Source organism: Macadamia integrifolia, unplaced genomic scaffold (genome assembly GCF_013358625.1).
Source record: "Macadamia integrifolia cultivar HAES 741 unplaced genomic scaffold, SCU_Mint_v3 scaffold1326, whole genome shotgun sequence".
In the NCBI taxonomy this organism is placed as follows: Eukaryota; Viridiplantae; Streptophyta; class Magnoliopsida; order Proteales; family Proteaceae; genus Macadamia; species Macadamia integrifolia.
The window spans coordinates 5261-77349 of record NW_024868161.1 but is presented as its reverse complement, the minus strand read 5'-3'; the positions used below and the strand labels follow the sequence as shown (position 1 = coordinate 77349).

At 39.3% G+C, this 72089-nt stretch overlaps 2 protein-coding genes across 2 annotated transcripts; one reads left to right on the top strand and one right to left on the bottom strand.

The window, feature by feature from the left end:
- The first annotated feature begins 17532 nt into the window (after window positions 1-17532).
- On the top strand, window positions 17533-38097 carry LOC122063451 (nucleolar complex protein 3 homolog). Its single transcript, XM_042627155.1, has 13 exons — window positions 17533-17806; window positions 18192-18361; window positions 18468-18679; window positions 20813-21021; window positions 21134-21236; window positions 23302-23465; window positions 29106-29244; window positions 32109-32285; window positions 32376-32512; window positions 35516-35836; window positions 36520-36662; window positions 36737-36834; window positions 37369-38097. Exons 1-13 carry the CDS (start codon window positions 17652-17654, stop codon window positions 37885-37887), a joined length of 2547 nt encoding a protein of 848 aa, XP_042483089.1. The 5' UTR covers window positions 17533-17651; the 3' UTR covers window positions 37888-38097.
- Window positions 38098-45857: 7760 nt separating this feature from the next.
- Window positions 45858-48614, bottom strand: LOC122063449. The gene is made up of 2 exons (XM_042627153.1): window positions 47928-48614; window positions 45858-47532 (listed from the first exon to the last, which is right to left on the bottom strand). Exons 1-2 carry the CDS (start codon window positions 48167-48169, stop codon window positions 46113-46115), a joined length of 1662 nt encoding a protein of 553 aa, XP_042483087.1. The 5' UTR covers window positions 48170-48614; the 3' UTR covers window positions 45858-46112.
- Window positions 48615-72089: the final 23475 nt, after the last annotated feature.

Sequence of the window (72089 nt, the reverse complement as noted above, 5' to 3'; positions counted from 1 at the left end):
CATATAAGAATAAAGATCCCCAACGAAGTCGAGCCCCTTGTGCCGCCTCCATTGCTGGAAGGTCATGAAAAATAAGTAGTAGACTATCGGAACAGGCAGGGGCAACAAGGAAGCAATACTCCCTACAGGAATAAGAGGAAGTAGGAGGAACAAAGCATACCTTGGAGACGATGGGTATACTTGTTTCTTTGTGTTGCATAGACCTGTCATTGTCACACGTTTTATGCCTATGTAAGTAGAATGACTTATTTTACATTCACTAGAAGCGAAGTGTCTCATACAAGTGGGGGTAAATAAAAGAGGCTACAAATGATGTTACACCATACATATGTTCAGGAAAAACCCTTTCGTTAAAGCCCACATGGGGTTGACATAAAACGAATTATGGACTTTATTATATTATAACCTAACAGTGTTTTATGCGAAAACCCATATGGATCTTATATTTTAAACTAGGGTGAAACATGTCGAGTGAGGCTAGGTTTCTTAAAACCCCAACCAAACTTAGGTCTCCAAACTCAATCCATTCCCAATCCAACCCTGTCGGGTTCTTGGAAGGTCCTGTATTTTTATTTATTTATTTATTATTATTTCTTTTTCTCACAAAGAGTCACGAATGTTTTTTTTTTTTCTTACAAAGGATCAGAAATCTTAAGCCTATACTTACCAAAGGGGGTGGTGAGATGTTAAGTCTATGCCAATGCTTGTCCACCCTTAATCCGCAAATTTGGTTTTAAACTGCCATCACCACATCTCCCATAAATTGGACAGATCAAATTTTGGCCCCTATATCTAAAGCTTATATCAATACATGATAGGAGACACACAAGACAACCTATGTAAAGAAAAGAGTGGACATAGTTTGGTCATTTGGTCGTCTTAGCTCAATAGGTAAGAATACATGGCTTATGTAATACATGATGTAGGCAAGTCTTATGAACAATTTGCGTAATCTTGTATAACATATGATGTGGGCCTAGGGGAAGGGGAATATTATTACTAAACATAATAATAGCTCAAGGTTAAAATCGGGCCTGGCCGGGCTGGGCTGGGCTGGGTTGGACTGCGCCGAACTGGGTCTAGGTCTCAACTCAGGCCCAACCCAATCCTGATCAGGGTTGGATCGAGCTCGGCTGGGCTGGGTTGACACTCATAACCGGGTCCATAACCAAGTTAGACAGGCTTCGAGGCAGGTTTAGGCTCTTGGGGCTAAACTTACACTCTTATTTTAAACCCAATAAATTCTAGTGCAACCAATGGCGACCTAATGGTTGAATTACCAGCCCTAAAACCCTCCATAAACTTAAAACCTCTAATAATTGATAATTTGAGAAATTATTATCTCAAGGCCCGATTATGCATTTATTTGTGTTGGGCCCATTGGAGAGTCCAAATATTAAATTTAGACCTTCAAGTATCCCAAACAGTAGTTTTGACTTAGATGGGACCCACATAATATTGTATTAGAGTAAAATTGAATTCTGAGAATTACAATGGGCTTACAATTTTATTTTATTTTGAAAAATTTACATCTATCACCCCTAGCCTTTGCCCCAATTACATCATGCCCTCTAGTTTCGTCTTTTATATTCAAACCCAAAAAACCAACAGACGTTCTATGAGTGAAACCCTAAGTCACACCAAATTTTATTTAATGCCCATATTACCATTCGTTAATGTGGTTTGATCATTTTACCCTCTCAACACGAACGCCATCTTCCATGTCACCCATTTTCTCTCTGGTAACGTCATGTACGAACCTATCATCTCCGGCGAACTGCGAGGAGAATATCTTCAATCAGGCGATCTCCAGGTAGCAATTGCTCTCTCTCTTTCTCCTCTGTGTGTATTTCACTTTTGCACGCTTCATAAAGCTTGTTCGCTCTTATCGGATCTCTTGAACGGTAGAAACGCACATGGGTTGGTTGTGAAACTTGGGTTCCAATCAGATCTATTCCTGCAAAATACAATAGTTCATATGTATGCCAGCTCTGGTTCAATGGATGATGCTCGCGGCTGTTCGAGAAAATGACGGAGAGAGATATTGTAACGTGGAATATCATGATTACCCAGTTGACAAAACATGGACAGGTTGATGAGGTCGAAGAATTGTTCGATAAAATGCCTGAGAAAAATGTGAGGTCGTGGACGTCAATGATTGTAGGTTATACCCAGTGTGGTAAGCCGAAGAAGGCAATTGATTATTTCATGCAGATGGAAGAGGCTGGGTTCAAACCCAATGAGGTGACAATTGTGGCTCTTCTGGCAGCTTGTGCTGATTTGGGTGCATTGGATTTGGGTAAAAAGGGTTCATCAGTACTCAAACAGATGTGGATTCAAGAGGAATGTTCGCGTCTGCAACACTTTGATTGACATGTACATCAATTGTGGATGCCATGACGATGCACACAGAGTCTTCAATGAGATGGAGGAACGAACAGTGGTGTCTTGGCCAGCCATGATTGGTGGGCTTGCAATGCACGGCCAGGGCGAGGAAGCCCTGAGCCTCTTCTTCAGAATGACCCAACTAGGCCTCAAGCCCAATGCAGTCACCTTCGTAGGCCTTCTACATGCTTGTAGTCACATGGGTTTGATAAATGAAGGTCGCAAGTTCTTTGCCGGCATGATTAGCGATTACAGGATTACACCCGAGATTGAACAATGGTTGTATGGTGGATCTACTAAGCCGGGCTGGTCTACTTGAAGAAGCTCATGAGTTCATCTTGAAAGCCTCTGCTTGTTCGGAATCAAGGCTGGCGATCACGGCTTCAGTTGGCTGTGGTGAGCTGCACCGAGCTCTGTAGATTGTAGTTGCACAACTGTGAAGGCACCGGTGACGGTGCCTCTTCTTCTTCCTTTGTAAGGTGCTTGCCTCGTCTCCAAGAATATAATATGGGTAATTTTTCATCACATCTTAACTTGCTAAACAAAAAGGTGGCTCACCGGCCGCCGCCCATATAGATCAGAAACGGAGACAGAGAAGAAGAAGCGGGGTAGAGGCCGGGAGAGCGGATCATCTGATCGTACGAGCAGATGATTTAAACTGGTCTTACAGTTTAAGGATGCCATGTGTCCAACATCCTTACGGAGATAACGTTCCATCGTTATTTATTCAAAATTTTACATCTTTATTTGTTTTTCCTATTTTTAAGGAATTCCAAATTATTCAGATTTTATTAACCTATTTTATCTCCTTTATTTAGGGAGAGCTTCAAATCGTGGATATGTATCCCAATTATCTCATTTTTTTTTATCTTCCACATATATCCTTTTTTATCTTCCACGTATCTCCTTTTTTATCTTCCACGTCTCTTTATATTCTAGTAATCCGACTCATTAACCTTCTACCCAAAAAAAAAAAAATCCCACTCATTAACCCATCTCCCCTCATTTATCCCACTTTAATTGGAATTAGAATTGGAATTGGAATTAGAATTGAACGTTAGAAAAACAATCTCTTAAGATAAACCATTACAGATTAATTTATTTATTCAAAATTTTACATCTTTTTTTGTTTTTCCTATTTTTAAGGAATTCCAAATTATTCAGATTTTATTAACCTATTTTATCTCCTTTATTTAGGGGGAGTTTCAAATCGTGGATATGTATTCAATTATCTCATTTTTTTTTTCTTTATCTTCCACATATCTCCTTTTTTTATCTTCCACGTCTCTTTATATTATAGTAATCCGACTCATTAACCCATCTCATCTCATTTATCCCACTTTAATTGGAATTGAACGTTAGAAAAACAATATCTTAAGATAAACCATTACCGATTTTCATTAGTTAAATATATATATATATATATATAAAAGTAAATATATATTTGTTTCAATTTTATCTCCAAAATTTTCAAATGGAGTAGTATCCTCTCTCTCTCTCTCTCTCTCTCTCTCTCTCTCTCTCTCTCTCTCTCTCTCTCTCTCTCTCTCTCTCTCTCTCTCTCTCTCTCTCTCTCTCTTCGTTTTTCTTCAATTTCAAACCTTTTTAGTAATTGGAGTATTGTTTTTTGTCGTTTTCTCCAATTTCAATCCTGTTAGTAATAAAAAATTTCCAATGGAGTAGCAGATTATGTGCATGTTTGAGTGCATGCTGATCATTGTCTCTATGGGTGAAGATCATCTACAATGAAGCATAAGAAATGCGAGAAAAGAATTGGCTAAAGGTACGCAAAATCTTCTTGAAGAGGAATTAGATCACTCATTGTCAATTCTTATGAATAAAAAGTATAATAAAAGAAAAATAATAATAGTTTAACTTAAATTAGAATTTACGAATATATCTACCAAAATAAAGAATATAAGAATATACATAAAACCTTAATACAACCTCCAATTCCAAATCAAGTGGAGACCAATGTGAGGCAATCCCCACACTTCAAGCTGCGATTTAGCTGATCCAAATTTCTAAAAAAAAAAAAAAAATTGATCCTTATCGAAATTAGAACCAGATGGATTGATGAGTTCGATTACTATACTCAAGCTTGTAATGGTTTTCAGCCATCAGCCATATATGTACTCACACATGATCAATAAAGTGATGGTTGAGAATCCTAATGAGAGAGAGAGAGAGAGAGAGAGAGACGTGGAAGATATCCACGATTTAAAGCTCCCCCTGAGATAATAAAGGCTAATAAAATCTGAATAATTTGGAATTCCTCAAAAATAGGGAAAACAAAAGAAGATGTAAAATTTTGAATAAATAAATTAATCGGTAATGATTTATCTTAAGAGATTGTTTTTCTAACGTTCAATTCCAATTCCAATTTTAATTCCAATTAAAGTGGGATAAATGAGGGGAGACGGGTTAATGAGTCGGATTTTTTTTTTTTTTGGTAGAAGGTTAATGAGTCAGATTACTATAATATAAAGAGATGTGGAAGATAAAGGAGATATGTGGAAGATTAAAAAAAAAATGGGATACATATCCACGATTTGAAACTCCCCCTACATAAAGGAGATAAAATAGGTTAATAAAATCTGAATAATTTGGAATTCCTTAAAAATAGGGAAAATAAAAAAAGATGTAAAATTTTGAATAAATAAATTAACGGAACATTACCTCCGTAAGGAGGTTGGACACATGGCATCTTTAAACTGTAAGACCAATTTAAATCATCTGCTCGTACGAGCAGATGATCCGCTCTCAGGGGCTGGGAGCTAGGGTTCCAAAATTAGTCCTTGGGTTCTTTTTTTTTTTTTTTTTTTTTTTAGAATGACTAGAAGGGTAATTAAATCTTTTTATTTAAAAATTAACAAGTCTCTCACGGTGTTAGTTTGAGTGGATTTAAATGTAATAAACAAAACACTACGGGAGGTGGATGTAAATTTTCCTTTTATTTTTAATGTTAGAAATAATAGGCTCGTAAGTTGGTATTGCATATTTTGAATCTTGTCTAGGGGGGCTAGAAAATGTCAATTAGGCCAACCCGTCGCTAGAAAAAGTTAGGGTCAATTAGGGCCAATGAAGGCTAACCTAGCCCCGCACAGCCTAGCCTAATCAGGGTCAATCAGGGTTGTGGTAGATGGGGCTGAGCTCAATGTTATCTGGATTAGGGGTGAAAGTTTGGCCTTGATAAACTGAACCCGCCCTGAGCCCGAACAGGGCTTGGGCCAAGTTTTTTAACCCTGAGGCAGGTTAGGGTTGAAAAACCCCAATCCTGGGTCAAAGTTGGGTTGGGCTCAGGTTGAGGCCTTAGCCCGGTCCAAGCCGACCCAAAATTTAACCATGAATTTTTATATTAGAATTTAGGGTTCCTATTGGTATTTTATTTTTTGTATAATTTTTTAATGTATAAGATATGAATGGAAAAAGTAGGTCAATCAAGGTTAATTCAAACATTGCAGAAGTCAAGGTCAATCCAACCTAGCCCAGCCCGACCCAAACAGGCCCTGACAGGGTCAATTAGGGATGGGTTGGGTTGGGCTTGGATTGAATTTTGAGGATATAGATTTGGGTTAGGGTTTCAAGAAACTGGCCCAACCTGGCCCTATTTCACCCCTAGTCAGGACCTAGGTTGAAATATCTCAACCTGACCTCAAGGCCGAGTTGGACTTGGGTTGAGTTAAGAGGACTCAAGGTTAGGTTAGGGTTAACAAAACATGGTCGTGTTTCACACCTACTTGGTACCAAATAATTTTTTTGCCATTCACATTAACTAACCATGAACCACAATGACTTGTTCAAAGCTAACTCGTACGAGTTAGCGCCTCCAATGGCACTTGTGAAAAAAAATGATGCCTATCTTGAATGCTCAAAAAACAAATATTTGTAAAGAAAGATAAGCTTACCAACAAAAGAAAAAGGAAAGATAAACCCAAAATGCGGGTGATTCCAATGCATCTTGTCTCACATCCCACATGTGGGTCTCACACTCTCTCCCCTTGTTATATACATCCCTGAATGATTTGATCTCCACCCCCTCATTAGTAACAAATTGTACTTAGGTGAAGCCCGGATTCTCTGCATGGCCATTGGGTGTCATTAGCATGCGGTGGTTGTGAGCACTAAAGCGTACACCTCAAGGTGCTCCTAGCCACCAGATGCTCATTGCACCAGGTGTAGTTAGGAATGTTGTTGTATGGTTGTCCTTGTTGGCAACCCGACCACGTGGCAGTGATGACGTGACCAGTTTGGGTGATGTGAATGAAGATGATGATATGACAGTATCCAGTGTCACCAATGAGATAACAGAACCACTTGGTATTCATGAAGTGGTTTGATACATCCTTAATATGTGGTGCGGGTTTCTGGGTCAAAACTGGTAAAATTGACCTATTTATGCTTGGGAGCATTTTTGACAATGAAAATGACATTTTTTGAAGATTATTTCTTCATAAAAAAGATAGATTATAATTTATCTAATCCAATGCATCTGATTTTGTCGCATTCCGATACTATATGAAGAAATTATGACATTTGTGGCAGTCGAGGGTAGTTTTGAAATTGAAGATGAATTTTTTAAAGGAAGTGTTCTCCATGTAACGATACGAAAAAAATTCGATCTTTCCAATGGTTCTGATTTCATCGCGTTCCGATTCCGTATGAGAAAGATGCGTCATTAAAAATGTTTAAGGGCATTTTTATCTTTTATATGCGAGATTCAGATGATCAGGCCTTCTGGAAAGTCGTAGAGTATCCAGTCACCGTTCCAACGCACTTCGTTTCATCTTGATTGGATATCGTATGAAAAATTTATATATGTTTCTATGAAGCTGATTCAAAAATCCAAGCCGAAAATTCATCAGTTGCTCTCAGTGTTGGGTGGATTTTTCGGAATTTAATTTTGAAATTTGAAGGGCTTCTATGTAATTTCAATATTTTGAAGGTCTGAGTTGCAGGGGGTCTTTAAGCACTGAAATATATGAAGGCATGGGCTTGATTGTAATAAAAAGGAGTAAAGGGAAATGAAATGGATGGTCCAAATTCGACCGCGTAGGCTTGATGCCCATCCAAAGGCTGCTGAGATTTTGCACTGACATGGATAAGATAGATGCTTGAGCATGGAATTTGATTGGTTAGGTGCATAAGCTTTGATGCTCTGGCGCTACACCTTATCAAGGTTTGTTGTGGTACTTCGCGCGTACATAGAAGGTATTAAAAAGATTCTAATCTAAAGGATCTCATGAGATCTGATTAAAGCCAATCTTGAAGGATTCGGATCCAATGATTGATAAGCCTTTCACTTTTGTGAGTGGGAGACAAGTTCCCTTAAAATCTGGAAAAAAGTAACCAATCAAAAATCGATAACAAAAAGTGACAGCTGACTGCTGACTTCAGCATAACGTCATCAGTTAACTTCCTTATTCAAATCTTGTGGCTGAGATTTACTATTCGTTATTTTAATCGAATGGTCTAGATTAAGAGATTCCCTTTGATGAGATATACGGTCAAATTTACGCCCCTTTTCCGATCGCTGCCCGAGTATCCTACGCCAACCTCCGAAGATTCTATTTGAGTGTTTTGGTTAGTCCAACTTCAGATGGCCATATCTCCCTCATCTTAACTTTGATTTGGGTGATTCAAGTTGGAGATTCTTTATCTCTCCGAGCTCCACACATCAGAGGGAAGAAATCAGGTAGAGGGGTTGCTGAGGTGTTCGAAAAAATTAGTTGAAGATCATGGAAGGCTAAGGGTTTGAATGAAAGACTTCCATTCTCTTGCACTTGGTCCATAACCCCCATTAAAGGCTTAGGAAGCTGCTGGAAACCAAGGTAGCAAGCTCTATTGGTTGTTGCCAAGAGAAAGAAAAAGAAAATGGAAGAGAAGAGAAGAAGAGGGAAATAGAGAAGAAGTTTTTCACTCTCTTTGTGTGTGTCTTGAATGCCTCTCAAGAAAGATTTTCTCAAATCCAATTAATGGAGTTTGATGGTTCTTGTTGAGAATACTATTTTTCTATTAAAGCTTTATTTACAAGGAAGACTGAAGAGGAGAAGTAGAGAGAGAGAGGAGTGTGTGTGTGAATGCGAATGCCATCGTTGCTCCATCAAAGTAAAGATAAGGAGAAAAGAAAGAAGAAGAACCTAGAATTTGGTTCTTGTGAGTTACTTCAAGAAACCAAAGTGCCAACCGGGGTTGAAGCATTGGCGGCACCGAAACAACGTGGTTGTGGTTCACATCAATTGGAGATTGATATTATTACATCTCCAACGGTTACTCCTTGCCAAGGTAACCTCACTTTTGCCAAATTTCTATTATTATAGATCATTGTAGGCAAGATGTTTGATAAAATGCCTAAGTGATAGTTTGTAGTTTATTTGGAAGAAATTTGTATGTATGAGTGCTTCACTATAGGGCATTGTTGTAAGCCCAACTTTATTTTTTATTTATATTCAGTCGGTGCTAGACACAGGGACTATGTGTTCCTCGGTAGTTACAACTACCTAAACCTATTTGCCGTGGGTGCGGCCTCTCAGATCATTCTGAGAAAACTAGGGTGAAGACCTAGCCATTATATGTCATTGGCGGAAACTGGGAGCGTGTTCCCTTGACTGTGGGTGCAGTCATAATTAGTATTGAGTAAATACTGAGCCCAATAGTGGGCATTACTCCGTACATATAGGGAACTGGCCGAAGCACGTATTTCTTATGTTGTGGATGTGTATGCTAGTATTTATAGTGTGGATTGGAGTGCTTGGCTACAGAATGGGTGTGTACATCTGGTAGACCTGACCACTTGATGGTGTAGTGTGGATGTGTATACGGTTGTGTATGTATGTGACAATGATTACCGTGTGAGGTTTATTAGATAGCTTAGGCAGCAATACAGGTTATGTGAGTAAGTTCTGTGCAACAGTAAGAATAGTCAATAGTATACATAACATCTTTGGGCAGCATCAGTAAACTGTGCTATTGATGTGCAAATAGTGATTGCCACATCAGGGGTACAGCTGAAAAATTAAAAAAAATATTTGGCACAATGATTCACCCCCCCTCTCAATGTCAATCGGGACCCAATAATTGGTATCATAGCTAGGGCTCTAGAGGCAGCTTAAACAACTTAGAGTGATCCGGTTGCTTGAAGATGGCATCAGGTGTTTGGTTCAGTAAGTCTACTTCTGGAGCTTCTATTTTTAATGAATCAGATTTTATCTTTTAGAGGAAGTTGATGAAGTCGCATATTGGTTCATTAGGATATGATCTATGGAGTGCAGTGGCTAATGGGAGCGTAGACTCTAGTATTAACTCTAGGGTTAGAGAGATCATTTTGGATGGATTAACAGACAGTGTGAGTGTCAAAGTCAATTCATGCATATCAACTAAGATGATGTGGGCGAGATTACACAACTTATATGAAGGTGAGCTAGCTATATCAGAGTCCACATTAGAGGTTGAAATCAGATGTTCAGATGAGTGCTACACTAGTGGATCTGAGTGTGTTGATGCACATATTACTATAACTTAGGATGAGATCAGCATTGATTTGAAAACACATATGAAGGAGTGCAACTTCATTATTGAGGCATTAGAAACACAAGTCATCAATAGAGATGAGAGATGTAGAATCATTGAAGAGGTAGTCACCATGTTGAGAGCACAATTGTCAGAGCTTGATGCTTTTTGTATCCCACAGATGATGGAGTCCAAAAATCACTCTCAGGTTATAAAATCTATTGAAGATCAACTGAGAAAGCAAAGTGAGGTGTGTACTAGGCTTGAGTCAGAGAACTTAGCCTTAAGAGAGAAAATAGATGTGCAATCTCGAGTGCTTAAAAAAGGTAATAAAATTTCAAATGATTTTAAGAAGTTAAACAAAGAATTAGAAGCAGAGATTATTTCACTATAAACACAGTTGGTTGAGTTGCAGAGGAGACATTCAGCCACTCCACCTGTAGTTGCAGAGATGGATAGACATCTAACTCAGTCTATAGAATGTCAGAGACTACCCATCATTAGCTTTGGTTCTATAACAGAGCAGGGTGAGTCATCAGAGAAAGCTATAGAGACAATTGAGATCAGACCATAGAGATAGACTACAGGAAAAACACAGAAGAGAGCTCAGAGGAGACAGAGAAAGAGAGAGAAGAAACATAATAGTGAGATGAGATCTCCTACACATCAGGCACAATGTAGAGGCAGTCCACAAGATACAAAAAGTAGAGGTAAAGGCAAACAAACAGTCCAAACAGGGAACACAATCAGAGTTGGTGGTTATGACAGAGTTTACCAGCAGAGACCAGTTGAGCATGGCAGGTTCAACAAGTTCAATTATCAGAGGCCTATGCAGATGATTCCTAGGCAGTGTCAGATGGCTCCCACTAACAGACATACTGCTTCACCCAACTTGCATAGGCAGTTACCAATGATGCAGTCATATTTTCATGGATATTGCCACAGGTGCAGTGGGTATGAGCATAGGAGAGCAAAGTGTATATATAGATTAGATTCCAGCTATGAAGGGAGGATTCCCATAGCACCACTAGGTAAACAACTAGTAGAATGTCTTAGATGCTACCATCATGGACATTGGGCCAAGCATTGCGAGGTAGTGCTCTCCCCTCAGCTTGTACAAGAGGAGAGAGACTATCAGATCTCTAGAACAAAAAAATTAAAAAGTGGTTGTAGAAAGCAAGTCAATGAAAGACAATCTAAAAAGCATCAGTCACAATTTAGTGGTGAGTCTCAGGTGGCTTTGTATAGTGTATGAAAAGTGAAGGATATACAAAAGACCGAGACAACAGTAAACAAAATCTAGAAAACAAAGGGAGATGTCAGTTCTACAGTTGTGCAGGAGAGATTCAAAAAGGGAAGACCATCAATTGGGAAGGTAACAGAGAGGTCTACAATTGGGTTGATTGGACAGAGACAAAGACTAAAGAAGACAATAAGTGAGCAAAAAGGAAAACAGAGTAGTAGGAAAGTTCCTGGGGAGAAGCAAATGCATAAGACCAAGGTAAATGGTCAGTTAGTTTGGATAGAGAAGCACATAGAGGTGTGTGCAGTCACAGTCACCACCCCCACACCACCTAGACAAGGTATATGTGCACTAGGTGTACTCAGGTGCACAAGAATGGGGGAGCTCACTAGATGGATATTAGTGCCTCTAGCAGGACTCAGATTATGACAGTAAAGTTCTTGCAATAGTGCTTGGATTAGGGACAGTAGTTGAAACTTAGTGTAGTTCTCTTGAGTATTTGCATCTTGATGGAGCAATCACCAGATGAGTAATTCAGTGTCAGTCAGAGGGCAGAATAGTTGAGGATGTCAGTGATGGTCAGAGATATGCAGTTGTGAGTATGACATCCAACAATTAGCTTTTGTATGCATCAGTATGGGTCAAAGATTCAGTTGGTATCAATCTCAATGGTAGTTGTCAGAGTGCAGTTTTGTGTGATCATGGTGATTGTTTGACTTTGACACAGTTAAATATTTTAGCACTAATGACAGAGAGAATGATATGTTGACTGGATGCAGAGATTTATGACAGGAAACTGGTGAGTTGAGCAGTTGTGTACTGTAATTTGTTGTTGATGATGTATATCCAGTTGAGGCAACACTTATCTAATTAGCAGTGTTGAAGTAGACATGAGGTCAGCTGAGTAATTGAGATTTCAACTCATAAAATAGGGAAGATGCGTATGGACACTCCTATGTAGTTTGAACTCTCACATCTGTAGGATCAGAAAGATTCGTATGGGCACTCCTATAGATGCTTGTATCCCACACTGGGAGAGATTGCTTTTAGAGAAAGATGTTATAGTTCTTAGATACTAAAGTCAAAGAGGGAGAGTTATGAAGTTGATGCATTGATTTTGAAGGAAATTTTACTCTAGTGGTAAGACTTGAGACTATTAGAATGTTCTTGGCTTTGTTCGTCCATGAATTTTTCAAGGTCTATCATATGGATCTCAAATCAATTATTCTGAATAGAAACTTGGAAGAGGAGGTTTATATAGAGCAATCTGATGAATTTTAGCTGAATGAGGACCACACTCTTGTGTTGCAGATTGAAAAAGGCCTTGTACGATTTGAAATAAACTCCAAAGGCATAAAACTCTAAACTGGACTCTTACTTGTGCAAGTTGGGTTTCAAGAAATGCCTAGTGGACAGTAATCTCTATATTAGAACTGAAGAAAGTAGTCAGCTTGTGGTGGTTGTGTATGTAGATGACATCATCTTTGGGGGTCACAGTGAGTTGTGCAAAGATTTTGCAATGAGGATGCAAGATGAGTTTGAGATGTCCATGTTGGGTGAACTATCATTTTTCTTGGGTTTGTAGATCAATTAAAAGAAGGAAGGTATCTTCATATCTCAGTCCAAGTGTATGAGGGAGATGTTGAAGAGATTCACTATGAAGGATTACAAGCAAATCAATACACCTATGATGACTGGTGTAAGTTGAGCAAGGAAGATGACTCTCCATTAGTTGACCACACCTTGTATAGGTCCATGATTGGTAGCTTATTATATCTGACAGCTAGTAGGCCTGACATCTTATAAGCTGTGTGCATGGTCGCCAGATTTCAAGCAAGACCAAAAGAGACACACGTGGCAGTAGTGAAAAGAATTTTCAGATATCTGAAAGGGACTAGTGAGTTTGGGTTATGGCATCAGTAAGTCAAGAGCTTTAGTTTGTCAGCTTTTTCAGATGCAGATTGGCCCGGATGTGTAGATGACAAGAAGAGTACCAGTGGCGGTGCATTCTATCTAAGAAGCAGCTTGGTGGCATGACACAGTAAGAAGCAAGAGTCATTCTCTCTTTCAACTGCAGAGACAGAATACATTGCAGCCACATCTTGTTGTACACAAGTGTTGTGGATGAAGTAAATGTTGAAGGATATGAGTGTAGAGGTTGAGCAGGAAGTGCCACTATATTGTGACAATACTAGTGCTATCAACATCTCCAAGAACCTAGAGATGCATTTTAGAACGAAGTACATTGCTATCCGGTATCATTTCTTAAGAGATAAGGTGATGGAAGGCGAAGTAAGGATGGAGTTTATTTCCACAACAGAGCAAGTGGCTGATATCTTTACTAAACCACTTCCCAAATATCAGTTTGAGTCCCTCAGACATAAACTATGAGTGGTGTTTCTTCCCAAGCACTAGGGACATTGAAAGAGGGGGAGCAAGTTGCTTGATGTTGCTACCCCCATATTGGACTTAGGGGGAGTCCATTGGTTCCACCCTTTATACTTGTTGTCAAAGGGGGAGAAAGTTATTCATCAGAGCTTTAGAGTGTATTAGTGATGAAGTGGTTGCCAACAACTCCAAAGGGGGAGATTGTTGTTGTATGGTTGTCCTTGTTGCCAACCCGGCCACGTGGCAGGATGACGTAGTCAATTTGGGTGATGTGGATGAAAATGATGACATGGCAGTGTTCAATGTCACCAATGAGATAATAGAGCCACTTGGTATGCATGGAGTGGTTTGATACATCCTTAATATGTGGTGTGGATTTCTGGGTCAAAACTGATAAAATTGACCTATTTACGCTCGAGGGCATTTTCAACAGTGAAAATGATATTTTTGGAAGATTGTTTCTTTATGAAAAAGATAGATTATAATTTATCTAGTCCAGTGCATCTGATTTTGTCACATTCTGATACCGTATGAAGAAGTTATAGCATTTGTGGTAGTCGAGAATAGTTTCGACATTGAAGATGAATTTTTTAAAGGAAGTGTTCTCCATGTAAACGATACAACAAAAATTCGATCTTTCCAACCGTTCTGATTTCATCGCGTTCCAATTCTGTATGAGAAAGATGCATCATTAAAAAATTCTAGGGGCATTTTGGTCTTTTTATATGGTTAATTCAGATGATTGAGTCTTCTGGAAAGTCCTAGAGTGTCCAGTCACCGTTCCAACGCACTTCGTTTCATCTCGATTGGATATCGTATGAAAAATTTATGTGTTTCTATGAAGCCAGTTCGAAAATCAAAACCGAAAATTCATCAGTTGCTCTCGATGTTGGGTGGATTTTTTGGAATTTATTTTTGAAATTTGAAGGGCTTCTATGTAATTTCAAGATTTTGAAGGTCTGAGTTGCAGGGGGTCTTTAAGCACTGAAATATATGAAGGCAGGGGCTTGATTGTAATAAAGAGGAGTAAAGAGAAGTGAAATGGATGGTTCATATTTGACCACGTAGGCTTGATGCCCATCCAAAGGCTGCTGAGATTTTGCGCTGATATGGATAAAATAGATGTTTGAGCATGGAATTTGATTGGTTAGGTGCATAAGCCTTGATGCTTTGGCGCTACACCTTATCAAGGTATGTTGTGGTACTTCGCGCGTGCATAGAAGGTATTAAAATGATTTTGATCTAAAGGATCTCATGAGATCTGATTAAAGCCAATCTTGAAGGATTCGGATCCAATGGTCGATAAGCCTTTTACTTTTGTGAGTGGGAGACAAGCTCCCTTAAAATTCGAAAAAAGTAACCAATAAAAAATGGACAATAAAAAGTGTCAGCTAATCACTGACATAAGCATGATGTTATCAGTTGACTCCCTTATTCAAATCTTGTGGCGGACAGTCTAGAATGAGAGTTTCCCTTGATGAGATATACGGTTAGATTTATGCCCCTATTGCGCGCACTGCCAGCATATCCTACGCCAACCTCCAAAGATTCTATTTTGAGTGTTTTGGTTGGTCCAACTTCAAATGGCCATATCTCCCTCATCTTAACTCCGATTTGGATGATTCAAGTTGGAGATTCTTTATCTCTCCGATCTCTACACACCAGAGGGAAGAAATTATGTAGAGGGGTTGCTGAGGTGGTTGGAGAAATGAGTTGAAACTCGTAGAAGGCTAAGGGTTTGAATGAAAGACTTCCATTCTCTTGCACTTGATCCATATCCCCCATTAGAGGCTTAGGAAGCTGCTGGAAACCAAGGTAGCAAGCTCTATTGGTTGTTGCCAAGAGAAAGAAAAAGAAAACAGAAGAGAAGAGAATAAGAGGAAAATAGAGAAAAAGTTTTTCACTCTCTTTGTGTGTCTCTTGAATGCTTCTCAAGAAATATTTTTTCAAATTCAATTAATGGAGTTTGATGGTTCTTGTTGAGAATACTATTTTTCCATTAAAGCTTTATTTACAAGGAAGACTAGAAAGAGAGAGAGAGAGAGAGAGAGAGAGAGAGAGAGAGAGAGAGAGAGAAAGAGAGAGAGAGAGAGGAGTGTGTGTGTGAATGTGAATGCCATTGTTGCTCCATAAAAGTAAAGATAAGGAGAAAATAAAGAAGAAGAAGAAGAACCTAGAATTTGGTTCTTATGAGTTGCTTCAAGAAACAAAAGGGCCAACCGGGGTTGAAACATTAGCGGCACTGAGACAACGTGGTTGTGGTCCGCATCAAGTGGAGATCGACATTATTACATCTTCGACAATTACTCTTTGCCAAGGTAACCTCACTTTTGTCAAATTTCTATTATTATAAATCATTGTAAGCAAGATGTTTGACAAAATGCCTAAGTGATAGTTGTAGTCTATTTGGGGAAAATTTGCATGTATGAATGCTTCACTATAGGGCATTGTTATAAGCCCAATTTTATTTTTTATTTGTGTTCAGTGGGTGCTGGACACATGGACTATGTGTTCCTTGGTAGTTACAACTACCTAAACTTATTTACGGTGGGTGCGACCTCTCAGATCATTCTGAGAAAACTAGGGTGAAGACCTAGCCATTGTATGTCATTGGTGGAAACTAGGAATGTGTTCCCTTAGCTGTGGGTGCAGTCATAATTAGTATTGAGTCATGTTGAACCTAACAGTGGGCATTACTCCATGCATGTAGGCAACTGGCCGAAGCACGTATTTCTTGTATTGTGGATGTGAATGCTTGTATTTATATTGTAGATTAGAGTGCTTGGCTGCAGAATGGGTGTGTACATCTGGTAGATCTGACCACTTGGGGGTGCAGTGTGGATGTACATACGACTGTGTATGTATGTGACAGTGATTACCGTGTGAGGTTTATGAGACAGCTCTGGACAGCAATACAGGTTATGTGAGTAAGTTCCGTGCAACAGTAAGAATGGTCAATAGTATACATAACAGCTCTGGGCAACATCAGTAAACTGTGTTATTGAAGTACAAATAGTGATTACCACATTAGGGGTACAACTGAAAAATAAAAAAAATATTTGGCACACTGATTCACCTTCCCTCTCAGTGTCAATCGGGACCCAACAAGGAAGAGGGGTTTTTATTTATTTATTTTCACTCAGGTGGTAGCGATCCCTATCATTTTATTCATTGGAGGGTGAAGATTTCTTTTTACCATACAATAGGGTTTCAAAAATTGTTGAATTGTTTGGGAATCGACTGATTCACATTGGAACTAGTCATCATAATTCGTAAGTTTCAGAACAATAATAATATGGGAACAAATATGGACGACAATTGAACGGATCATAGGGTAATAATATATATATTTTTTTAAATCCTACAAAATAAAATGCGTACCAATGATACTATATATATATTTTTAATGTGTGTTTAATACGGCCGTTATGTAAGCAAAAATACAAATTTATGTTTACCATGAAACATATATGTACCTAGGATTTTAAGCCAAAAAGAATTTTAAAGATCTTTACAATTGATTGAAATAAATGTTAGGGTAAGAAGTGTACAAGGAGTATTCTTACATTCCTCTCTAGGTTTTAATTTTCAAAGGAGAAAAGATTTTGGGTTTTTATTTTTTAAATAAAAAAGCATTATTAAAATAAATAATACGAGAAATTGCATGTTTAGTTCGACATGCTTAATAAATGCATATTTTTCTGTATCTGACGATTTATACGTCAAAAAAAAAATTCAACAATTAAACGTTTGAATACAGCAAAAATATACGTAATTACTAAACTAAGGTCGGGATTGGTCCCGTTTTCCTCCGTTTCAAATCGGAATATTCCTGCCTAGATTCCTCTGAACAGCTGGGTTTCCGGATCAAATAGCCGTTTCTAGGTTTCTTGGGTCCAATTCCGGCCGATTCCAACTGATCTGAACCGGAATCGGCAGGGGGATCGATTCCATCCCGATTCCTGTAAATAAAACCCAGCCCTAACGTTCGAGACATTTTTAGCCTCCAGAGCAGAGGCGAAATAGAGATGCACTAAAAGCACCAAGGGAAGAAGAAGAAAAAAAGTATCGCCACTCAGTTCTTACAGACCTTAAACCCTAGCTCTGAATCGAACTTCCATTGCGAATGGGGAAGAAGAAGAAGGTAATCCTCCCACCTCAGCTACCTCCAGAGGTTGCAGAGGACGAAATAGTTGTCTCCGACGATGATGTGCAGTTCGTGAAGAAGAATCGAGCGTACGCTGGATTTCTTAAAAGACTAGATACGCAATCGATTACGAGGTTCAAAAATCTTGATATTTTTTCTCATATATTGATTTTTTCATTTTTTCGTCTAAACTGTGTTTAGTTATCGTTATTATTGTTGGCGCAGCTAGTATTGGATCGAAATCACTGACAGTCTCCATGAATTAGTTGAAAATTGACTTTTGGTTGTTGCACCTTATTGGCCAGCTTGCTTCTGGTCTTTTGTGTGGGGCTTTCTGTTAAATACGCTGGAAGTAGGAATTATTGAGTTGTGTGACTGAAAAAATTTGGAATTCAGTTGTGAATTTGATTGTTGAAGCAATGCATTTTGACTTAAGAGTTCTCACTATATGATTTTCAATCTGTAATATGCTGTCATGTATTTTTAGTGGTTTTATTCAATTTTATTGTACTTTTAAAGGCACGTGACTCGTGTAGCTGATCAGAAAGATGAAGATCCAGAATCTTTATATGAGAAGCGGATAAGAAAGCAATCTTTCCAGAAAGAGACTAACGAAGATGAGCTAGAAGTTGATCCGGTGGAGGCCCTTCCTGTCAAGACATTAGATGGGAAACTTTATTTCAGAACAGGTTATAATTTGTTTCTCCAAATCTCACATGTTAGCCTGTCTGTCTGTGCTTTATTATTTTCGGAGCACAATTGTATACTGACTCAGAGGTTCTGTAATAAATGTAGCATCAAAGGAATCTAAAAAATCTGATGATGCACCAAAGGAGGAAGAAACTGCAATGGAAGATAAGAATGATGATACGGATAAGGGCATAGTGAAGCTTACAAAAGCAGAAAAGAGGGCTAAGCAGAAGAAAATTAGGAAAGAAGCGAAGCAGAAACCAAAGGATTTAGCTAATGTAGATGAAGTGCAGGAAAACCCTCAAGCAGAAGTGCTGGTAATTTTCACTTACTGATTTTATGATTGTATTGTTGTCTGTGATAAAGAGCAACCCAGTGAGGCTCCCATCACTGCAGGTTCTTTGGGGGGGGGGGAGAATGTATGCAGCCTTACCCCCTGCTTTGTAGGAGAGGTTGTTTCCAAGATTTTTGAAACCTTTGACTAACATGTTGCAATAGTGTAACTTAACTTTTAGGCCACAGGCTTGCCCGTTGTATTGTTGTCTGTGATCTCCTTCCAAAATATTAAAGAAGGTTTCACCAATGTTTGGTGGTTCTGAAGAATAGATTTTCTAATGCTGAATAACTTGATTTAAGAACTCAATCAAATATTGGAGAAAAGAGTCATGTGTTGGAAGTTGAAGTAACACTGATTAACCCTGCAAAAATTGAAGAAATGCGCTCAAATTCAGGGATTACTGAGTGCCACAATTCCGAAACCAGAAACGCACTCTGGATGATTCTATCATTATTAGATTGCTTTTGCTTGGGGGTATGCCCGTTCCGAAGTTTGAGACAGTTCAGCAGATGGTGAAGAGCAGCAACATCAAAATGGTTTCTCCTTGAGGCCTATATAGGGAAAGCGTTCTATCTAAGCAATTGGTTATTTTTCTTGGGAAGGTAAGGGCAGGGATTCCATCAGATCAGTTAATTCCATTGTCAGAAGACTGATTTGTGAAATGTTCCACTCTTTGCCTTCCTCTTCTTTACCTTACAACCCGTTACTAATAATTATTATATAAACACTAGACTTGTTTTAGAAACGGAAGGGACTAGCTTGACTTGTTCCTCTCAATTGATTCAATTCAATTTCCTGGCATGGTTTCATGTGTCATGGGTGCTTTGTGCTTGACTAAGTTCAGCATCAATCTATTCTGTGAAGGTGCACTACCTATTAGGGCCTCAAGCCCATATAAGGTGGATGAATGCTGGCGTGGGTGCCATCAAGTATTGGGTGATAGAATTCATAGTTGTCAGTGCCAAGGTGACACCTAGGTGACAAGGTGTGTGTAGATGTACGAGGTGTGAGGTTGCCTTATTTTGGTGAATATGGCGCCCACCTAGCTACGCAAGGCGATGCCTAGACAATGGGCATTAACTTGTGTGCCTTGGTGAGGTTTTGACCTAGGCGTGACGCCATATTCGTCAACATTTTTTTTTTCTATAAATTTTATGAATCTTACTATTGGTTAACGGCAGTGTTGCTTCCTTGTGATTAATGGTCATAGGTTTGAGTCAGGAAACAACCACTCCGCAAAGCGGGGGTAAGGCTGCATAAACCCTGCAATGGTGGAAGCTTGTGCACTGGGTATGCCCTTGAGATACTCTACACTCCCAAGTAAGTGGTGAAGTGTAGAATGTAAGACCCTAACCTGAATGTACTTTGCCTAGGTGTTACTTAGGTGCCTGCCTAGGCAACAAGGCCACAAGATGCCTGGTCACTGCCTCAGCATGCTTGGTGCCTTGACAACTTGAACTATTGACGTAATTCAGCAATTGACACTGTAGGCACCATTTTCTTAAGGTCTTTGTCTTGGTATTACTAACAGTTGGCCATCTGTTCTTAATTATCTTAGGGTGTTCTGTTAATCTCTTAACTGTTGCCTGATTTGGCAGGCCAGTGCTCATGATGCAGAATGTTATGTTTAAGGTAGTCTGGGTGTATGGTATTAGCATCACATGACCAACAGACATTTTGTTATAACTATATAATATATAATTTTTTCATTTTCTTGTAATTCTTTTTAAAGATATTTGCCTTCATTTCCACTCAATGGATCCTTTTCATATTTGTAATTCCTGTACATGTATGTTATAATTTTTTTCCTGCTTGATATGACATGATTAAATTCTTATATTATGCTAATCAGGCAAATGTCTGTTGCTTTCATATCTGTTAAGTATTGTATCAATTCTTCGACAATTAAGGTTTCACATTTTCCTTAAACGTGTTTAATATGGCTTTTTTGTTTTCTATTTGGAGGCTGATAGGTGAGTGATCTCTGTTAAGAAATCCTATTGTGATTCTTTTGTTTGGTTATCATTTTTCTTTTTTCATTTTGAAAACTCTTCCTTAGTTCCTTTTCAATGAAATTTTAGCTTTCTTTGTTTTCCTACGTTGCTGTGTTTAGGCTGAGGTGAAAGAGGACCTTTCTGCTGAAGAATTATTTGCGAGGAAAAAGAGTAAACTTGCAGAGTTGGGAATGGCCCTGCTTGCTGATCCAGAGTCAAATATTAAATCCCTTAAAGAGATGTTGCAGATTTCTAAAGACGAAGATCAAGACATTGTTAAACTTGGGCTGCTATCCTTATTAGCTGTTTTCAAGGACATCATTCCTGGGTATATGCTTTGTCTCGACTCTTGGGAACTTGGTCGCTGTCCACTGCGACCCCCTAATCACCGTTTCATCTGATACTGTCTTCTCATTTCTGTCGCTTCATATCTGCAACAGCTACCGTATCAGGCTTCCCTCTGAAAAGGAGCAGGAGATGAAGGTCTCTAAGGCTATTAGGAAGATGCGGTTCCATGAGTCGACGCTTCTGTCATCATACAAGGTTTGGTTCGATTCTTTATGGGATGGTTAACCTTTAATTAAAATGACATTTTGATTCCATGATCAGGATGTCATGTATTGATTGAGTGGTTAGTTTCCCAACTGATGCTTGGCCATCTCCTTACATTTTTTTATTACATGAGAAAGATTCCATGTGTCGCTTGAGTGGATAATTTTCTGAACATGTTTAGCCATCTCCTGACATGAGGTCACTTTTACTGCTGAACATCTTCTGCTACCTCTTATGTTTCGTTGGCAGTTCGAATCTTGAGATTGTTATCCGAACTAGGGACAACTTTCATGTGGCTGTTGATGGCACATGTATGACTAATTGACTATAATGGTGAAACTGGATCTAAAATGCCTATCCTGTGAGTAGTGCTGGTTATTACTGGCAGGCATTAGGGTTGGCTGGACATGACATTTTGTACTTCCTTTTTAACTCTTTGTAGCTTTCACTGCCATAGTTTGAAAACTCGTATTTTGGGTTGTTTCGGGCAGACCAAAATGAGTAAATTTAGCGAAACCTCAACTGAAACAGCGTATTTTTTTTGCCTGCATGTTTCGGTTGGCCATTTCCTAGGGAGGGGGCAAATGGCCATATTAAGCTCCAATACGTTAGGGAAACCTTATTTTAGCCTATGTAAACATATATAAATCTGTATATTTCAAGAAAAGTCACACAAAGTGGGGGTGTGGATTTGCACCTTTGGTTGGCAGTATATGCCGAACCTTATTGTATACCTTGTGTAATATTTTTCCTATTCTAGACGTTGTTTTAGTACTAGAAGACAGGAAAGGCATGTAAAACAAGTAAATTATGCTCCATGAAAGAAGAAAACATAATATTGATTAACTATCTCCCAACAATACAATACTGTCTGCAAGTATATAAGTACATGGTACAAACAACAAAGAGGACCGAAATCAGTGAAATTTCAATCGAAATTGTGTCGATCCCTTAATTCGCCTCCTTTTTGTCTCGGCCTTGTCGAAATCAGTGAAATTTCTCTGAGATTTCGGCGTTTTGAGCTATGCTCACAGCAAGCAACTTACTAAGCAACTGAAAAAAATTTCATACATGTTCTTTCTCTTTTAAGGTTTCTTTTAACTTGTTATATAATCATTAACCTTTCATTCTAGTGGATGCTTCAGCCTGCATACCTGTTGGTAAAATTCAGTTCCATTATCCATGGTAGCATTTGTGGGATTTTATTCTGTTGGGTTTTGTTTGAACTGCTTTATGTTAATTCCCTTTTCTGTTATATAATATTTTCAGTTGTCAAAAAGATTATGACCATGATTTAAAGTATCGGTACGTATTGTACCGTATCGGCCCTTATTGATACAATACATGGAAATTTTAAATATTGTTGTATCGATATGTATATCGATACGCACCGATATGATACAATACATATCGATACGTACCGATACTCTGTAAAATTTAAAATTGAGGTGAAATGTACGTTTCGTTATGTATCGGAATGTTTCGGTGCATATCAGTATGTATCGGTACATATTGACCGATACATACTGATACGGTGCTTTACAGTTATATGATGGCCAAGATGGGTAATTTTTCAGAAAAAAACACGATTTTTTGAGGGGTTATTGTTCCAAAGTTGCTGCCAACCATTTTTTGTCTCTAACTAAAATGGAAATCAAGGTTCAGAACAAGGATTTTACATTTATGGGACAACTACAAACCTTGAATTTTTAATGTGATACTCTCAATTTAGTGTTTATGCATGATACATGTTATATATAGATTTTTTAAACTATTTTTTTATGCAAAAGTGTATAAAAAAATGCTTACTATCCATTTATGTGCGTATCTTTAGCGTATCTCTGATACGATACCCTCCAATACGTATCTTAATTTTGGCCAACCGGTACGGCGACCGATACCAATACTTTAATACTTGATTATGACTGCCTGTACCATGTTTAATTTGAAGAAATGATGGTTGCTGTTTTTGGCAGTCTTGGTTCTTTATTTTTATTTTCTTGTTGATCCCTGTTATAGATCAAGCTAATATATTCATCTGATTTAAATATTTCAGGCATACCTACAGAAGCTGATAGCTCTAGAAAATCAGCCTTCTTTCCAACATGTTGCAGTTCGTTGTATCTGTGCTTTGTTAGATGCAGTTCCTCACTTCAACTTCAGTGATAACTTGTTAGCTGCTGTCATAAAGAACATAAGCTCTCCAGATGATGTAGTAAGGTTCTGATTTTTTTCCCTCTATATTTTGGCTCTTGCTCTATGGATTGAAAGGGGATCTTTCTGAATAGTTGATTTGGACTGTTATACTGCCGCTAAAATTTGAGTGAATATAATGTAGTACTGAATTTGGAAGGCTCAAAAGCAATAGCCAATAGACAAGATCTTTAATTCCAAGCATAATTCAAGATAGCAAATAGCACCAGCTGACTAGGGGTAATTAGGTCAGAAAGAGAATTTCAAAACAGCAGTAGGGAAAGTCGATCTATGCTATACTAACTTAAGTCTGAAACTTGAGTTAATAGATTCTCAGATAGGTATGAAACAGAACCAGAAATAAGCAACTAAAAAAGTAACCTAGATCAGGGGTAAAATAGTCATTAACCAATTAATTTTGGCAAATAGAAATTAGGTTAAGATCAGACATTCAATTCTATATTAGCCTTATATAATAAGAACAAAACAGAATGCCGAAATCCTGAATCGGTTCAGGTGCAAAACAAGTGATTTAATGGAGAAAAGGGTGGTTTAGGAAATCACAAATATCTGACAATCGGCTGGTTAGATCAATCTGAAGGTCGAATTGAGTTCTTCAATCATGAATCTTGAAACTTTATCAAAAGATGAACAGATTCTTCCATCATGAATCTCAAAAACATGTAACATGCAAATTAATCCAATAAAGCAATGGCAGAAAAAGAACATAAGTTGAAGATGGTCAACCCGGGCTTCTCACTACAAGGTGTCAATTGGATCAAACACCAATCCCTTTCCTTGATCACACAAAAGGATTTTTTTTCTTGATCAAACATGAGAGATCTTCAATGGAGAATAAGCAAGTTAAGCTTTCATTAATCTAAATTCGTGTACATTGCTAGGGCCCCTTCCAAAATTATATGAAAAAGACTCAAAACACTAAAAAGGAAAGGCCTAGTCCTATCCTTAACCAATAAGGTAACTTAGACTAACTAGGAAACTGAAATAAAGAAGGAAATTAATTGAAAACGTAGTCAAACTTTAAGTCTTAACATAAGTCCTAACATGCCTATGACTTAAGTTTGATTTGTACTCGTGACAATGAAATATTTAATTAAAGACTACTTAAATTGAACTGATGACTTAAAGTTTGATGTGGACTCATGACAATGAAATAAATAATTAAAGACAACTTAAATTGAACCAATCCTAAACCTGCATCCCGTATCTCTGAAAGCTATCCAGTCCATCTTTGATGGCCTCTCCACTTCCCTTTGGCTTGACAATTAGCACCCTTCTGATGTCCTTTTTCCGTGGTTGGAGCTAGATTTGTTTACTCTTTGGGTATTCTCAAAGACTCCTCTATTGCGTCTATCATTTCCAATGGCTTGTGCAACCCTTCTCACCATCCCTCCCTCGCCCACATCTGAGCCTCTCTTCCTCCCATCCCCCCTGTCCCCCTTTACAGGGAGTCAAAATCATTGGTCTCCTTCTCCTTCCGGTTCTTTCAGCTCCTCCTCCGCTTGGAACTTCAACTTCTCCCCTCACCCCCAGACCTTTTGGCACAAGATCTTTTTGTTCAAGGGTCTCATTCCTCACCACAGTTTCATTGCTTGGAGAGCCCTCTCCAACTGCCTTCCTACCCAATCCTTTTGCGCAATTGCCATATCCCTATTCCCCCTGCTTGCTGCCTTTGGTGGAACGATATCGAAGACTAACCATATTTTTTTCAGCTGCCCTTTTTCCTCCTCTATTTGGAAAAAATTGTTCTTTGCTTTTGCTTGGCCTGGTAGAAGAAGTCCTCTGCCTTTAGGTAGAGCGTGGATCTGAATGGATATGACTTTTGTTGGCTCCTCCATTTGTGACTGATGTAGGGGATTACCTAGAGGGTAGGGTTCCTACAAGGACTGACTAGTAGACTAAACTTGGACGGTTTAATGTTTAGGATTATTAGGTTGAGAACAGGAGCAGCAACATGCAGATAAACATAAAGATTAAAAATAGAATAATACTGTAGCAATAATCAATAAAAGAAGCCACAACGAAACACATCGATTCAACAAGACATCAATGGGGATATGAGGGTGGGAACATGATCAGCAGAGTATCAAATTGAATGCATACCTTTCAATATTCTGTAGTTGTATTCCATACCTGTCTCCAATAAGCCATTAATAACTGGACTACAATATCCAATATAGAGAAAATTGATTAACGAGAGATGCAATTAACCAATGCTAAAGTCAAGAGAAAATAAAAGGGGGTGACGATAGAAGTTGTTGAAGGGGGGATGTGGATCATGCTGTTTCAATATTTGGGCAGGGATATATGAGACAGAGAAAGAGAAGAGTGACGAGAAGGTGAGAGAAAAAATGGGGCGGGTGGTGGGGTGGTCTTACCTTAGTGCTGAGAAATAAAGAGAGAAGAGGGAGTAGAAGCTTCACATTGGGAGGGGGGGAGATTCCACGATGGAGAAGGAGCCCGTGGTTACCATTCAATTTTAATTTTTTTCAATAACTATTTTCTTGGCCATAGGCCTTACAAATTAATAAATGCAAAAAGTTAAATCTTAGTCATATCTAACAAAGTAAGAAACCAATAGAATAAGAATCCTATTCTTATTTACTAATAAAAAGATTCCTAATCAAATCCAATAAAATAGGGAAAAGATATTAAAAAGAATCCTAATCTAATCCACCAACTTAGGACATAAAAATAAAGGTGCAAGTTTACTTTGCAAAAAAATAAAAAAAGGAGTCAACAAGGCTGAATTCTCAATTTGGCATCCTCCCTAGCCTCCTGCGTTGGCTGTCTAGGTGGGGCCCCTGTGTAGCTCTCAAATTCAAAACTGAACAAATACTTCTCCAAGAAAAGTCGACACTCTCAGTGTGGGTCCCATGGTGATCCTCATTCCTCCAACCAAATAGAACCCGAGCTGGGTGACTTCCAAGTCCCGCTCTTTTGACATGATTTGGAAGGCCATTTGCTTCGAGGTTGGCTCTGAGCTTCGGTTTCTTCGTCATCGCATATTTCTTGACACCCCAAGGAACATGCTCATTGTTGCCTCTTGGGGCCTTCCCTCCTTAGGGTTGGCCCCCTTCTTTAAATGGATTTTTCTTTTCTTTGCCCTTTGGCTTGTATATCCCCCTCCCCTTTTCATCACTCTTGGTAATGAATTTTTTATTCACCAGAAAAAATATTGAACCAACATAGAACCGGTTCAATTGAACTAACCCAAAAACCTAATTACCTTACTTTAGGCCCATAAAAGTGGCCTATTACATTGAAAATCCCATGGACCAAAGGCCCAATATGTATACAACCCAACTAGGCCAAACCTAGACTTATTCCTAAGAAAACAAGCCCCTTTTGGTGATGTATCTGCATCAGAATAGTAGTACTGATTGTCTAAATTACAGCATGAGATTTGAAACTTTTCTACTCCATGCTATGGATTTAGTGAAAGCTTCGACACTTCTAGTCATATTTTGGTTTGTTTGTATATGTGAATCAAGCCTTTAGTTTTGCATATTGTGGATTAGAAAAGATGGTAGTCTTAGTCTAGGACTCTAGGCCTTTATGAAGTACAAATTACTGTTCTCTGTTTTCTTCAATAAGAAGGTGGAGGTCATCAAGCATAGATCCTATATTTGGTGATTTAATCCATTCATCGGTGTACTTTCTGATCTAGCGCTTGCCCTGTACTTATACCAAGTTTTATTTTTTCAACACTCGATTCCGTTTATCTTACATAAGAAATTTATACTCCTCAGCTCCTAAATTCAATTCCTATTTTTAAAAGGTACATCTACCAAAACTGTAAAACCATAATGGCCAGCCCCTAAATTCAAATCCTTCTCGCATTAGGTATACCCACCAAGACTAACACATCATACCCTATAGCATCAAGTCCACATGTTTTTGAAAGTGTTATTTTGCATTAGTGCTTAATCCCGGACTTAAATAGGATTTTCTAATTGACCTCCTTTTGATTTATACTTCCTTTTACAGATATCATTGTACAGTCACTTGGGTCATTGGATTTTATAAATTTGTAGATCAATAAGTAAAAGTCATCTTAATAATCTCTGTTATATATTTGTTTTGCTTTCCTGCAAAATAGTGATACTGATGCAGAACCCAGGTTCGAAAACCCTATTCGGTTCGCTTATGGGTCCATCCAATTAACACAACGGCTCCACAATTGAAAGGAGTGACAGTACTGTAAATATTCTGAAGTTACGAAGGGAAGTGGTATGACTGTAAATATAATCAAAATCTTAAAGGATTCTTGTGAAGATGAAAGAAAATGGATATAAAGGTATTTAGGATTTCTTTAACAAGGGTAAAGTAGGGGGTAGAGGTTAACTTATGGACATGGGAGAATAAGAAGTAAAGGAAAGGGCATCGTAGGAAAACAAAAGAATAAATTAAGGCAAGTAGGAATCATGGAAGTGGGGAATAAAAGGTTGTCTTCTTCAACCTCCTGACAACGTACAGCAGTGGCAAAGGAGAAAACTTTGCAATCGAACCAGTCCCTCTTCCAAGAGCCAAAATCACATGAAAAACTAGGAATAGCTGCGTAACACTTGGCCCTACCAAATCCAAATCACTAAACCTTCTCAACTCTCAAGGAGCAAGGAGTAAAGTAAAAGAAAGTCTGCAAATTAGGGTTGGTGGAGTAGCAGGAACCAGCAATAGTTGCTGCGCTGCGATTCACGACAGAAAGGTCTTTCAGGTATGATATTCTAGGGTTTGAGTCACCAATGGAAGCCCTACCATTGACCGAGATCTCGGGCCAACCTTTCCACTTACAATGTAGATTGATTCAACGTATGGGTTGCTGCAAGTACCCTGAAACAGAGGTGCTACCAACAAGAGAATAGAGGAATTGAAAATAAAGAAGAATAAGAAGGGGTCACACAAGGTGAGAGAAGAAGAGATGAGAGAGGGAGAAGGAGATAAAACTGAAATAGAAATAAATATCTCCTAATTATATAAACCAGCCTATATGGAATCAAATACTAATGTAATGAAACTTTAGCCAAACTGAAAGATTACAAGGTAATTCTAAATAAGTAAATAAATAAAATACTAATATCCTACTAATCAAAAATTCCAATTGGACCCGGTTCTTGGTCTGGGTTCCCAAACGTGTTTGGGCGATCGATGGAAGTGCTCCTGCATCAGATACAGCTTGGAGATCTCAGGGAATCCCTTTGTAGAGTTTCTCTTCAATTAATTATGACCTTTTCCTTCGTAAGTTTGGATTACCTCTAACTTTCATTTAAATTGTCATATTGCTTCACATCATTTGGTTACGCAAGGCCATCATTTCTCTTCACCTTAACTGTAGTATAAATGTTTTTAGCTCCTGGTCTATTGTTTACCGTCTTAGCATCTAATGTTATCAAATTATCGTCAGGCGTCATCTTCACTCTGCCATTTTTACTTGAATTTTCTGTTTTAAATTGAAATGCTTGGTGATTAACTGTATTAAGTTACTAGTTGCTGAGCGTTTGTGAATTGTGCTATTTATTTTTGTGAATTGTGCTATTTATCTCAAAAGAGGAAGAAAGGGGGTGCAAAAGCATTTGAATTGTTTCATTTTTATTAAGTAAAGAATTAATTTCTTCCATTTTACTGAAACGTTTCCACTTCCTTTAGGAAACTATGCTGCGGAACTATAAAATCACTTTTTGCCAATGAGGGAAAGCACGGAGGTGAAGCAACTGTGGAAGCTGTTCAATTGATTGCAGACCATGTGAAGATTCATGATTGCCAGATGCATCCTGATTCTATTGAGGTACTGCTTTCTTGGTCTTTTTTTTTTTTTGGGTGGGGAGGGTGGTGAGGGGAGAGGATGATGGTGGTTGGCTGTCTCTGGTCTGGCTACAGGACCTATACCAAAACCTGAGATATTACCTGCTCTTTTGAATAAGTTGTGATGCTGCTTACTTTTTCCTTTCGCCCTTTGCTTGGTTATTTACATGGAATTTTGATTTTCGAAATAAACATGACTTCACACATGGATAGGTTTGCACAATGCGTAAAATTTTTTACGCGGACTTAATTATGCTAGATCAAGACTTATTGGTCAACTGTAAAGCATCCACTTCAACATTGGGTGAATTTGAAGCATCATTTGGGCAAATTTCAAAATTTCCACCTATAGGGCTGCTTTGATGGATTTAGAGAGATTCTTCAAGCAGAGGGTGACATGGCCACCATATGTCATAGGGTCCAAATCCAAAATACCTCTTTGAGTGTTCTTTTTTCCAATCTAATGCTTCAAACATATGTAAACATGCTTAAATAAACAATCCCTGTTAATTGTCTATGATGGCACTTTTGTCATTGGTGTACTATTTAATGTTTCTTCTTTCTTAGTACATATTTCAATTGCATTGATTGAATGTTGTGTTTTATGGTACTAAAATATATGTAGAATAGGTTATGTAAGAGAGGATATTGAAACATAGAAAGTACAATACCAATCTGGGGTCCAAAGCCAAACTATCATTTCAGTTTACAATCTAAAAGTAGAAATATTTTAGAGATACTTAATTAGGGTTTCGTGAAGTTTTGGGCCAAAATATGGCCATTTGACCACCGAAATGTAATGGGTTTTGGTCTAATTTTGACCGAAATCTGAAATATTTTGGTTTCAACTAGGTCGAAATCGAAATCTCGAACCATGCCATTGATCAAATGCCTTCCCAACCACTTTTAATTGGAAAATAAAACCCCTCATCTGAGTAAATATTGAGCAATATCATACCTGTAACTCTGTAAGGACCTTTAATGTAGAACTAGAATCACAAGTGATCCTAATCCCAGGCAGGATCTGAAATTCTGGCTAAATAGAGAAGATGTCATCCAATAGGCTTGGTTCTAGCTCTCAAACACTTTCTCACAACAAACAAATAAAAGGAAAATAAGAACAGGAAGGGAATTCGATGGAGGGTTGAGAGGGGGGAAGAAGAACTAGTGAATGGGCATTTCAGCCCTCGGGTTTAGGCATCTCACCCAACTGCATCCCACAACACAACAACGTAAGCCATCTTTTCTTTTTCCTTAATAAATTCGTGCTCAATGTTGTAGCTCCTTACAAACTTATATAGAAAACTCAGAATTTACTCAAACACTAAAAAGGAAAGGCCTAACCCAACCTTAACTAATTGGGAAACCTCAACTGACTAGAAAACTGAAATAACAAAGGAAATAGACTCAAAACAAGACTCTAACTAAACTAATGAATTAAATCATATTTTCCTACTTTCTACCCATATTTAAGCTGATTAAAGTTACCCATTACAAAGAAAACCCATGGGATCAAAGGCCCAACACATACATAACCCAACCTCAGGTTTATTTGCTATAAAATAAGCCCATTAAGTAAGTGACTTATCTGCATCAACCTTTATAATGAGTTTGGTTCTTTTTTTGTTGGGATTTGGTTTTGCTGCATCGAATCACAAATTTTGCAACAGCCTCATTTTTCTAATTTCAACACACTTTCAGATGACCAGTATTAATCTAGATGATACTTTTTCTTCTTCTTCTTTTTTTAAATCTCTGTGTTAAGGCAGTCCTTTGATACAAGATGCTTTGTGTTTGTATCACTAGGGAGTGACACATGTCGGTTCATTGGGTGTGGCTAAATTTCACTCTCTTTTCAGAAAACCAGAGACAAAATTGCTTCTAAAGTACATCCACTGGTCTGCACAAGTAATTATCAGCTTGTATCTCACCCCTAGTGGGTAGATGAATTGGTGTCCTGATGTCCTTTTGTGCTCTTTTCTTCCTTTGGGGCTGCCCGCAAATTGAAACCGGAGAAATAAAATAGTTAGAAAAATAAGAACAAGAAAACAAACTTCTACCCACTGGTGGTAGGAGGTGAGTTTAGGTCAACATACTGAATATTTTGGGATCTTGCTCAAGAGTTCTAGTTGAGCCTCCCTTGGTTTTCTAATTCATGGGAGCCATGCATTGCAAAGTCATGATTCTCAGCTGTTTTTATTTTGGACTTTGGAAGTTATGGTCAAAATGTGCTCAACGCTGTTTCTGCCCCTCAATTTACGCTGCTATAGAAGGTTCTGTTGCATTCACTTTCATTAATTGGTTGTATGCTAATTTCACAACATTCCTCGCTGCCTAAAGAATCCAGGTATGGAATGTAGTGGACAAGCTTTGGAGAATACATTCTAAAATGATGCATTTATGTTTTTTTATATGGGGGAATTTTCTCTTTGGAAAGCTATCTTCTAAAATCATGGATAATCTTATCCATGGAAATTCCTCCCTTTTCCCTGCTGCCAAACACCTACATGTCTGCTAAGTAGAAAAACTAAAGCTTTGTGCGTTACAATTTGGGACTTCCTTTGACAAAGCTTGGCTGAAAAATTCTACATTTGCTGGAGTAGTGTTGTGGCTTAGTTTATTTGCGTGAATTATTTATTGGTATTTTGCACAATTGCTAGTGTTTATTCCATGCTAATTATCTCAAATTTTTTTTTTTATATAACTTTCAAATGTACAAAATTTGGTACATATTCTTCCTACTAGTAGTTAATATCAAAGGCTGATGCTAGTAGTCTTGTACTTCGTAGCTATTAGGTTGAAAAATAATTTCATTTGTTTTTATTTTCTCACATTTTACCATACCAGGTTCTCTTATCCTTGTCATTTGATGAGGATCTTAGGAGGTCTGAAAAAAAGGAAGAAGAAAATGTCAAAAACAAGAAAAAGAAGAAGAGGAACTGGAGCACCGAAGATCCAAATCAATTGCAAGCCAGTGACAAAAAGAAAACTAGGCAGGAATTGCTAGCTAAGACAAGGGAGGAGGTACACTTTCCTTAATGTCATCAACATCTTATTTGTTCCTTGGTCTTCATATTCTTCATCCTCGTTAGTGGCTCTCAATGTTTCGTGTAGGTCAATGCAGATTTCAAGGCAGCTTCTTTTATCCCAGATTTGCAAGATAAGAGGAGGATGCAGTCAGAGATGCTCTCTGCTGTGTTTCAGACATATTTTCGCATTTTGAAGCATGCAATGCAGCCAGCTGCAACCAGGTGTGTCTTTTATGGAGTAAATTGAAGGAGCTCATGACCTTCTTGGTTGGCTGTCAACAAGTGAAATGCATGATTGTAAATACATCTTATTTTTTATTATTTATTATTGCTAGAAATCTAGCTACAGATAAGACAGTACATGATACTTCATTTGTATTATTTCCAGGGAAAATGGTAATTGCAAAAACCATTATTATATTTCAATATTACCTATTTTTAGACTTCCCTTTCTGTAGTAAATTATCGAACTGAACTTCCTTGCCCATTCATTCACAGTTGAAATATTGTGCACCGTCTTATCCGTAGCCAGTTTTCTAGTGGAGTTGTGCTTATTTTGGGGAAGCAAGGAAGCAATAATCTATAGCCATTGTATTTGTAGATAATGAAGTTTTTCTAAATGCTTTTTTCCTTTGGGTCATCCTGATGTTAACATCGTCTCCATGTTCTTTTAGCTTGTGATGCCTTCTGTTAAGTAATGTAGGACTAGATTTGAAAATAAGTTACACTAGACCCAAACAACAGGAACTTGTAAACCAAAGAACAACCAAACCAATCCCAACAATATTTAGAAAATCAGAACTCAAACTAACAATCCAGCAGGCTATCGATCTCAAGAGGCACTATCACAGAGATCAAGTCAACAGTAACCTTTAGGACTAAACCAGGAACTGAATAAGACTTCAAACAAGTTCAGATCAACAGAATAATATGAGTCACAGGTTTAATAACCAACAGAAACTGAAATAAACCCATCGGTTTCAGTTCTGGACACAGCAGGCCCTAGAAGACAAAGATAGGGGTGATTTCCAATATCTCTCTAACGGCTGGGCAGAATCAGGCGTACTTTGGACTGATTCTTAACGGGGTACAGGGGAACAATCGAGCAAAGTTTGGGAGCCGGCTAATGGCTGGAACTGGTACCAACAGAAGAGGCTGATTGGCTCTGTTTCAGGAATTCTGGGCAGGAAATTAAAATTATAAATACCTGATTGTAACAGCAATAGCTCTCTGAGAATAACACTTGAAGTAGTTGAGAAAAGAGTAATAAAACTTGAGAGACCTCCTGGACTTCTCGTCTCAAGGAGTCGCTTGGATCAAACACCATACCCGAGACCTTGATCAAACACAAGGGAAAGCCTCAACAGAGACCAGCGGCAGCAGCAGCATCTTTTTTCTTAATTCAAAAGGCATGGGCCTTAGGTATGAGCCCTTCTTTATTTATAATGATGAGGGGGTAGTGTTTACAAAATAGAAACTCAAAGCTTCTAATTATTGACTGACTAAACTACTAACAAGTAGTTACTAAAACTGGAAATTGTAAACAACTGAAATTAGAAACTAATTTAAGATCTGAAAATAGAAACTAAATTAGAAACTAATTAAGTAACTAATAACCCCATCAGTAGCCCAAACCGTGGGCCGTTAAACCAGACCTGGTCGACCCAATCAGCCACTAGGGTTGACCCTCTTCTTCCTTCTTGAGTAGACCTTCAGATCTGCATCATTAGGAGCATATTTTCTTTGCTATATGGGGTTTTACCATAAAATGGCTCATAGTTCTAGTTTTAGTAGAAAGTGAATTGCATGGAAACATAGGATGCAAACCAATTGAATACTTGTATGAGAAATTCTTAGAATTGGTTTGCCATTGCCATAGAGGATATAATTGACAATCAACCAATTGAATACTTGTGTGAGAAATTCTTAGAATTGGTTTGCCATTGCCATAGAGGATATAATTGACAAAGTGGCACATTATCCCTTTCCTGCAACAGATCCTGTGGGAAAGGGGTTGAATATTGCTCTTTCATATGTGACTATGGGTTGAACCAGAACAAAATATTTTTTCTTGGCAGGTGTAAACCGTTTGCATAGATCCAGATTTTCAAAAGTAGGTTTTTTCCTCTTTTTTTTCCCCCTTCTGGGGGGTATCAAGATACCACTGAGCCGAGATATCTGTTTCTCCCGGAATATCTCATGAATATATTTTCAGTTCAATCTTTTTTCTTCAAATCTCCACTCTGACCAATCTACCTACTCGGCTTCTTGTATTTGGACTAAATTTCATGTTGTCTGAACTGACATATATTTGATTTTGAAGCAATCTAAACATCTCTATTTTGTCATTTGCTATTGCTGTCTAAAACAGCTAATTGCAGGAAAATTTGGACTTAATTATTCTTCCTGTCACCGATATTTCTGATTGTTTTCTTTCCTGTTGAGTTGTTTCATAATCTATTTAACACATTTTTGGCTCATTAAATTTAAGGATGGAGGATGGATTTGGAGCTATCAAAGTTTTGGTCCATATTGTTTAATATTGGTCAGTGAATATCTCGGTTCCTAAACTATGCCAGCAAAGATTTTATTGATCTGAGGGCTAGCAGTTCTCAAACTGGCCCCCTTAACGCCACCTTGGAACTTTTTCCCTGACTATCTCCACTTGATAGGGTGTTAACTTTCCATAAAGCCTTTGATTAGCTTTGAGTTAGCTTCAAATTTACATGATTATACCTGATTAGGCCCAATTAGAGGTGATTTCAAAAATAATTTACATAGGTGGGTTCAACCAGAACCACTCTGAATATAAATGGGTCAGGTTCGGTAGAATTCTCATAACCCGTATAATAAATTGGCTGGGTTCGGTTGGGTCAGTGTCACTTAACACCAAAGAATATAAATGGGTCAGGTTCGGTAGAATTCTCTTAACCAAATGGGCTGGGTTTGGTTAGGTCAATGCCCCTTAACACCCAAGAATCTGTTATTTGACTATTGGAGGAGGATGGGTGGAACACTTTTTACTCTGTAGAACGTATAGACATCATCATGGAGATTGAGCCCTCTCCTTTTTCTATATTTTATAAATAAATTTAAAAAATCAAGTATTTCTGGTCCATGCAATATCTGTTGAGGCATATGTCCCAATCAAGTAAGTCCATGCAATGTTGATTTTCAGTGCAAGTGTCTTCTGGTAGTTGACTTTGTTATTTTTCTTCTTTTCAGGTCTAAAGTGAACAATGGCTCCTTTTGTAGTGGGTTTGGACTACATCCACTCCTTGCTCCATGCTTGAATGGCTTGGGGAAGTTCTCTCATCTGATCGACTTAGATTTTATGGGTGATCTCATGAATTGCCTCAAAATGCTTGCCTGCAGTGGTATTGACTCTGCTTGCTCCCCTGAGAATTCTTTAACTGTATCTGAACGTCTGCGGTGCTGCATTGTTGCATTCAAAGTGATGAGGAATAATCTTGATGCATTGAATGTCGATCTAAATGAGTTCTATGTGCAGCTTTACAATTTACTACTGGAGTATAGATCTGACAGGTTTGCCCCCAAGTCTTTTGTAATAGCCATGCCATAAATATCTAGTCCATATTCTGAAGTTCTTCATCTGGGAGATACAAACTATTTGCTTGATACAGTAAAGTCATCTCTTACTTGCCGACCTTTAAAGTTCAGTGAGTCAAGTATTCTGAGTGTAAAAATGGGGAGGCAAATGTTGCTGATTGGTTGAATTTTCTTTGTTGCTCTATTCTAGTTTTGCAAGAACTGACTTGCTTAAGATGATTACATACAATATAATTATTTTATATTCTAGATATTGATACAAAATTGATAAATTGTCCAAGTCATAAAGTCAGTTTGCTTTTCTAAGCAAATTGTTTGCAGTACACTTGTATTTCAATGGGCCATGTTCCTAGCTTAAAACATATGTTTTCAGACACAATTGATATCTTTCGTGTTGTAGTATTAAGAGGCCATGTTGAGCTTTGATTTTCCTCATACGTCTATCGCTTTATCATTTCACATATATAATTACACACAATCGAAGTTTGAGTAGATTATCCCATCTAACTTCCCGAACTCGTCCCTTCTAGAGGCTGTTGATAGATGATGAACTTTGTTGCTCAATACTAGTTTTTTGCTACTTTGTCTACTACGATTATGTGTGGTGGGTGGACATTAATAGGGTAATTCCTCATCCATAATTTATGTTTGTTATGCAGGGAAGACCAAGGTGAAGTCTTGGCTGAAGCTCTCAAAATCATGTTGTGCGAAGGGAGACAACATGACATGCAGAGGGCAGCTGCATTCATAAAACGCCTGGCTACTTTCTCCTTATGCTTTGGACCTGCAGAGGGCATGGCAGGTAGACCCACGAGAAATAAAAAAATCCTTCTCTCATTGAATGCTTAAGCATTTATATGTTGTTTGATTTTGCAGCCTTGGTCACTTTGAGACATCTGCTTCAGAAGAATGTCAAGTGCCGGAATTTGTTGGAAAATGATGTGGGTGGTGGCTCAGTTGCCGGAACCGTTTCGGTAAGCTCTCCCATTTTCTCCATTATGACCAACAAAGGTCCATCTGACCATTACATAGGGAATCATGGTGTGGCCCTAAATGGGAATATGGAAGCAACCTAATTGGCAAACATATGTATTATATATGGACTCTTGCCTTGATAAAGTATAAAATAAGGGGAAAGGTTTTCTAGACCAGCAGGTCCAGAGTCTCTGAACTGGTGTCTTTGATCTGCCATGTGGTTAGCTGATGTGGTCGATTCAACCATTGTATGGATAGAGCACCCTTTTAACTCTGACCATGTCTGGTTTATTTTTCTTCCTTTTGGATAATTGGCCGTCAAATCTTTCTTCCCTAATTATTTCTCCCATTAATTGTTAGGTCATTGGGGTGAGCAGAAAAGGCCACAACATAGGTTTTTGCCCCGGGGGGGGGTGTGGTTAGGGAGGAGAGGGTGTTGGAAGGGAACCTCTGTCTTTAACAATTATATCACCAGCCACTGCCTAGTGCTTTGCTATCATTGACTAAGTTCTCATTTCCAATTTTGCCTGCAGAATTATCAGCCATTTGCCTCGGACCCTAACCTTAGCGGTGCACTAGCTTCAGTTCTGTGGGAGCTGAGCCTACTCTCCAAACATTATCACCATACAGTTTCTACAATGGCATCAAGCATTTCAAGTATGAGTACTGCAAACAATAATCAGGTTTATCTGTCCATAAACTCCCCGCAAGAAGCATTTTTGGATTTGTCCATCGAAAGGGAATCATTCAGCCCTAAAGACAGCCATGGAATATCGAACCGTAAGAGGAAAAGAGGAATTGGGTCTTCATCAGTTATGAGTAGTGACGGATCTATTCAGGATATCATAAATCCAGAGAAAGAAGATGAAGTGAGGCAGAAACTTTCAGAGCATTTCAATGTGCTGAGAGACATTTCAGAGAATGAAAGATTAAGGAGAGAATTGAATCACACAATGTCATCATTATGGCGGTATGAAGAATATAAGAAGCAAAGGAAGAAAATTACAGGAGATGCAAAGAGAAGTAAAAAGAAAAATTTCTCAGCTGTGTAATATTTCTTCTGCAGGAAAAATCCCCCCCCCCCCACCCCCCCAAAATTTTCTCCTTATAGCACTGATAGGCAAGTTTTGGAGAATCCAGTTTTGTAGTTAAATTTTTGTTCCATAGAACATTGTATTATTTATCTTTAGATGTTGAACTTAAACACACTCTCTTGCTGCTTTTCCTTTGATTTCAATACATAACTAGCAGTGAACAAGCAATGAAATGTAGTCATGTAGAGTCTGCATTTAGCATTATACTTCTACTATATTACAGGGTAGAGGTAGACCCCCTTTTTTTGATGCCTGCACCTTTAGTATAGATTGTTTTATAACCTTCCAATTTGATGTCTTAGAATTGTTCTATAAATAAACCACATGATGTCCAATGGTGGTTAAGACTTTAGGCGTAGGGTTATTACACTGCAACCATGAGTTAATAATGCTCATGTTAGTCGATCATAAAGCAGATGTCCAAGGATAGGTTAGGAGATGGCATTCATGAGGAACACTGCCCGTTAACCATTAACACGACAAACCCGATGCAAGTTTTTCTCATGGCATTAGTACACTAGAAAACTACAAGGAGGAAGCTTGCAAGGTTAACTTGCCTAGGCTGTAAGGATGTTTCCTTGTGTTCATCTTCCAATACCCCAAGGGGGTATTACATAGCAAATGTCAGCATTGGGGGTTCAATAATAGAATATTTATCTGGAAATCAGTGGTTCCCCCAACCCCCGACCCCTCACAAAAAAAAAAAAAAAAAAAAAAAACAAAAACAAAAACAAAAACCTTCATGTCGTAGGAGAGATAATTGGTGGTATTATGGTACTTTAACTACAGCTAATAGAGAGTGAAGGGGAAGTGGAAAAGGAGGGGGGAGGGGGGAGGGGGAAGAAGAGTTGCCCGAAACCTCTTGAGAACTTGCACTCCACTGGCAAGGCACCAACCAACCAGATTAGCAGTTGTATTTTTTTTTTTTTTCTGATAAAGAAAAGAAAAACAAATCCATTACACAGATAAGATGGAAATTACATCATTGTACGAGTTTATGTTAGTAAAATAAGATCGTTTCTCGGTCACTCAAAAACAATAACTTGCAATAGAAGTACCACATCATTGCTAGACCTAAAACAAAAAATGGGTTTGGACAGAAGACTATATACGTCTAAAAATAAAGGTACTTTTCTTAGGGGCAATGATGTACTAAAAAAAAAAAAAATAGTTGTTTCAATTCATTTGAGTTGCTTCAATGCTCCTTAAGTTGCCATCCTACTTCTTATTCCTGCTTTATGCCCATGAGAAGCCCCCGAATGTATGCATCATTGGTATTTTCTGTCATCATATAATTAACACTTAAGGAGATACCATTATCTTTATCCAGTATAAAAATAGCCCATGCTGAAATATTGGTAGTAGGTCTAGTGACTCCCACACAAATTAAAATTGGGGATGGAGGAGAAGTATTGTGAAAGGAATCACCTGGGTAGGGATGGGCTTGATACATGCTTGAGCAGCCCCTTGCTTCCTTGATGAAGGACGAAATGTAGATTTAGATTTTCCTGATCATGAGTTACGTTGTTCCTATATATCCATATATAGTAACATGTAGTAATAATGAAGGTAATAAAGAAATTGTTTAAGTTATCTTTAGGAACATACTGGAAGAAATAAAATATAATATGCTTAAAAAGTTGATTAGAGAAAAACTCTATTTGAATGCCCAGAGATGAAGCTCTCCATATTCTTTAAGAAAACTCAAAGTAAAGAAAAATATGTTTTATTGATTCTTGCTTGTTATGACATAATCCACAACTTGTATCAATATTCACCCAATTTCCTAAGATGTCTTTGGTTGGAACTCCTTCATGAGTAAGTTTTAAAAAAAAAACCTTAAATTTTGGGTGGAGTTTGATTTTCGACAGAAAATGCCATTGAGCAAAGAAATGAGCAAGCACACATGTTTGATCATCTAATTTGGTTAGTAAGTGATCCGACAGTTAAGTATTTTGCAGCCAATTTGGTCCTATTTTGGACACCTTACCAAACCAAATCACAGTTTGAGAAAATAGGAACTTTAAGAATGTGAGGTACGATATGGAGGAGAAGCAAAGTAGACAACAGAATAGTGTTCCCATTAGTACCATATATGAAGTCATTTACCTGAATTTGGGATGGAGGCACATGTCCATCCAAGATTTGTCTATTGAGAGTAAAATCTGGGACGGTTGGTATCCATGGATCATTTCACAAGTTGGTATTCCTAACATTCCCAATTTTACTATAGACAACTTTTTGTAAGGTGGGACGAATACTTACAATGCTATTCTATGTTATTGAGTTTTTTTTTGTGCGTTGCCGGATCAAAAACCAACCTATTGTGGAAAATATTTAGAGGAAATTATTTGGACCCAAAGTGAGTCTTTTTCAGTAATGAGGCGCCATTTTGGGTTTTGGAGTTCCTTATACCCAAACCACCAAGGGATTTGGAGTTGCAGATTTTGTACCATTCAATAAGATGCAACTTCTAAGAATGTTCCTGGCCCCCATTACATAAATGAAGATAAATAGAATCCAACCTCTTACAAATCGATTTGGGGAAAACAAAGCAAGACATATAATAAGAGGGAATAGAAGACAACACTAATTGGATGAGGATAATTCTGCTCATATGATAGGAGATTTGTTTTCTAAAGGCTGAGTTATTTTGTACCTTTTGACAATAGGTAGGAAACATTTAGTTCTGGCTCTCTGGTGAAAAAGATGAGTTTCCAAATATAAAGTGTCATTTTTCATTCCCCTTCCCCATTGTCTGACATAAAGCAATTCTGGTGGTAGAATCAACATTGGAGCTGAAAGTCACACCACTTTTTTCAGATTAATGACGAGACCAGATAAATCAGAAAAAAGATCCAGGATACATTTGATAGTAGAAACATCATCATGGGAAGCTCAATAAAACAGAAAGATATCATATGCAAAGAAGAGATAGGATATTTCGGGAGCTTTTCTGGCAGGTTTGTTTCCTTTAAACATGTTTTATTCTTGATAAGTAAGCAATAATCTGGATAAAGCTTCTATCACTAGCATTTGTATTATGCACTTATTTGATGTTCGGGAATATTTTCTCATTTTTCATTTTATTCTTACATGGGAAAAAGAAGCATGCACCGCTCTTGTACAGATTACTCATACCATTTACAAAATAAATAGCAGGGCCCACGCTATCATTCTCTCTTATTTTTCCCTTGTGGACCTTATGTGATTCCCAGATGGATGATACCATTCTCTAGCTCTTCATTGCTTTAGTGTGCAAATTCTTTCTTACAGTGCCTCTATAGAATGTCGTTTCCCTTCTTGTTATTGTAACTCAACAGTCACTGGGAGGAAGTGAATCATCGAGTCCAATTTTGATCCCCAAAAACCTATTCCAAAGTTTAACTTGGCAAACATTGATGTACTTGTCCCTGCATCTATCCTGTTCGCATACAGTCGTATGCACACTCAGCCTCTTATAGGCACTTCCAAGTATGTACACCCATTCTGCATTCCACGAACTTAAATCTATACAATGCAAACAACGGGCACACTCATAGCACAGAGTTTTTATGAGGTATGGCAATATGTCTACATCCTCGGAGTAATGCCTGTAAAGGTTTCGTACCCATTCAATACACTACTTTTGATTGCACCTCCAGTCGGGAACATCCACACTCAATTTTCTTAAATCGTAACTGAGATGGCACACACAATATCGGTACAATATGTAACACCCACTGCAAGGGAGCACCCACTAAGCACTCAATAAACAAATGCATATAATTTGAGCTTATAATGAATGCCCTACAGTTGAGCCTTGCCTATCATGTACGTTCACAACTAGATAGCATACATATATTTCATCCATAACTACTCCTAGTCATAGTTAGCAAATTCGGATTCTGGAATTATTCGGGCGGAGAATTATTCGGAATAATTCGATTGATTAATTTAAGGATTCGGTCAAAAAAAGGGTCAAAAAAGCTTATTGGGTTTTTTTTTTTTTTGATTTTTTTTTAATTAAAATACTGTTTAAGTGGACCGAATAATTCGGTTTAATTCAGATTCGGTCTGAATTATTTGCGTTTTATATTCACTTTTGAAAAAATCGTGAATTTTACCAAATTTTATTTTTAATTCGGATTCGGTCAGAATTTTTGATAAAATTCGAAAAAATTCGGTGAATTGATAACACTGCGTGAATTATTCGGCCGAATTGATAACACTGCTCCTAGTATACATACATTACCACATGCATATATGTAATGTAAATTTAGGGTTAAGAAATTTCACAACTAATGCCTAGGATGAACTAAAAACCTTCACTGACAAGTTTTCTCTTGTTCTCATCTCTTCCTTTTGTCTTCTTGCTCTTCAAAGCACAAACAACCACCCTCAAGCTCTTCTCTATTCTTCTTTCTTCATCTTTTGGATTGGAAATACTATAACATTGATAGACTCATCAATCTCACACTCAAGCCTTCAATAGAGTAAAGACACTACTCTCCTAACATTAAAACTCAACACATGGACATCAATGGAGGGGAAGACTTCTCTCATAGAAATTGCAGCCTTACACTTGTTAAAAACTTGATTTCTTACTTTCAATGTGTAGAGGAAAAAATCCTAAAGAAATAGAAACTTGGATGAACCAAAATGGTTATGGGAATCAAAAGTTATGCCCCTCTTGAGATTGGGCTAAAAAAAAAATGCACCATTTGGAATCTTCAGAGCTGTGGCGTAGCGTGCACTACCATAGATCAGGGATCACATGGGGCTTTTAATCCTAGCCTTAGGATTTAATAACCGACATTTAATAGTGACCATAGGTTTAGAATCAACCAAAGCATCTGCTGACGTCACAATGACATTGGCTCACGCAAAGCTGACGTGCCTATCAGCGTCTGCATCAGCAACCAAGCTCGTTGTCGGGCTTTCGTTGGTTGCTTTGGCAGAAAAATAGCTGGCTTGTTTGCCGGCTTTATAAAAGCTGAAGGATCGGGATTGATCATAAATGAATTGATTAAGATCAATATCTAATGGACTGGCATTCCCTTGCCAATGCATGCGTGTGACACACCGTACCCACACTACTTAAAAAAATCACAAACCAACCCCTTGACTTTTAGTAATTCAATAAAACCCTCTAAATATTTAAACAAAATTCTTAATGAACCACCCAACACCGGGAGCTTTAGGGCATTTTCTATTTTGGATTGGCTTCACGAAAATACGTGTAACTTTCTCATATGATTTCGATTAAGACAAAATGAAATGCATTGGAACCATGACTCATCGGTCTACAATTTTCTAGAAGACCTGATCGTCAGACTCAACCCTACAAAAAAAAAAAAAATAACATAATATCCTTGAACCTTTCAGATGCCGCAACTTTCTCATACCGAATCAAAACGCAACAAAACCATCTTTTATGTCATAGTTGAAAGGTTACATGGAGGACATTTCTTCTAAAAAAAATCATCTTTGATGTCGGAGTTGCCCGCGACTGCTAGATAAGCTAGTTTTTTACTGCAGATGTCGCAACTTCTTTATACGGTATCGAAACTAGAAGAAACTAGGTCATTGGATAGGATAAATTACACTTAACTTTTCATGAAGAAGCTGTCTTTCAAAAAATCATTTTCACTATTGAAAATGCCCCCAAACTTAAATTTGTTAAAATTTTTCAGTTTTGACTTAGAATCCCGCATCACCTATCATAGATGAATCAATCACCTCTATACACACCATATAGCTCTTTTATTTCATCGGAGACACCGAATGTTGCCACGCCACCATTTCTGACTACATTATCCAAACTAGCCACATTATCACCGTAACGTAATCGAGATTGCCAACAAAAACAACCATAAAACAAAACTAGTATCTATTGCACTATTGGTCTAGAAAAAGTGTTTTGGGTTGACTCAGGTAAGAGGAATATCTTGACAACAAATTTTATTTGGGCCATATAGAAGAGTGATGTGATGATTCCAACTATCTGATTAGCCAGCATCAATCGCTAACAATTGCATGCACAATTCCCTAGCTCGGATTCGGAGCTTTATTTTGTAAATTGGGTGAACCCTTACATGTGCAGATAAGACCTTGGGGCATATATGTTTACAAATATGGCCATCCAAGCTTCCAAGTGGTGAGTATTTGGAACAAATAAAAAGGACACCTCGGATCAGCGTGAGCTTAATTAAGGGTGTTAAACGGTTCGGTTTTGGTTTAAATAGTTCGATTCGATTCGATTCACATATGTTTTTATTGAAATCATAATCGCACCATTTATTAAATGGTTGCACTTTCTGAAACCGCAACCATTTAGTAAATGGTTTCGGTTTTCACGATTTTTAAATAGTTTCGGTTTCAGGGTTTTAAACGGTTTTGATTTTAATTTATTCCATACGGTTTCTAAACGGTTAGCAATCGGTTTGCTAGTTTATTCATATGTTTACTAAAATTTTCTTTTGGTGATAAAAATTTCAATATTGAGAATGTGAAATGCAAACCATTATGTTTTGTTAAAACAAACAAACAATTAAGCAAAAGAAAATATTTTGCCAGAAAATAGTCTCAAACGCTTTTAACAAGTTAGTAAGTAATGCTTACAGCAGGGATTTCCTTCTTCTCCCCCCTCCCAAATAATGTGTTATAATATTGAAAAATATATATTTAATATGCCATGGTATAAGTAAAAATTGTATTTTTATTAGTATACATTCTACTTAGTGCGTTGGATTAATTTAATCAGCATTCCAAACAATGAGTAAGCTACCTCTAGAATTACTTACAGGCTTGCAACACTCAATCTTTGAATCAAATGAGATACTAATGATATTTTGCAACCACCTTATTTAATCTTTAAATGGGTTAATCAGATTGATTTTGATGGTTTAAATAGTTCGATTTTCACAGTTTCAATTCAGTTTGAAACCATGGGTTAAACGGCTTGGTTCGGCATCATCCCGTTTAGCTAATCGACCTGAAACTTGAAACCATAACCGAATCATTTACTAAACGATTTTACGATTTCGGTGTAAACGGTTCGATTCGATTTCGATAAATGATTTCGATTTCAAATTCACATTCTTTAGGCATAACATACCACAACTTCACCATATGACTGCTTATTCATACCACAACTTCACCACATCGATTTCGATTTCGATTTCAAATTTACATCTCTCTCATTAAAGTAGTATTATTTTTGATGAAATATTAAAAGCAAAATTAATCTCCAAGAAAAAAGTCAAACCAGTTTGAACGATCTGTGCCAAAATTCAACTGGTACTAATCAGGTTTGCTATCATGGTCAAAGCCTTCAAACCAAAGGTAACGATGCTTTTATATTAGTTAAAAAAACCCACTTCAGTTTTCAAGATGCAAATCGGCGTGAGACACGGAAATAGGACCAGTTTCCAGATTTTGCGGGAAGAAGACCATTTTCCAGCTTTTGCTCCAGTGATGGGAACTGGGCAGTGGGCATTAAGAAGACTTGATCTGCATCAAATGGTGATCTTTCCATGTGTACCATAAAACATTTCATCTTTGCAATGAGATAATTCATTTCTCTTTTTTTATTTTTTCTAAGGTAACACTATATTGCCATGATCCTGAGGTTATAGGTGGATACTGTTCTCTTTCTTAAAAAAAAATATATATATATATATATATATATATTTTTTAATATGTACTGCTTATTCACAGGTCCTAATTTGATTGAATGTGGCTTCTGATGTGGAAATAATGCATCAAGGATGACTTAATGTATCAAATCTTTGGTTTCATGAAACAATTCATGTGTTTATAACTCAAATGGGATATGGGATATGACCAGGTTCTAGATTATTAATATATGCAGTTTGGTCCACCTCCAGCATGTGCAACATGTAGCAAGTAATCAGGGATGGCCATAAAGAATGAACATATGCCTGTAAAGAAACCACAACTTGTATGGCAATGTCAACCAGGAGACTATTTCCAACAAGATGATACAGAGGTAATGAGATAGATACCTCTCTCCTGAGCAAAATTTGTTTATTCACCTACTGTTCTGCACATAAAATAAAAAAATCAGCTTGACTACAAGTGAAACAGAGCAGGTTGGCATGAATTTCCACTATGCTAGATGAGGATTCTTTTGATGATTTCCTCAATTCTTCCCAGTTGTTATACTGAATGAGATTTGATCAAAACATCCATCTTGGAGATGAGTGACCTGCACTCTGTCGGGGTTTGTTCAGCTGCTCTGAATTGTTACGCTTCTTCATGATTGAAGAAACAGTGGGGTTGAAGTAATCATTGCTCCTCTGAGATGTTGCTCCCTGTGAATGCATTTTCCTTCCCCGGATGAAGTTCTGCTGATTATCCAGTGATGCTCTGCGTGCAACCGGATTTCTTTGAGCGGTATCCCATCTGCTGTAACTTCCACAGCTGTGGGTCCTCCACACTGGTTGAAACTTTTCTACCTTAGGACTAGGGTAGTTCCGGCTCTCTGCTGTTTCAGCTGAGTACATGGTCTCTCCCTCGCTGCTATAGTCAGCATGGTATCCATGTCCCACATTCTGCCACTCTGAGACCTCTATTGGAGATGAACTGGACTGGACCTCACTGTGGTCCTCCCCATTAATGGAACCAGTTGATATTTCACCATCTCCAACAGGATTGGGTACTCCTTTACCCTCAATTGGGTTGTCTTCTTTCAATGAATTTCGCAATGCAAGTTCCTCAACAGAATTTCCATCAGAGCTTGTAGGCAACTTTTTAATGGCCTGTGGCAAGACTATAGCTTTGGGAGCACTTGGTGGGAAATTAATATTCAGAAGCTGGGTTTGGGTGTTTTCCTTCTTTCGAACAGGTACTGAGGTCAATCTTGGGGATTCATAAATCTCAGGTGTTGGAATCCCCAGCTCACGAATACTAGAATGCAAGCCCGTAACAGGGGTCTCCTCTTGGCATACATTTGCAGCAGCAGAACAGCTTGGTCCAGGGTGATCCTGTTGTCCTGATATAATATTTGATGAAGATGGGGTGTTATCATTTTCACCTTCTGTTGATTTGAATACCTGTCGCATTGCGAAGGAAGCGCAGGAATGCTCACTCTTCTGTCCTGTGGACATCAACCGAATGAGTGGTAACTTTGGCTTGTTAAGCTCATCCAAGCTGCCCTCCCAGTGCTGGTGTAACCAATCACAGATAATGGGAATGGGGATGCCAAATTGCACAGGAAGGTCCTTCTTCCATGATGATGATGAAGACGATGAGGCTGACGTACACTTGACAGTTGGAGATGTGGCAAGCTTCATAGGATCACATACCATGAAGGCAAGATTACCTTGGGCATCAAAACCAGCAGACCCAGGGCTCCAAATTATTCCATCTGTTGATACTTTTATGAGATTATCAGTGGCTATCACCACCTTTCCCTCACCCACTTTCAGTTCCTTTTTGTCTGTATAACCTAGAAGATAAACTACACTACCCAAATCAAGACTTGGATTTGAGCAGGTCTTCAAGCACTGAGGCTGATGCCCTTGGGCGTTTGAATCTCCATCAATGGCATCTATACCCACAATAGTAAGATCAAGAACAGAACTGGTAATGAAAAACCTGCAACCATATAGACACATAAGGAAAACTGATGCAGGTGAATAGTTATACTGCCAAGATCAGGTCAACACCAGTTCCTGTGTTCCATGAGCATACTTCACTTGAAAAAAGCTCCAACAGCTTTGACATGAGATTGAATTAACTTTATAAGGACTATGTTTACCTATTATTTGTTCATACACTTCCTCTAATGCACCTTCTCGATGATTTATTAAGATCTCATTTTTCTTTCAATATTAATTCAATCTATATTGATAACTTTCAGAGAAATAGAAAAATAACAGAAATCAAAACTCCCAAAGTGGTCCTCCCCAAATAGAATTTGAATTTAACCGAAAAATTAGCGAAAGATTAAAACAACCCACACTAGGGATCCAAGCAAAAGAAACCCATACCTGTGAGGGAAAAGCTTTGCAGCAACACGGTCCTGCAACCGGATCTCCAACCCTTCAGCTGCCAACACTGAGGGAAGGTTCACGTGGGTAGTTAACAAAAGGTTCTTATGGATGAGAAAGCCAGTCCCACCACCTACCCTCGCCATGGCCGCACCTTTATTGCAGAAAATACTGCCTTTCATCCTCTCAGACCTCCCACCTCCATTACAGAAACACCAAGAAGACTCCCCCAAAACCCTCATTACTCTTTTCTTCTCAGATCTTTTCCCCCTTTAAGATCTCTGATTCAAATGACTAACCCTTGAATTTCACATTAACTTTTTCAAAACCTCTCCTTAGTTACTTGCTCCCCATCACTCTCCTCTGCTCAAAACCTCTGAGTAGAGAGAGAGAGAGAGAGAGAAGTGTAGATGGAAAATTTAATGTGCATTACTTTAGAGAAAACCCATCTGTGATTGGTGAAGCAGTGAAGTATTTCGTGCGAAGATTGAAGAATACGAAACAGCATAACTGCAGAGGGAGGGAGTGTTTTTGTCTTTCTGAGACGAAAGTGACAGAAGAAGGAAGAAGGAAGAAGGAAGAAGGAAGAAGGAAGGTAGGAAGAAAGGAAGAAAAAATAAGAAGGATTTTGTTAACGAGAACTGCAGGAGCGAGAATCAAACGGTCCTTCTTTTAGGATGTATCCAGCTAAGCATTAGACGGTAGGAAGAAGGTATGGGTTGCCATTCGTCAATTAAAGCACCGTTGGGCAACATTTTGTTTCTGCCATTTATGTGTTTAAAATTATTTTATTTCATCTAATTTTAGAAATATAAATCAAAATTTATGTCCATTTATAATTCTAGAAACGATTTTGATGAAACAAGTTCAACTTATTTTTCATTTTTATAAATGAATTTGAGAGAAAAAAAAAAACTATTGTGCCCAATAAATCTCTCAACTATTTAAATATAAAAATAGACAATCGAACACTTTTTCCCTTTTGGGCATCCGATGATATTATTAGATTTTTCAGTGGCATTATGTTTACAAAAAACGATTCGAGAAATAAGTTTATCAAACACCAAAAAATCCATTTTTGTTTCTGAAGATGTGAAAAAACCATTTCTATTGTTTCTAGATATAGAAACAGCGGAAACATTATCAAACGGTGCAAGATGCCCACAGATAAAAAACAGAGGAACAATTTCTTGGATCTAGTTGATTAAACTACAAAACAAGTTTGTAGATCTAAGACAATTTTACCTTGAAAAAAATACATTCAATTTAGGATGTGTTCAAGAGAAGAAAAGAAATGAAAAGAAGAGAAAGAAAAAAAAAAAAAAAGGAATAAAAATGAAATGAATAGGAAGAAAATAAAAAAAATTATGTGTGTTCGACTACTAATAGAAGAAAATGAAAGAATTTTCTGTTTTTGACAAGACTTTTTTTTTGGCAACACAAGAAAACTTCATGATTTCTAATGAGAATTTTGAAATTTAAGGAAAGAATCTTCTCTTGACTCAGGACATACCAAACATAATGAGAATTTCTTAAACCAAGAAAATAATATAATTTATATATATATATATATTCCCTCCAAGATATATATTTTCCCCCTCTTGGCTACCTCAACTAGTCAAGAAAAGAAAAAAAAAAAATTGAATTTAAGGAAAGAAAAAAAAAAATCAAAAAAATTTTGAATTGAATGAGAGAGATAGACCTTATATAAAAAATATGTTGTGTAATTATGATTTTAGTCTTGTTATATATTTTGTAATATTTTTTTTTTCTTGGCTTCCAAATATAGCCTTAGGGTTGAAACCCTCTTGTTTGTAATTTTTTTTCTTATATGTGTAGATCTAGGCAAATTTCCTTTAAAAAAAGACATCCAATTTATGGGTTTGGGTCCTTTGGACTTGGGATTACTAGCTACTGTAATGTGTGGCTTTGGTTGATGCTTAAGTATACTATTCCTTTAGCTTTATAATATGAGAGTTCTAAGTTCTAACTGAGGAGAAACTTTTCTTTTGCCTTCGGTGAAGGAATCTGCAAATCTAAGGTCACAATTAATCCCCATATATGTTGAAGGTTCAAAATGCTTTTATTGTTCCCCGACACCCATCTTATAGGATGCAACGAAAATAATATGCGATACATATAGTACAAAAAATTTCTAGCATTTAGATCTTGACAAACACAACAAATAAAAAGAACAATTAGGAGTGGTGGTTACCTAGAACAAATTGATGATATGTTGCTCCAAAGTTATACCACACCTGTTGCTGATCTATGTCGAATACTTTTTCTCAATGGTTGAAATCCAAGCTTGAAGATTGAGACTCTCTTTTCTTCCCTCAAGTGTAGAAACAAAAATATGAAGAAAAGGGAAAGAAAAGGAATGATAAAGAAAAAAGGTAATGATGATCAAGGAATACCTTAGAGAGACGATTCAGAGATATCTTGAAAATAACTCAAAAAATTAGGGTTATCATAAGATCGGGCTTCCATTGCTTCCTTACTTTCATCATTCCTTCTTGGATGAACTCTTGTAAATATTTGAAAACCTTCTAGGAGGAAAATGAGAAACATTTTGTTTATTTATTTATTTATTTTACAATGACCGAGCTTGATGTTATTTACAAGCTTCCAACATAATCTCAACAATTTAAGGAATCAGATCAAAGCAGTTCACTTCACGTAATTTCTCTTCTCTCTCTAGACATAAGATCTCTTCAATTGATCTAGATTAGTGAGGTATACTAACGCCAATCCATTAAGATCTACAAATCTTCTAAATTTCCATGGGAGGAACTCCTTATACGTAAAGGTTTCACTCTAGTTTGGCCAACACTTTTCTACGTCCTTGCATGACTTACAATCCATCAAAAACTTTAGTAGAGGGACTTCCAATTCAATCAGGATTTGGGAGTACCGTTTCCATCCCATGCACCAAAGAGAAAGGTATAGCTCCAGTTGGAGCATGAATAGATGTTCGAAACGTCCATAGTGCATATTGCAATTTTTTGGACCAACCTTATCATTCATATCCTAGAGAATCACCCTTATGTTTTTGTTAGTTGCTTTCATTGCCCCATTAGTTTGTGGTCTATAAGTTAAAGATTTATATCTTGCAATCATGAACTTGTCACACAAAGCCTCACCCAAAGCTTCAAATTGCCCTATAATGTGAGCCCCTACTCTAAGTTCTTGAGCATCAATCCCATGCCTACATATAATATTTTCTTTGAGAAATTTGGCTATCTTGGCTGCCAAAAGCTTGGCATATGATTGTGTTTCAATCCATTTGGTGAAATAGTCGATAGGGACTAAAACGCTCATGACCATTAAAAGCTTTGAGTACGATTTTTCCCATCAAATCTATTCCCCAAGTTGCGAGCGACCATGAAGAACTGAGGGTATGCAACTTTGACGACAATACGTGTATCAAATAAGAAAATATTTAGCATTTCTAATACTTTTTGACATATTCAGTATAATCTGACTTTGGAGTATTCTAATATTACCTAATCTCTAAACTTTCTTCAGTAACATTTTGGCATTTATGTGAGTCCCACAAATACCCTGATGTAATAATTTGGTCCAAGAAGTTGAGCTTGTTCTTCATCAACACACACAAATTGTACGCCACCATAGGATTGCTTGTATTGGATACCTTGGTAGAGGATAGACCATGTGTTGTATTTTTTGAGAAATATTCTCCCTTTCGAAGAGTCTTCTATCAGGCATTTCCACTCTTGGATGAAATCCGCTATAGCAATATGCCACGACTTTCCATCAATCGTAAAGCATTTATTGAACTATGATATGATGATTGATTGATTGCTTCATTGCACCAGTTGCACCTTATCTCCAAGATCAAAATCAATCATAGAAGCAAAAGTAGTTAAAACATCCATAAATTTTTTATTATCACTTTGAAAATAATCAAAACTTATCTCAACAAAATGCTTTAACAAACCTTTCATGTGCTTTTGATATGGTTTTAGCTTCTCATCATTAGGTTTCCATTTTCCTTGGACATGGAAGATAACGATAAATGAGTCTCTGTAGACTTCCAATTTCTTGATTCCGATGGAGGTTGCAACCTTCAATCCTAAGACATATACTTTATATTCAGCAACTGGTGTGACTAATAGTATGTTGGCCCCACATCCTTTCTGATTTGCTAGCATTGTTAACCCATCAAAATATAATTTCTAACCTTTTCGCTTCTTGTTCTACTTTTATGGTGGCAATGTTTTCATCTCAAAAGACATCCTCTAGTTGCCTCATTTCCATAATTAGATATCACCAATTTCTCACCTTTAAATGATTGCAATAGAGAATACAACATCCAAGGGTTCTAACTTTTTTTTTTTTTTCCTTCTATTAGCATGACAAGTCTTATATTCTATATGCTCAAGTTGCTAGCTGAATACTTTGAATCAGGAAACAAGAAAATCTTGTTTTTCACAATTACAACATTTGAACTTTGAAATTCCAAAAAAAAAAAATGCTGGACAGTTTCAACTGAAAAGAACTACCCAACTGCCTCTCCTTATCAATTCTCAATTGTCCTATTTAGTTTAGAACTTTAGCTTCCCAACACATCTCCTTGGCTGTATATGAAAACATCTTCATGTGGAAACACTTAATATTTTCAATGCAACTAAAAAGAATGGTTCGAAGTTGAACTCAATTATTAAACTAAAAAATGGTCTCAGGCTAAACCCAAATATTGAACAAAAAATGAGACCATATATTGACATTGACATGTGTTGCAAATATGTTACTCAACACATAGATAACAATACGTATTTAAGAGGGTCCATCATTGAAATCGGTTACACAAGATAGGTGAGCATATAGTGCCTCAACCTTCTCATAGCCCATATTAGAGTGGCATACTCGATATGTCCATCCAAAGTGTATTGAGCCACATATATCCCGTGGAATTTTCCTGAACTGACAAATATGACAATAAAGGCCTTCCGAGGATTGAAGTTACCCATAATAAGTGGATTAAAAAGGTATTTTCTTGGTATTATCAAAAGTCAATTGACACTAGTGACTTTATTCTTCCGGTTGGCCTTTCTTTAAATGCTTAAAACTATTATAGCCTCTGGTACCAAAACTGTTGAATCTCTTCTCATTCCAAGGAAAACTCCTCCCCTTAAGGAGTATGTACAGGCTTCAGGAATTGATCAATATCAGATACATGCTACTACCAAGAACATCTCTTCACCTTAGAACTACATCTAGAGTTCCCTCCTCACTAGATTGAACAAGGATACACACACCTCCATATTGGTGAAATCCTAATGCTAACCCAAGGAAGGGCCCAAAGTCTTTTCTTTGGTGGATGGGACTGCGGATTCAGATTCAGATTCTGTAGTTAAAGCTGCTAATGTGGTTTCTCTGCTTCTATAGGGGATTCAGATGTGGATTCTATGGCTAATGCTACTTCTACAATAGCTAGACACAAGTTTTGATAACCCTCACACGAGAGCCAAAACTAAGGCTTTCATTAAGCTAATTTTCCTATACAATATAAAAGTAAGATCTACCAATAGCACATCACTATTATCGAAGAGGAACTTTTAGCTTTCACTGGGAAGAGGTAGCTTGCTAGCTGGTATAAGTACAGATAGAACGGGAATAGCTCAACTTCCCAACTAGAATACCTGCTGATCTACGCCTTCCAGAATAGCGGAACTTAGATCACTCTTTACCCGGCCATTCACCTCAATAACAAGCTTACCTTACCTGTACAAACAATGAGTGACCGGTGTTCTTTTCCAACCTTATTCATTCTACAAGGTGAGTGACTTTGCGCCTCTCCTGCTGCTTCATTCTCTCTCAAAAATTCTCAATTCCGTCAATATAGAGGCTATAGCCCACCTTGTGAATGGGTAGAGCCAAGTGCTCCTATTTTACGACGATAGGGACGATTGCTTCCATTATTGATTAGAAAGACACCAAATTCAACCTTGTGGCTTTTTTTTTTTTTTTTATCAATTTTGAGAAAATAATAAGATAAAATTTAAGTATATATAGATGTAGTGACAGGACACCTTTCTAGCGGGTTGAGGAGAAAACAAACATTATGAGGGAGAAGTTGTTTCTAGTAACATCAGACCGGGTGACTATAGAGTGGCATCTGCCTCACAACAAAAAAATTATGATTATGTTAAGGGAGGGTTGAAGAAGTCAGTGAGGATTGGTAAGGTTGTGTGTAGATTTTTACTTCATCATGGGTTGCCGTTTCATACTGTTGAGAGTTCACAATTGCAGAACCTACTAGATGTAGGAATTGTGGAGGGAAAGGAGATCAAGCATAAGTATCTTCTAATGCAAATGGAAAAGTTGAGGAGTTATATCAGATCTCTCCGGCTCTATTAACCTTGCACAATATTGTTCTCTTTAACCCATGGGCCTCAAGGCTTTAAAACACCTTGTGCCATGTTAAGGAAGTTAGAGGTTATTAACTAGTCCAGTAATTTCTCCCTAGGTGATGTAGGACTAAAGTTTGTACACCCTCACCTATCTTCAAGGCGGGTCTGGTACTTATCGTATTCTTGGGTCTCACAAGGAAGGTATAAGTGTTGGATCGTAGTATCAGCCGATTGATATATAATTCTCTGTCAGCTACAAATAAGTACCGAATCCACAACAACAATAAAAACCTATTGAGACCTGCATCCACTAGGTTTGCTATTGAATGTGTCATTGGAGAGCATATTGGAGCAAAAGTTATTCTTACAGAAGGCATTTATAGATATCCATTTTAAGGTCACTTAGGTGGAATAACTGGAAAAAGAGAGTCGTACTTAAGTCCACACAACAAGTGGTACAAGGTACTTGGTTATAGGAAAGGGCATCTGAAGTGTTCGTAATCTTGAAGCCAATTATGATTGTCCAGAAAGTGGTGGATACTGATCACAGCCTATGTTACCACGTGTATGATGCTGTGCTTCGTTTACGAGATTGTCCAATGAATAATATTCAAGATGGAGATCGATACTGGCGAGAGGTAGAGAAGAGGTGGGATGACACGATAAATTCATCTGCTACATACCGCATATATGACTATATAATCCTATTAAGTTTTTAATTATATTTGTAGGAAATGTAACGACCCAAGAGTACGATAAGTACCAGACTCGCCTGGGAGGTCGGTGAGGTGTCCCCACCAAGAATAATGCTAGTACCATGGGGTTTGGGAGATCGGTGAGGGTGTGCAAACTTTAGTCCCACATCGCCTAGAGAGATTCCTGGACTAGTTAATAACCTCCAGCTTCCTTAGCATAACACAACGCGTTTTAAAGCCTTGAGGTCCACAGACAATATTGTGCAAGGTTAATGGGACTGAGGCGTACAACGTGAGATTCACTCAATTGCCCTAGGTCTAATCCTTATATTAAACAAAATTTATATTGTAGATTATTGGTGGGAAATGTACAATGAATTAGCACCAAATTTAAAAAAGGTGGCAATGAAAATACTCTCTTAGACTTGTAGTTCCTCAGGGTGTGAGTGTAACTGAAGCACCTTTAATTTTATTCAGACTCGAACCTGTAATCATTTGAAGATGAAGTCTCTACAGAACTTGTCTTCTTACACTATAATGAGCGGCTTAGGCTTCGTTATATATAAGAGGTTGAGCATACACCTATGGATTTGACACACATACATGACTATGATGATCCAATTGACTCTTGGATGCGTGACGGTATTAATGTGGATAGTAACACTATAGAGCCACTATTGGATGGTGACACCACATAGTTGGATTAGGATTTTGTAGGTTCTCTGGAAGAGTATGATCCCAGATCACCGGTTGATGTCGACAAGATATATCAATAGATCCACTAGACTTACTACCAGGGAAATGAAGGTGATACTATTCATTTAAACCTAGAGATTGGGGAGATCAAAGAGATTAAAGAACAAAAAAATATTCAACTATGTGATCATAGTATACATGGAGACCAGCCCAGTGTTACTATTTGTGGAGGAGGTCGTGCAGGGACTACCAGCATATTTGTAGCTGCATCAACGGGTAGTAGTAGGTGTGGAGGACAAATAGATAGCATACGTGGAGGACATGCATGTAGAATTGCTCAAGGTGGAGGCTAATCATGCAGGGACTACACTACACTTGTAGTTGTGCCAATGGGTAAATAGTATGGGTGCAGGACAAATAGGTAGCGTACGTGGAGGACAAGTTGTTGGAGATCCTTTACCATATTAAACATATGAATAACCCTATAGTATTTAGAATACAAGGATTATTCCCTAGCTCTTGGATGGTGATACACTTGAAAGTGCATTGCACGACCCCATCAAAACATGGAACTATGAACTAGCAAAAATATAAAAAACAAAAAAGAAAAACATTTATCAGGGTTAACTCGAAAATCCTACCGAGTTGACCCGACGATGACTCGCCCATCGCAGTTTTTTTTTTAATTAAAAAAAAAAATTCTCTCTCCTTCGGTAGCCAGTTTCCTATAGCGCATGCCGACTCCTTCAGAGGTTTTCAGTGATGTGCGGTATATCGCCGTGACCGTCGTCTCGTCCTCTACAACTTTTGTGAGAAAGTTTTTTGATCCGGGACCTTTAAGTGATGATAAAATTACGATTTTCATGATTTGAGACCCAAACCTTATACAAAATCAATTTTCCTTTAATTTTTCTTAATTCTAACACTATAAGGCTTGACTCTTATACCAATTGTTGGAGATCCTTTACCATATTAAATATATGAATAACCCTATAGTATTTAGAATACAAAAATTATAAAAGATATTTAACCGTGAGTATAGTCCCTAAACCAAGATTAATAAAGTACTCCCTTCATAGATCTTAAAATATATAACCATATAGATTTACCATATCTATAATAATCAATGGAACATCCATGACAAGAACCATAAATGGGAATAGAGAAGTACCTGTGTAAGTTTAGAAACCCCATTAACATAGATCATGAACCTCTGTCCCATGTGGTTAAACATTACTCCCATGAAGATGACAATGACGAACTACACAAGTGGAGTCCTTCTACTGAGATCTTCCTTACTCTAGGGTTTCTCTTTTTTGTGCACTTGTTCTTGTGAGAAAGCCATGCTCCTAAAACCAATAAGGCATTAAGTAATGGCTGCAGGGACGTCAGTATTCTATTTATAATAGAATCACTAAAATCCTATTAGACTCTCACAATGGAAAGAGATAGGAGTTTCCTAATCAGAGTGGGTCTATAATTGCTTGAGTCCAATGGATCAATCGGTATCAATTAAGCCCACATAAAAATCCTAACACAAGCATACAAAACTGCTCAAGGTGGAGGCCATTTGCCGAGTGGTGCGCGACATGACGATCGTTTGAGTGGGATTATTGTACTGATACATGAGAGTATCGACAGTTGACCCAAACATCTCAGCATTAAACTACGTGATCATAGTCACTCCATCGGGATAATCGATCAATAGAGGAGGATCCACATCCATTGTCGGAGGATGAGGCAGAGTTGGATTCCAATGTGACAACAACAGATCCTTCAGATCGCGATGGTGGAAATGGAGATGTCGATAAGGATGTAGATGATGAGATGACAGTTACTACTATGGATACTGGAGACACACTGGCATGGCCTCAATGCCCTGCAGGAGATACATATGGTACAAAGACTCTCGGTATATTCAATGATGCTCATAGATTTTATATTGAGGAGCAGAGATAGGGACGTATTGCTTACGACGACTTTGAGACTCAGGCACCAGAAGATTTTACACAGATGCAACATTTAGTTTATTACAGAAATCTACCTCACAATTTCCTAACCCATATGAGTCCAGCCAATAGTCAAAAGGATTTAGTAGCCAGGAACCGTCAGTCTTAAGGAGAGAGTAGTTCTGGGAGGACACTCAAGTTGAGCTTCAACAACCGCATCCACGTCTAGACGCCAATGATGATATTTAAAATTGAACATATGATGGACCATGACATTCGGTGCACGAGTGTTGGTTGTGGTTTCTTTACATTATATGTCTTCTTTTATAATATGATGCAATTTGAATAGTTTTTCATAATGACTGTTTACTACTCTATTTGTTATTATATTAGAGAAAACAAGCTGAAGTGTGTTCGTGTGTTGTGTGTGGGAAAACAATCAATGACTAGGTCAGGGATAATTTCTTATATCTAGCATTTGTGGGAATTAATTGATGATAATTATATACACTTCATTTTCTGTTCTTAAAAGTTGAATATGTGGGAATTGAGAATGTAAGGATGATTGCATTAAAATTTTTGGTTACTTTTTTCACAACTTTATCCAATTCATATTATCTTATGCTACATGATCTATGCCAATATTTTCATTTTCATTTGTATTATCTTCCTTAATTTTGTAAATAACTATTCAATTAGAATTGGGAATGACTATTCAATTAGATAAAATTAGATTAAGAATTTTGATTTTTTATGAAACTATTAAGATTAATTTACAAAATATTGCACACTTTATTTGTATTTTTTTCCATTATTGCACTAAAAATATTAAATTTTCATATTTTTTTGTCCCATTATGATTTTTTTTCCAGAATTTTTGCAGTTTATTTATTTATTTATTTCGATTTTTTATTTTATTTTTTATTATTTTTAAGACCGATCCAGGCCTATTCAGGGGCTGATCCCCAAAAAGGGTTTATTTATTTATTTATTTTATTTTTCTGACCGATTCGGACAAATTCTGTCCTATATATTGGTATCGGCCTTGATTGATCCGTTCCCAATATTGCTTTCTCAAACCCTACACGGGAGAAGGAGATGGCTGATAAGGTTGATCCACTGAGCAAAATTGCTAGTTTTATCTAGTATATCACTATTTGTATCCGCATCATTTCAACTTTGAAATAGGTTTGACTAGTTTCTATAAACCAATTTTTTGAATATGGATTCCTATAAAATGATATAAACATGAATGTGAATACGATTTTTTGGCTATCCATTTACATCCTTTTGGAGACGAGAGAGTGGAATCATAAGTTTGAGGACAGCAACTGTAATATCCCGCTTCTTAAACCCGGTCTGATTTCACGATTGAACCGGTTTAACCATGCAGGAACCGAGCCAGAGGATGTTAGAGCGAGTTCCTTATGGGCTATGATGGCACGGGTGACCTTAAACACCGGCTGGCCCGACAAGTCCGAGCCAGTGCCAGAAGAGACGGGAGTGCCCAAACCGTGTACGTGCACCTATCATAAGGCTATGTACGGATAGAACAGGTATTATATCCGTATTTTAAGGTTATATACGTATGTTACATTGTATGCTTGGGGTAAGGTCCGAGCCGAGGTCCGAGCCCGGTCAAAATCCCAAGTTTTGACTCTCGGGTGGGTATGACAGGTGGGTACCCCACCCACCTGAGTGACCCATCCGTCACTATTCACTTAAATAGGAATAGTATATAAAGCTTTATGACCTCTTTTCTTTCCATTTATTTTCCCCGTACGTTTGGTGAGAAAAGTAAAGAGGAGAGAGAAAAAGAAAGGGAAGAAGAAAGGAAGAAGAAGAAAGGAAGGATTTCAGCGGCGCCGAAGCTCGATCTTGCCATTCCGGTGCCGAGAGAGTAATCTTCAACTTGAGATCTACGATTGGAGGTAAGAAAGGCTGGGTTTTATGAACATTGACCATACCCACGCTTTAAACCCTTGATTCGAGTATGGTTTCTTAAGATCTTGTAAACACACTTTGAAATGATGAATCTAAGGCTTAATAGATGATTTATGTGTGGATCTTGAAGGATTTGAAGAGATATTGACAAGGTAGAAGGAGCATTGTGAGTTGGAAGTGATTTGGAGGGTTTGAAGCCATTCTTGAGCAAAGAAGGTATGATGGTTCCCCTTACTTAAATCTAACTTAGATCTAAGCTAGAACCATCCTATAGGACTTTAAAGGTGTGAAGAATGGGTTGAGAAAAGCCCCATTTGGGTCCCCAAGGAAGGGAGGAAGTTGAGAAGAAACTGGGGGTTTTCCGCCAAAACCGGCGGGTACAACCGGTGGGTCCCTACCCGCCTGAGACACCCATCCGAGAGGACCAGGGGGTCCCTGGCCAAACCGGCGGGTAGGACCGGCGGGTCCTACCGGCGGAAACCGGCGGGTTGGACCGGTGGGTAGACAACCCACCTGAGTGACCCACCCGAGTGGACAGAATGTGATTCTTAGGTCCGATTGAGCCCAAATCGGACGTGGGACCTTCTTTCGACGTTCTAAACACGATTTTGACGTCGGATTTCATTAATTTTGATTCTAAATTGGTGAAGTACTAACCCCGCTCAATTTTGTTAGGTTCACCAAAGCCTTCCCGTTTCGCTCCGGATCTCACCCGTACCGAGCGGGAATCCTTATACACTACAAGTAAGTGGAGAGAGAGGACGTTTGGCCTATTTCAAGGCATTTGTTTGGCATTCATATAACTATATCTAATTTAGTCATGCCATCATGAATGTGCTATATAGATTAGTCATTTCACACTTTGATGTGCATTTATGCTATGTTTACTTTCAATTGCAAATTAAATGAGATGTTATATGTTGAATGTGAACATCATGTTGCATAATGCATTGATAGATTAGATGCCGTGGTCGGCTTGGAAACGAATGCATTGGTGGCCCGTGGTATGGGACACGGAGGCACTATGCAGTCGTACTATTGTCATATAGGAGCATGCGGTATTAGGATTCTCACCATCCCGTGCTACGACCCTTCCCAACAGGGGTTAAGGTGTTGGGTTGCCATTTGGGGGGAAGTAGGGGTCGCGGTTGTTGGACACTGTGGCGGTTAGGCATTACGCCCGACGAGTCATGAAGGACAGTCGGCAACCCCGGTGGTATTTCAAGAGGGCCAATCGTACTGCTTTTAAATTGCTGGAGTCAGCACTGTCATTTAATTTATTTACATTTCTGTTGAGAGCCGGTGGACGGCATTGTCTTTATTTTTCCGAGTACTCACGGTGGGCCTTCTCCAACAGCCCTATGGGCGTATCGCGGGAGGGAGTTCGCGGCTCGTACCCGGAGTATACGCGCACTGTGGTTGTAGTAGCACTAAAACCAAAGACTTAGTAATGTTGATTAGGTGTATGTGATTTAAAATGACTTGCATGGCATGTAGAGCATATGATGTGTTGTGATTGTGTGGACTGTTGTGTGTGGTCCACCTCTCTACTTACTGAGCTAGTGAGCTCATTCCACGTATACACCCCTTTTTAGATGATTTTGCAGGTCATGCATCTGAGGAGCTTGGGGTGGGTCCCGCAGTCGAGTTTCCTGATGAGGACTGGTGGACCCCTGATGAGTTTGAGCACGGCGTAGACTGCGCGTGTGAGAGCTGTGCTGCGGGACAGCGGTTCTGAGGCCGAGCTGAGCTCCAGCCTTGATACCGATGCCGAGCTGTGTACTCTGATGTTTTTGATAATTTCCTGTATATACTTGATATTCGAACTTTATTCTTTTTGTGTATATATCATGCCTTCGGGCCCAAATGTATATAATTATGGTATCACCATTTGGGTATCAAGTATATGGGAATTATTTACAGGTAAAACTTAGTCTTCCGCTGATCTGATGAATTGATGTTAGTGTGTGTATGCTGTGGTGGAATACAGTATCTGATGATCCTGGCAGGTTTGGGTTAACCGGTGTTAACTCGGTCACCGCTCCGGTTCAGGGTGAACGGGGTGTGACAAACGGTGGTATCAGAGCGTGATGCTCTGCTCCACTCACAGCATACCATTAGAATCCCGTAGATTCTATAATAGGAAAATGGGGTTGGGCAAATATAAAAGCTTTAAAGATTAAAAGTCAAAGAAAGAAAGTATAAAAATGGAGTTATATTATAAGTGGCATTCATGGCATGCGTGAGTGTAGATAAAGAGTAATTAGGTTGGTACTATAACCTATAAAGTACTATTTCGACGAAATTTCGGCAGCATAACGGCGTAAAGTGGGATTTCCAAAAATTTTACACAAAACCTGATAAACAACAGATAATAATATAACAAAGAGCACAAATAGAAAAGTCACATCACCACAAAACCACACAGGAACTCCACATATGAAAACATTATAATAGTCCAATATCCAAAGATGTTTCATTCCATAAATGAAATTCAAGTTACATCGCAATTACAAGGAATGAGAAGAAATAAATCTACAAGGTCTACAAAAGAGAAAAATGGATAAATAGCTGGGTGGTCAAGCTAAGCCTCACTGGTCGTCGTCATCGTCGTCGATGATCACCAAGTTCGCTGGAGGCCTGGAGTTAAAGTCGAAGCGGTGATCGTAATAATCTAACCTCGTGTTCACCAATCGTACCTCCCTCCTAAGCCGGCCATAATCTGCTGAGATGGCGGTGGCCCTGGTATCCAAGTCCTGACCCAACCTACGGAAGGAATCCTCCAAGGTGATCTGCCTGGAGGAAATCTCGTCCAGCCGCCGCAGTATCTGAACCTGGCCATCCTGCAAGGCCCGCATGGAGGCTGTCCTATCCTCGTAGTCGTAGTCACCACTCCCAGGTGGTGGGGCTCCATATGGTGGGGCTGCAGCTCTGGAAGAACTAGGGCCCGTACCTCTCGACTCCTGAGGCACCTCCTCAGGGATGCCACCACCCATCGGCTCCTCCTCCTCGTCCTGAGGAACGTAGTCCTCATCCTCCTCACTGGACTCCTCCTCCATGAGGACATCCTCTACAGGGGCAGCCCTCCTACCCCTACCTCTCCGAGCTCCCGATCTGGGAGGTGAATCCATGAGGGTGTGGAGACCCATCTTCAAGAGGTTGCTCCGATCGAACCTATCGGCCGGAGTCTTCCCCTCCTCTCCGCTCAGATCCACCCTGAAGAACTCGAAGATCCTGGTGAGGATCCTGCCGTAGGGGAATCCTCCGTCCTCTGGGTGGGAAGCATGGTGCTCCATCGCTCTGAGGATGATATAGGGAAGGCACAAGTGCTCCCTGCCTCCCTCTGCGGCTGTGAAAATACAAAATGCTATGAAAGCCGTCATGAAACCTACCTGGTTCCGATGACCTCCTCTGGGGAGCAGGTTGAACTGGATCAACCGGGCGAAGAGACGGACCTCAGGGAAGAAAGATGTCTCGGACTCCGGGCGACTGCTGCTGCCGCAGATGGTCTCGTAGATGAAGTCCGGTGTCTCCATGCTCATGAACGGTCCCTGAGGCCTACTCCTGGGGGGACTGTAGTATCGGTGTCCCGCCGCCGACATACCCAGTATGCTGGCCAAGGTGCCTACCGTCAGCTGGATATCCACCCCCTTCACCAAGCTGCTGACGGTGAATTCCCCGTACTGATATGACACCTCCAGGTTGCAATAAAACCGACGGACGAGCTGATCGTAGCACGGTCGGTCCACCTGAAGAATAGTGTCCCAGCCCAATGCTGAGAACCTCTCCTGAAGCTGGGCCTTGTGGAAGTCCTCGACTACCACGGTCTTTTCCATCAACACTGGCCCCTTCAGGAAGATAGGCCATTTGGCTGCGGCCTCGGCACTAGTGAAGTGCTCCTCATCGTAGTCTGAAGGGTCAGACTGAGCAGGTGCAGGTCTCCCTGTGCGATGAGCTGAAGTGCTGGTCTCCGCACTTTTCCGCTTAGAAGCGGTGGTCTTGCGTCGAACACCAGAGGAAGATGGTCCTCTGCCGGTGCGTGAAGACATCCTGACAATAAGTAAAGAAGTTGGGTTAGTACAGTAAGAAAAGACAGCAGCATTAAAGAAGGGGAAATTCAAAACCCAATTTCTGCAAAATGGGAACGGCAATGATCTAGGAAGGATAGAAAACTTATGACATGAAACATGGTGATGGCAACGCATGGAAACGTGCCAAAACAGTAAAATGACAGCAAAGGACAGCAAAAGCAATAGGCATGAATGAAATGGGGAAATTCAAGTCCCTTGTGCAAATTGGAATAGAATGGAGTGAAAGCTTGAAACCCTAGGTCTAGAATGAAATGCCATAGTAATGGGATGATGGAATTGCAAGAATATACCCAAATGGACTATGGAATTCCATGAGTACAAGTATGGATGAAAATCAAGGAAACCAATGCCAAAATAGGGATTTTCATGAAAATGCATGAGGATTTCAAGCATAATGGATGATTCAATGAAATCTAACTCATATCTAGCGTAAAACAAGTGAAATGCATTACATAGAAGACATCAATTTGAGAAAAACAGTAAGGATTGAAGAAACCCCAAATTTGAGAACCTAGGGCATCAATTTGGGTTTTTTCTCCAAATAAAGTGGGATGATTCCTATAAATTACAAATGAGCACAAGGGAATCATCACAAACACATGATAATACTTTTCTATGGTGGAAAATAGAGAAAGAAAGCCTAGAAAGCAAATCCTAATCAAGCATTTCACCCAAATTTGAAATTCTGGGAAAAAGGAGAAGAAGAAGAACATACTTGGATGAAGACGAGTTAACTCTTCACTAAAGCGCCGTGTGGATGAGCGGAATCGTGAGTTGGAGCGCCGAGTAGACTCCCAAAATCGTCCAAGAGAAAAAAGGAAGGAAAAAGAGAGAGAAGAGAGTGAAGGAAATAAAACAAAACAGGGCTTTTTGGCCCTGTTTTTCGCTTTATCGGCCAAGACCGGCGGGTCCAAGACCGGCGGGTCCCCACCCGCCGGTGACACCCGCCGGTTTGGGTGTTGGGACCGGCGGGTCCCTACCCGCCGGTTCATCCCACCGGTTTGGGCAGAAGGGAAAATTGAAAATTTTGAAATTTTTTTTTTTTCTTTTCTCTTTTCCCTTCTCTTCTCCTATTGTGATTTTATTGGTTTTATGGTGGAAATTAGTCCTCTGATCAATGGGCTATGGTCGAGTGGGACCATTAGCATGCATGATGTGGACTTCGCCCGTATCTTGGAATTAAACTATGACTAATTACAGCCTATCATACACTACAACACCTCATATAATGGCATATGATTGTGTGCCTAAATCAGTTTATGGTGTTTAATCAATATGGTGTGTGATATGTTCCAGGTACAAGGATACGATGGTACGTACTAGATCCGGTAGTAATGTCCGAGGTACCTCGCGGGGTCCTCGTCGGGTCGGTCGACCACATAATTCCAGAGGGGCCCGTTCTGTGGGGCATACCTCGCCTCCACTACCTGCAGAGACCCATGGTCAGGGTGGGGCACATGGGGACCCACCTATGACTGCACTCCCGGACCCACCACCGGTCATTACACCGGGAGATGTTGCTACAATAATTCAGCAGTCCCAACAAGCTTTCCAGCAACAAATGCTTCAACAACAGCAAGCATTTATGACTGCCATCCAGCAACAGTTGGAATTTTCTCAACCGGGTCAACCTCCCCGGGTGCCCACTCCGCAGGACCCACCTGTAGGGTCGGGAACGGGACCACCAGTGGGTACACCTCCAATCCCACCATTCGGTATTCCTCAGCATGGGATGCCTCATCCTTATGCCTACTATCCTGCCTATGCTCCTAACTTCCCGGCGACGAGCAACACGTCAAGGGTGGTAGAGTCGTTCAAGAGGAACTTACCACCGGTATTCTCTAAGGTGGGGAGTGATCCTCTAGAACCGGATCAATGGATCCAAGAATTGGAGAAGATATTTGAGGTGCTTGAGTGCACGGATGCCCAGAAGCTCATTTGTGCTGGGTTACAACTCAAGAAAGAGGCAAATTCTTGGTGGCAAGCTTCCAAGCCTATATTGATGGCTGCTCATCCAGAACCTACTTGGGAGCAGTTTAAGGAATTGTTCTTGGATAACCATTATCCACGCAGTTTCAGGGACCGAAAAGAGACGGAGTTCATGGCCTTAACTCAAGGAGGTAAGACTGTCCTTGAGTATCAGCAACAGTTCGAAAGTTTATTCCATTTTGCCCCAAGGCATATGCGAACAGCTGAAGAGAAGGCAGCAAGGTTCCTAAAGGGCCTAAAAGCATCTATTGGGTCTGTGCTGGAAGTCTTGGATTTGACCGAATATGGCCAGATTGTACAGAAGGCCAAAACAATGGAAGATAAGCAAAAGGGTGAACAGTCCCTCACTCCTGGACTGTGGAAGAGATCAAATCCATTCCCAGATGCGGGAAATTCCTCCAAAGCATACCGTGGATCATACAGTTCTGGGCCTATGTATAGGCAGCCCTATAGGCCATCTGGCTACCCTTCTAGGCCAGTTGGTGGTTCGGGTTCTACTTCCTTTCGCCCGAACACTAGTGTGGCACCTACAGCTTCGAGGCCACCTCGACCTTCATCTGCATCGGGTCAAGTGCAGAGGGGCCCCGCTCCAGTTCCGACGTCTCAGATTCGTTGCTTCAACTGCCATTCCTATGGGCATTATGCGAAAGACTGTCGGTCCCGACCAGCCTTGCCCTCCAGTCAGCCCTCTGCTTACCGACCTCCCTTGCCTCGAGGCAATCAACCGCAGGGAAGGATGTATGCCCTATCAGCCGAGGAAGCTGAGGCTAGTACAGAAGTTGTAGCAGGTACATTTTAAATTAAGAAGTTCATTATGATTAATATTGATGACCTGCTGAAATTATATACATTGTTATATTAGGTATCCTACCCATATCGGGCATACCAGCCTATGTTTTATTTGATTCAGGAGCTACTCATTCATTCGCATCTAAGAGATTTGTAGGGAAGCTTGGGATGTCACCCAGGATCCTAGACCAGGGAATGATTGTTAGTATGCCTACTGGTAAGATTGCACAGCTGAAGGAAGTGTATGGACCGTGCCCGGTGGAGATTAGTGGGAAGAACATTGATGCGCAACTCATTAAGTTCAATATGCAGAATTTTGATGCTATATTGGGTATGGATTGGCTGTCGGCTCACCGAGCTAATGTGATCTGTGCGGAAAGGCTGATTAAGGTAACAGATGACGAAGGGAAAGAGTGGGTATACCGAGCAGATACCATGAAAAGGGTGAGGAAGGTTCTGGTCTCCGCTCTCCAAGCGGTAAAGTTACTAGAAAGTGGATGTCAGGGTTTCATAGCCTCGGTACTCGATGTTGATGCAAGAGTTACACCTCTAGAAGAAGTAAAGGTGGTTAAAGAGTTTCCCGATGTTTTCCCAGATGATCTGATGCATTTACCACCTGATAGGGAGTTGGAGTTTGCCATAGACTTGACTCCTGGAGCAGTTCCAGTATCTAAGGCTCCATACAGGATGGCACCAGCTGAATTGAAGGAGTTGCAGATGCAGTTGCAGGAACTATTGGAAAAGGGGTTTATTCACCCAAGTGTTTCACCTTGGGGTGCCCCGGTGTTGTTTGTCAAGAAGAAGGATGGTAGTTTGCGTATGTGCATAGATTACCGGGAGTTGAATAAGCTGACCATTAAGAACCGATATCCACTGCCACGCATCGATGATTTATTTGATCAGTTGCAGGGAGCCAGAGTATTTTCAAAGATAGACCTTCGGTCCGGCTATTATCAGCTCAAGATAAAGAGTAGTGATATACCCAAAACAGCATTTAGGACTCGATACGGACATTATGAGTTCCTAGTGTTGTCATTCGGGTTAACCAATGCGCCGGCAGCATTTATGGATCTAATGAATCGAGTATTCCAGGATGTGCTCGACAAATGGGTAATTGTTTTTATTGACGATATCTTGATCTACTCCAAGAACGAAGAGGAGCACACTCAACACTTGAGAATGGTGTTACAGAGATTGAGAGATCAACAGTTGTTTGCCAAGTACAGTAAGTGTGAATTCTGGCTTAAACAAGTTGGATTCCTGGGGCACGTAGTGTCTAAAGCTGGAATCGAAGTAGATCCTGCTAAGGTAAAAGCAGTAGTGGAATGGGAAAGTCCCAAGAATGTTACTGAAATTAGAAGCTTCCTGGGTTTGGCTGGATATTACCGGCGTTTCATCGAGAATTTTGCTCGGATCTCAGCACCAATGACCAAGTTGACGAAAAAGGGTGTGAAATTCGATTGGGCAGAGGAATGTGAGAAGAGCTTCCAGGAATTAAAAGCAAAGTTGGTGACTGCCCCGGTGCTGACTATTCCTGAAGGCACAGGTGAGATGACAGTTTATACCGATGCTTCCAAAGTTGGTTTGGGTTGTGTTCTCATGCAACGCGGTAAGGTAATAGCATATGCATCTCGACAACTAAAGGAATATGAGAAGAACTACCCTACTCATGACTTGGAACTAGCTGCAGTCATTTTTGCCCTTAAGATCTGGCGACACTATTTGTATGGGGAGAAGTGTGAGATATACAGTGATCACAAAAGCCTGAAATACTTCTTCACCCAGAAGGATTTGAATATGAGACAGAGAAGATGGCTTGAACTCATGAAGGATTATGACTGCGATATTCAGTACCATCCCGGCAAGGCTAATGTAGTGGCGGATGCATTGAGTCGGAAGACACAGACTGTGTCGCTTTCATACTTAGCAGTCAGCTCACTACTTGTGCAAGAAGCGATGCTAATGGATGAAACCCTCTTGTATGAAGGGGCAACCCTAGAGCTTGAACCTCAACCAGAAAATCTTAAGTGGTTGACGGCATCCTTATCGGCTCTACAGGTGCATCCGGCAATTAGGCAAGAGGTGATAATGAAGCAACCTTTGGATCCTGAATTGCAGCGGATCAGAGTTAAGGTTCAAGACCAAACAATGAACGACCCAGATTTTGCTTTAGCCAGTGATGGGGCATTGATGTTTCGAGACAGATTGTGCGTACCCGATGATTTGGATATACAAGATAAGATAGTGAAAGAAGCACATAGCTCCGAGTACTCACTTCACCCAGGAAGTACCAAAATGTACAAAGATCTCAAACAGAGTTACTGGTGGCCAAGCATGAAAGTCACCATAGCTTTGTACGTGGCGACTTGTCTTACCTGTCAGAAGGTGAAAGCTGAGAGGCATCGACCTTATGGTACCCTTCAGCCACTCCCAGTACCAGAATGGAAGTGGGAAAGGATTACAATGGACTTCGTCACCGGACTACCAGGTACACCTAAGGGAATGGATGCGATATGGGTGATTGTGGATCGGCTTACCAAGACTGCTCACTTCATTCCTATCAAGACCAAGTTCTCCATGGCCAAACTAGCACAACTTTACATGGACAATATAGTGCGTCTACATGGAGTGCCAGTGAGCATTGTTTCAGATAGGAACCAAGGTTCACTTCCAGATTTTGGAAAAGCTTACAGCGTGCCTTGGGATCGCAACTGAACTTGAGTACAGCTTTTCACCCACAGACGGACAGTCAGTCGGAGCGAACCATACAGATATTAGAGGACATGCTCAGGGCATGTGCAATGGAGATGAGTGGCAGCTGGGAAGAATATATACCTCTTATGGAGTTTGCATATAATAATAGTTACCAAGCTACAATTGGGATGGCTCCATATGAGGCGTTATATGGCAGAAAATGCAGAACTCCTTTGTATTGGGATGAGGTAGGTGAACGTCGAATGTTAGGACCGGAGATGATCCAGATGACTTGTGACAAAGTCGACGTTATTAGAGAACGGATTAAAGCAGCTCAGTCCCGTCAAAAGAGCTATGCAGACACCAGCAGGAAGGAGATTGAATTTCAGCCAGGAGAAAAGGTATTTCTCAAGATCTCTCCTACTAAAGGTTTGCAAAGGTTTCACAGAAAGGGGAAGTTGAGCCCAAGATACATGGGACCATTTGAGATCTTGTCCCGGGTTGGCTCAGTAGCCTACATGCTTGCCCTGCCACCTTCGCTTGGAAATGTTCACAATGTATTCCATATATCCATGCTGAAGAAGTACGTGCATGATCCATCTCATGTACTACCCGTGGAACCAGGGTACCTAGAAGCTGATATGACCTACACAGAACAGCCAGCTGAAATTTTGGACCGGAAGGTGAAAACCCTTCGCAACCGCTCCATTTCCTATGTAAAGGTGCGATGGCCTGATCATTCACTTGAAGAAGCATCTTGGGAGGTAGAAGAAGAAATGCGAGCCAAGTACCCTCATCTTTTTGATCAACCAGGTACGCAATTTCGAGGACGAAATTTTTCAGAAGGGGGGGTAATGTAATATCCCGCTTCTTAAACCCGGTCTGATTTCGCGGTTGAACCGGTTTAACCATGCAGGAACCGAGCCAGAGGATGTTAGAGCGGGTTCCTTATGGGCTATGATGGCACGGGTGACCTTAAACACCGGCTGGCCCGACAAGTCCGAGCCAGTGCCAGAAGAGACGGGAGTGCCCAAACCGTGTACGTGCACCTATCATAAGGCTATGTACGGATAGAACAGGTATTATATCCATATTTTAAGGTTATATACGTATGCTACATTGTATGCTTGGGGTAGGGTCCGAGCCGAGGTCAGAGCCCGGTCAAAATCCCAAGTTTTGACCCTCGGAGGGGTATGTCGGGTGGGTACACCCACCCACCTGAGTGACCCACCTGAGTGACCCATCCAACACTATTCACTTAAGTAGGAATAGTATATAAAGCTTTATGACTTCTTTTCTTTCCATTTATTACCCTCGTACGTTTGGTGAGAAAAGTAAAGAGGAGAGAGAAAAAGAAAGGGAAGAAGAAAGGAAGAGGAAGAAAGGGAGGATTTCAGTGGCGCCGAAGCTCGATCTTGCCATTCCGGTGCCGAGAGAGTAATCTTCAACTCGAGATCTACAGTTGGAGGTAAGAAAAGTTGGGTTTGATGAACATTCACCATAACCACACTTTAAACCCTTGATTCGAGTATGGTTTCTTAAGATCTTGTAAACACCTCTTGGAATGATGGATCTAAGGTTTAATAGATGATTTATGTGTTGATCTTGAAGGATTTGAAGAGATATTGACAAGGTAGAAGGAGCATTGTGAGTTGGAAGTGATTTGGAGGGTTTGAAGTCATTCTTGAGCAAAGAAGGTAAGATGGTTCCCCTCACTTAAATCCAACTTAAATCTAAGCTAGAACCATCCTATAGGACTCTAAAGGTGTGAGGAATGGGTTGAGAAAAGCCCCATTTGGGTCCCCAAGGAATGGAGGAAGATGAGAAGAAACTGGGATTTTTCCGCCAAAACCGGCGGGTACAACCGGTGGGTCCCTACCCGCCTGAGACACCCATCCGAGAGGACCAGGGGGTCCCTGGCCAAACCGGCGGGTAGGACCGGCGGGTCCTACCGGCGGGTAGGTCCCAAACCGGCGGGTTGGACCGGTGGGTAGACCACCCACCTGTGTGACCCCCCCGAGTGGACAGAATGTGATTCTTAGGTCCGATTGAGCCCAAATCGGACGTGGGACCTTCTTTCGACGTTCTAAACACGATTTTGAAGTCGGATTTCATTAATTTTGATTCTAAAATGGTGAAGTACTAACCTCGCTCAATTATGTTAGGTTCACCAAATCATACCCGATTCGCTCCGGATCTCACCCGTACCGAGCGAGACTTCTTGTACGCTAAAGGTAAGTGGAGAGAGGACGTTTGGCCTTGTTTTAAGGCATTTGTTTGGCATTCATATAACTATATCTAATTTAGTCATGTCATCATGAATATGCTATATAGATTAGTCATTTCACTCATTGATGTGCATATATGCTATGTTTACTTTTCAAATGCAAATTGAATGTGTTGTTATATGTTGAATGTGTACATCATGTTGCATAATGCCTTGATAGACTAGATGCCGTGGTCGGCTTGGAAACGAATGCATTGGTGGCCCGTGGTATGGGACACGGAGGCACTATGCAGTCGTACTGCATATAGGAGCATGCGGTATTAGGATTCTCACCATCCCGTGCTACGACCCTTCCCAACAGGGGTTGAGGTGTTGGGTTGCCATTTGGGGGGAAGCAGGGGTCGCGGTTGTCGGACACTGTGGCGGTTAGGCATTACGCCCGGCGAGTCGTGTAGGACAGCCGGCAACCCCGGTGGTATTTCAAGAGGGCCAATCGTACTGCTTTTAAATTGCTGGAGTCAGCACTGTCATTTAAATTTATTTACATTTCTGTTGAGAGCCGGTGGACGGCATTGTCTTTATTTTTCCGAGTACTCACGGTGGGCCTTCTCCAACAGCCCTATGGGCGTATCGCGGGAGGGAGTTCACGGCTCGTACCCGGAGTATACGCGCACTGTGGTTGTAGTAGCACTAAAAAAACCAAAGACTTAG

What these genes read in the sequence shown, in the direction of transcription:
- LOC122063449 (XM_042627153.1), bottom strand. Translation starts at nt 48,169, where the DNA reads ATGAGGGTTTTGGGGGAGTCTTCTTGGTGTTTCTGTAATGGAGGTGGG. An exon ending in GCAAAGCTTTTCCCTCACAG is followed by an intron (nt 47,533 to 47,927) that starts GTATGGGTTTCT and finishes ATATGGTTGCAG; the next exon opens with GTTTTTCATTACCAGTTCTG.
- LOC122063451 (XM_042627155.1), top strand. Translation starts at nt 17,652, where the DNA reads ATGGGGAAGAAGAAGAAGGTAATCCTCCCACCTCAGCTACCTCCAGAG. An exon ending in TCTCCAGATGATGTAGTAAG is followed by an intron (nt 23,466 to 29,105) that starts GTTCTGATTTTT and finishes CACTTCCTTTAG; the next exon opens with GAAACTATGCTGCGGAACTA. An exon ending in ATGCAGCCAGCTGCAACCAG is followed by an intron (nt 32,513 to 35,515) that starts GTGTGTCTTTTA and finishes TCTTCTTTTCAG; the next exon opens with GTCTAAAGTGAACAATGGCT.